The sequence below is a fragment of the Oncorhynchus gorbuscha genome, linkage group LG11, assembly GCF_021184085.1.
Source record: "Oncorhynchus gorbuscha isolate QuinsamMale2020 ecotype Even-year linkage group LG11, OgorEven_v1.0, whole genome shotgun sequence".
Lineage (NCBI taxonomy): Eukaryota > Metazoa > Chordata > Actinopteri > Salmoniformes > Salmonidae > Oncorhynchus > Oncorhynchus gorbuscha.
The window spans coordinates 81,729,942-81,802,030 of NC_060183.1; the positions used below are offsets into that span (position 1 = coordinate 81,729,942).

At 43.5% G+C, this 72,089-nt stretch overlaps 2 protein-coding genes across 2 annotated transcripts in view; one reads left to right on the top strand and one right to left on the bottom strand.

Annotated features, from left to right (window-relative positions):
* The first annotated feature begins 15,147 nt into the window (after window positions 1-15,147).
* Window positions 15,148-47,043, top strand: LOC124047736 (one cut domain family member 2-like). Its single transcript, XM_046368040.1, has 3 exons — window positions 15,148-16,449; window positions 20,541-20,627; window positions 46,757-47,043. The coding sequence occupies exons 1-3, from the start codon at window positions 15,333-15,335 to the stop codon at window positions 47,041-47,043; spliced, it is 1,491 nt and encodes a 496-aa protein (XP_046223996.1). The 5' UTR covers window positions 15,148-15,332.
* Window positions 47,044-70,815: 23,772 nt separating this feature from the next.
* Window positions 70,816-72,089, bottom strand: part of fech (ferrochelatase) — a 21,829-nt gene continuing 20,555 nt past the window's right edge. The window contains exon 11 of the mRNA XM_046290644.1: window positions 70,816-71,686. Within this exon, the coding sequence (XP_046146600.1) occupies window positions 71,555-71,686 (132 nt within the window). The 3' untranslated portion in view covers window positions 70,816-71,554. The remainder of the gene's footprint in view (window positions 71,687-72,089) is intronic.

Genomic DNA, 72,089 nt, shown 5'->3' on the forward strand with positions numbered 1-72,089 from the left:
GACGGCTCAGACAACCACATCACAGTCAGACAGCTCAGACAACCATCTCAAGACGGCTCAGACAACCATCTTAAGACTGCTCAGACAACCACATCACAGTCAGACGGCTCAGACAACCACATCACAGTCAGATGGCTCAGACAACCACATCACAGTCAGACGGCTCAGACAACCATCTTAAGACGGCTCAGACAACCACATCACAGTCAGACGGCTCAGACAACCACATCACAGTCAGACGGCTCAGACAACCACATCACAGTCAGACGGCTCAGACAACCACATCACAGTCAGACGGCTCAGACAACCACATTACAGTCAGACGGCTCAGACAACCACATTACAGTCAGACGGCTCAGACAACCACATTACAGTCAGACGGCTCAGACAACCATCTTAAGACGGCTCAGACAACCACATTACAGTCAGACGGCTCAGACAACCACATTACAGTCAGACGGCTCAGACAACCACCTTAAGACGGCTCAGACAACCACATCACAGTCAGTCGGCTCAGACAACCACATCACAGTCCAACGGCTCAGACAACCACATCACAGTCCAACGGCTCAGACAACCACATTACAGTCAGACGGCTCAGACAACCACATTACAGTCAGACGGCTCAGACAACCACCTTAAGACGGCTCAGACAACCACATCACAGTCAGTCGGCTCAGACAACCACATCACAGTCCAACGGCTCAGACAACCACATCACAGTCAGACGGCACAGACAACCACATCACAGTCAGATGGCTCAGACAACCACATCACAGTCAGATGGCTCAGACAACCACATCACAGTCAGACGGCTCAGACAACCACATTACAGTCAGACGGCTCAGACAACCACATTACAGTCAGACGGCTCAGACAACCATCTTAAGACGGCTCAGACAACCACATCACAGTCAGACGGCTCAGACAACCACATCACAGTCAGACGGCTCAGACAACCACATCACAGTCAGACGGCTCAGACAACCATCTCAAGACGGCTCAGACAACCATCTCAAGACGGCTCAGACAACCACATCACAGTCAGACGGCTCAGACAACCACATCACAGTCAGACGGCTCAGACAACCACATCACAGTCAGACGGCTCAGACAACCACATCACAGTCAGACGGCTCAGACAACCACATCACAGTCAGACGGCTCAGACAACCACATTACAGTCAGACGGCTCAGACAACCACATTACAGTCAGACGGCTCAGACAACCACATTACAGTCAGACGGCTCAGACAACCACATTACAGTCAGGCGGCTCAGACAACCACATCACAGTCAGACGGCTCAGACAACCACATTACAGTCAGACGGCTCAGACAACCACATCACAGTCAGATGGCTCAGACAACCACATTACAGTCAGACGGCTCAGACAACCACATCACAGTCAGACGGCTCAGACAACCACATTACAGTCAGACGGCTCAGACAACCACATCACAGTCAGACGGCTCAGACAACCACATTACAGTCAGATGGCTCAGACAACCACATTACAGTCAGACGGCTCAGACAACCACATCACAGTCAGACGGCTCAGACAACCACATTACAGTCCGACGGCTCAGACAACCACATCAGAGTCAGACGGCTCAGACAACCATCTCAAGACGGCTCAGACAACCATCTCAAGACGGCTCAGACAACCATCTTAAGACGGCTCAGACAACCATCTCAAGACGGCTCAGACAACCATCTTAAGACGGCTCAGACAACCACATTACAGTCAGACGGCTCAGACAACCACATCACAGTCAGACGGCTCAGACAACCATCTCAAGACGGCTCAGACAACCACATCACAGTCAGACGGCTCAGACAACCACATCACAGTCAGACGGCTCAGACAACCACATGACAGTCAGACGGCTCAGACAACCACATTACAGTCAGACGGCTCAGACAACCACATTACAGTCAGACGGCTCAGACAACCACATCACAGTCAGACGGCTCAGACAACCACATTACAGTCATAGTCAACACAATAGCAGCTGTCAGAACAGTCAGTCTTAGTAAGACAAGTACCAGAGTGCCTACAAGAACACTATGCAAATCAATCAATCAATCAATCAAATTTTATTTATATAGCCCTTCGTACATCAGCTGATATCTCAAAGTGCTGTACAGAAACCCAGCCTAAAACCCCAAACAGCAAGCAATGCAGGTGTAGAAGCACGGTGGCTAGGAAAAACTCCCTAGAAAGGCCAAAACCTAGGAAGAAACCTAGAGAGGAACAAGGCTATGTGGGGTGGCCAGTCCTCTTCTGGCTGTGCCGGGTGGAGATTATAACAGAACATGGCCAAGATGTTCAAATGTTCATAAACGACCAGCATGGTCGAATAATAACAAGGCAGAACAGTTGAAACTGGAGCAGTAGCACAGCCAGGTGGACTGGGGACAGCAAGGAGTCGTCAAGAACACTATGCAAATGATGTCAGGCTTATTTTAAAGGTTATTTCACATTTGTATAAGGGTTTGTCAGCACTCTGTTTATAATAAATTACATAAATTCACCCATCAGACATTCTGGAACAACAAAATATAAATCTTCATCTTCAAATAATATTTTTTGCAGGAATCTCTTTGCGAATGATTTTGCAAAATAACTGTGTGGGTCAATTGCACTTTAACAAGGCGACATAATGGTGAGAAATGGCCCGGTGGCTTTAGGGCAAGGCTAGTTCAGGTCACGTTAAAGCAAATTCTTGATTGTGTCCCAATTGGTATCCTTTAGTAGTTACAGTACATATGAGGAAATCAGTCAATTAAAATAAATTAATGAGGCCCTAATCTACAGATTTCACATGACTGGGAATACAGATATGCATCTGTTGGTCAAAGATAGCGTTTTTTTTTTTTTTAGTTTCACAATGGGCCTCGGGATGTCAACTTGGTATCTGTGCATTCAAAGCCCTGATGTGGAAGGTGTACGTGCCCAAAAAGCCATCTCCAGGCAGTCAGCTGATTCCCACAACACAGAACAACATACTGTTGTCAATATGAAAGAGAAAGCAGCAGGTCATTAAAATTGCTGTGTTGGTCAATTGCACCCAAGGTCCAACTGAAATGTGGCTTCCACTTTTAACCCAACCCCTTCGAAAGACACTCATACATACAGGTATTTTATTTGTGCTGGCTTGCCTCTAACCGCTAGGCTAACTGCGGCCAATGTTAGACCATGGAGGTGGTGAAATTGTTAGGTTATTTCCTTGGTCCAGCTACAGTGGGGCAAAAAAGTATTTAGTCAGCCACCAATTGTGCAAGTTCTCCCACTTAAAAAGATGAGAGAGGCCTGTAATTTTCATCATAGGTACAATTCATCTATGACAGACAAAATGAGAAAAAAAATCCAGAAAATCACATTGTAGGATTTTTAATGAATGAATTTGCAAATTATGGTGGAAAATAAGTATTTGGTCACCTACAAACAAGCAAGATTTCTGGCTCTCACAGACCTGTAACTTCTTCTTTAAGAGGCTCCTCTGTCCTCCACTTGTATTAATGGCACCTGTTTGAACTTGTTATCAGTATAAAAGACACCTGTCCACAACCTCAAACAGTCACACTCCAAACTCCACTATGGCCAAGACCAAAGAGCTGTCAAAGGACACCAGCTCCACGCAAGATCTCACCCCTTGGGGTCAAAATGATCACGAGAACGGTGAGCAAAAATCCCAGAACCACACGGGGGGACCAAGTGAATGACCTGCAGAGAGCTGGGACCAAAGTAACAAAGCCTACCATCAGTAACACACTACGCCACCAGGGACTCAAATCCTACAGTGCCAGACGTGTCCCCCTGCTTAAGCCAGTACATGTCCAGGCCCATCTGAAGTTTGCTAGAGAGCATTTGGATGATCCAGAAGAAGATTGGGAGAATGTCATATGGTCAGATGAAACCAAAATATAACTTTTTGGTAAAAACTCAACTTGTCGTGTTTGGAGGACAAAGAATGCTGAGTTGCATCCAAAGAACACCATATCTACTGTGAAGCATGGGGGTGGAAACATCATGCTTTGGGGCTGTTTTTCTGCAAAGGGACCAGGACGACTGATCCGTGTAAAGGAAAGAATGAATGGGGCCATGTATTGTGAGATTTTGAGTGAAAACCTCCTTCCATCAGAAAGGGCATTGAAGATGAAACGTGGCTGGGTCGTTCAGCATGACAATGATCCCAAACACACCGCCCAGGCAACGAAGGAGTGGCTTCGTAAGAAACATTTCAAGGTCCTGGAGTGGCCTAGCCAGTCTCCAGATCTCAACCCCGTTGAAAATCTTTGGAGGGAGTTGAAAGTCCGTGTTGCCCAGCAACAGCCCCAAAACATCACTGCTCTAGAGGAGATATGCATGGAGGAATGGGCCAAAATACCAGCAACAGTGTGTGAAAACCTTGTGAAGACTTACAGAAAATGTTTGACCTCTGTCATTGCCAACAAAGGGTATATAACAAAGTATTGAAATAAACTTTTGTTATTGACCAAATACTTATTTTCCACCATAATTTGCAAATAAATGCATTAAAAAATCATACAATGTGATTTTCTGAAGTGTACCTATGATGAAAATTACAGGCCTCTCTCATCTTTTTAAGTTGGAGAACTTGCACAATTGGTGGCTGACTAAATACTTTTTTGCCCCGCTGTATCCGCTGGGCTGGGCAACCTTTTGCTATCTCATCCGCCATGACGCTATCTCGATGATCATTTGAACTGTTTTTGTTTCCACAAGTCATCCATTTACTAAAATAGTCAATGTTGCTATTCTTTAGGTGTTAGTCTTCCTTACCTTTGTCCCTTACCTAATACATTCTGGAACTACACAATATAGAGGATCGACCGTATGATGACTAACTTCCATCACCAATCGGGGAGGAAGTACCCTCCCTCTGTGTTATAGAAGAAGGCACAGAGTGTGTGTGTGTGTGTGTGTGTGTGTGTGTGTGTGTGTGTGTGTGTGTGTGTGTGTGTGTGTGTGTGTGTGTGTGTGTGTGTGTGTGTGTGTGTGTGTGTGTGTGTGTGTGTGTGTGTGTGTGTGTGTGTGTGTGTGTGTGTGTGTGTGTGTGTGTGTGTGTGTGTGTGTGTGTGTGTGTGTGCCTCAGTCACTGTCTTTGGTTATCAATTGTTAACATCAAACTCACTGTTGTAAAATAGAAGATGACAACGAGGCTGGATGTGTTAGGACCACATTTAACTCACAGAATGGACACAGTTTGTTTCTATTAGAAAACAGTCACTGTTGGAGCAGGTCAGACCCTGCTGATCCAGTCACTGTTGGAGCAGGTCAGACCCTGCTGATCCAGTGACTGTTGGAGCAGGTCAGACCCTGATGATCCAGTCACTGTTGGAGCAGGTCAGACCCTGATGAAACAATCACTGTTGGAGCAGTTCAAACCCTGATGATCCAGTCACTGTTGGAGCAGGTCAGACCCTGATGATCCAGTCATTGTTGGAGCAGGTCAGACCCTGATGATCCAGTCACTGTTGGAGCAGGTCAGACCCTGATGAAACAGTCAAGGTTGGAGCAGGTCAGACCCTGATGAAACAGTCACTGTTGGAGCAGGTCAGACCCTGATGAAACAGTCACTGTTGGAGCAGGTCAGACCCTGATGATCCAGTCACTGTTGAAGCAGGTCAGACCCTGATGAAACAGTGACTGTTGGAGCAGGTCAGACCCTGATGAAACAGTCAAGGTTGGAGCAGGTCAGACCCTGATGATCCAGTCACTGCTGCAGCAGGTCAGACCCTGCTGATCCAGTCACTGTTGGAGCAGGGAGCAGGTCAGACCCTGAACCCATACTGAAGCGCATTGAACCCATACTGAAGCATATTAAACCCATACTGAAGTACATTGAACCCATACTGAATCACATTGAACCCATACTGAAGGTCATTGAACCCACACTGAAGGATATTAAACCCATACTGAAGTACAGTGAACCCATACTGAAGGACATTGAAGCCATACTGACTCACATTGAACCCATATTGAAGGACATTGAACCCATACTGAATGACATTGAACCCACACTGAAGGACATTGAACCCACACTGAAGGGCATTGAACCCATACTGAAGGGCATTGAACCCATACTGAAGGACATTGAACCCATACTGAAGGACATTGAACCCATACTGAAGGACATTGAAGCCATACTGAAGAACATTGAAGCCATACTGAAGGACATTGAACCCATACTGAAGGACATTGAACCCATACTGAAGGACATTGAACCCATACTGAAGGACATTGAACCCATACCGAAAGACATTGAACCCATACTGAAATTAGTACACCTACATATTTAATTTCAAGCCTGAAGATTTGCCATTATTTCTATTTATTTTTATTATGAGTTCATATACCAATTCTAATAGGATCTGGTTTCAAATTTAACTTGATATCTGTAGGCTATTTGTAGAACACATGATATTGTCTATAATTTATTCTGTAATTGTCATCAATGAGAAGCCCAATAAGAGTAAATGAGTACAATAATGATAATGATATCTTACTGAAAAATAATATGACTACAATAACAATCCCCATTTATATGGGTAGGTTTAATACATATAAATGGTATGTAGTTTAATAAACATAACTGTTGAGGTGGATGTGTTATGTCTTCTATGGTCTATGTGTTATGTCTTCTATGGTCTATGTGTTATGTATTCTATGGTCTATGTGTTATGTATTCTATGGTCTATGTGTTATGTCTTCTATGGTCTATGTTCTGTGTCTTCTATGGTCTATGTGTTATGTCTTCTATGTTCTATGTTTTGTATGTGTTATGTCTTCTATGGTCTATGTTCTGTGTCTTCTATGTTCTATGTTCTATGTATTCTGTGTGTTCTATGTTCTATGAATTCTATGTGTTCTATGTTCTATGTATTCTATGTTATATGTGTTCTATGTTCTATGTCTTCTATGTTATATGTATTGTGTATTCTATGTTCTATGTATTCTATGTTCTATGTATTCTATGTGTTCTATGTTCTATATATTCTATGTTCTATGTATTCTACGTCTTCTATGATCTGTCTTCTATGTTCTATGTATTCTATGTTCTATGTCTTCTATGTTCTATGTGTTAAATAAGAGGCCTGAGTGGTCGTCTTGTCCTGTCCTGTCTTGTCCTGTCCTGTCCTGTTGTGTGGCTGTGGCAGGTCAGGAGGCCGCTTGGTGGTCTGTGTGGTAGAGGGGGTTAAATATCAAAGGTCAGGAGTCACGAGGAGAGTGTTTATATTTGCCTGCCGAGACTAGGTACAACAACCCTGGGAGAAGTTAGGTACAACACTGTGAACCAACAGAGTGAGAGGCCCTTTGCACACAGTTAGTTTAAAACTTAAAAAGATAGAAAACATGAATGAATAGAGTAGTTGAATCGATAACAAAATTACAGATGTTTCTATACAAGGGAAGCTAAAACTATGTACAGCGTTGGAGAAGAAACAACACAGAATTAAACAGAACTTCGGTATTATACTTGTATCGCAATGAGAACACGTCGACTGGGTGTTGAAAAGGCTAGATAACACAATTATAAATATTTCTATGCAAGGCAACAACAACATAAATGGAGTGAGAGAAGATTGTCAGAATACACTATATTCAAAAGAGACATATACATACACAGCAGGTGATAACTAGCATTGGTAATAGTTTAGCCAAACGTCTGAACAAAGGCTTCTCCACTCAAAATTGTAGCTTTAAACTAATGTGGATAGATACACAGTTGTCTTTAAAGCTGTTGAATGGATAACATCTCTATCATATAATAATAATAATAATAATAATAAAGACAATATTTGTTTTACTTCTCAAAGTGTTTCTTGATTTCTGAAATAAATAATCATTCATACATTCATGTAAATCATTTTTTAATTCATTCTTTAATTTCTTTATAAAGTATTACAATAATTTGTTATTTGCTAGTTTCTTTATATATTAAATCCAATTATGTATTACTTTATTCTAGTAGAAATGTCCACTTGATCTAAATATTTACAATTAGAATAATAATTCACTTCGCATGTTTTGTTGCTAAATAAATAAATAAAAATTATTCCGTCGAAAAAGCGAGTCATCCCAACAGGATATAATATGCAAATGAGAGGGGTCAGATGGCTCGAGCTGAGGGCCTGACCTCTGATCTCTGATGACCGCTCATTCTTGTCTCCTAATGTCCCGTGCTTGTAAAGAGGCCCTAAGACAGAATGCCCTTCAAAAGCATCATGCTGAAAACAACCTGTCATTGAGGATGGAAATTCTAAATGTTGAGAAGAAGATTTTGTAAAGCCAGCATTCATATATATATATATAGGCTTTACTTTACTCGTGACCTGTTGGCGGTAAACTAGTATTACCAAGACGCATATATTTAGACGTTAACGTTATTAGTCAGACTTGTATGAAATAGAATAGTTGATCATTATTGAAGTTGACTACAAAGTATAACAAACAAGGTGCATTTTTAAAAACGTATACTTTTTTTCCTAACGTTATTCTACTCTCGCAACTACGTATAGGCTATAGTGTTCTATTCGTTTCATATTAGTTGTCATTATAACCTAATTGTATAGGCGTCATGCTGCACACGTTTAGGACAGTCACATACCTGAATGTGAAGGTTAAATGTATAATGTATAATATTAAATGCATAATAAGCTCCAAAGGGAAGAAGTGTACATATTTTGTTCTAATTGTTGCTGTCTTACTACACGTCAATCAATAATTCAATCAAATGTTGTGATTAAAAGACCGCGCGCGCCTGAGGACATTACATAATCATGGCGTTGAGATAGAAGACTCCTTCTTTCCTCTCCTATAAATGACGACTCCTGTGTGTATCTGTATGTATCTGTGTCTGTCTGTGTCTGTCTGTGTGTATCTGTGTGTGTCTGTGTCTATCGGTGTCTATCTGTGTATATCTGTTGCGTTTCAAGTGCCGGGCTTTCCTGTATTAAATTATTCACAATCACCATACCGGGATGTTAATTAAAATCATCGTTAATATTACACGAAAGGGTCAACAAGAAAATACCACAATTATGGACATTTCTGAATCGTTAATGTTTTCAATCTGACTGACTGTAAATGACCAATGAAAGTATTTATGCAACTAACAACTAATTACTCCGCATCCTATGTATATTACCTTCCCTGCCTTAGCAGTCACGTTCTACGTGGTTCTGTAGCTCAGTTGGTAGAGCATGCCTTTAGCCAGATTCACGGTCTACAATGTATGCACACATGACTTAAATATCTAAAGCATATTATTATTATTATTATTACTTTTAAATATCAGTACATTCATTTGTAATGTGTGTATTGTCAATAAATAAATATATGCAACATGTAAAAAAATAAATATTACAGAAACAAGAGTGATAAGCTATAATTCATTAACTATAACATGTTCGAAAATGAAAACGGTCAGAAAGATATCAGTGTAAAATAGTGTGAAACCCTGATAGTTAGTCTATAGTCCAAGCAACAATATATCTCCTCCTTGAGAACAGGGATGTGAATGGAGATGGCATGTGGCCACGCTCTGCGGTCAAAACATGAGTTGTGTTCATCTCTCCTTATTGACGAGTAAAACATCTTCTATTGTGCCCTTGTTAAAACAGCTTTCACGCATAACATAGCACGAACAATGAGGCCGCATGTCAAAGTTTGGACAGAGAGAAAGCGAAGAAGAAGAAGAAGAATGGGGCGGTATTTCCTTTCAGTACCGAGAAACTAGTGTCAGAAAGTTGTTGTTAATGTCGAACTATCTAAAGTGGTAGATCTATATGCCGAGGTGTAGGCTACAATATATATAAATATAAAAAGATGGGTGAAGGATGAGGCCCACGTGTATCCTGTTGAAAATAGAGGTTATTTGCGTTTTGTATTATTTTATTTTTTACATTTGCAGTAATAAAGACAATTGAATAATTTCACCAACCGGCTGTAGGCCTACCAGATGTTAGATATTATTAGTAGCCTATGCATACACTAACATGTCTGGTTGATTAACGCAATGTAAATCGTTTGGCCTAATAATAATAATACCAATAAATGCATAATATCAGGCACCGTAATGATAATATTATTATAACGAATTACAATTATATTGGTAATAATAACATTAAGACATAAATCAAATATTTATCATCTATTTTAGGACTTCAAGTTGCATAAATCATAAAGTAGCATTAATGCATATTATTTGAAGGTTCAAGCCAGGATTCGTTGGACACACACTTTAAGAGTAGCCTATTTGTGATTGAAATTAAAATAACTATGGACTACTACAGTTCAACCAAGCCATTCTAATGATTATCTCATTTTCTTTGGTATACAATTTTACCAACGACTTTAAATTGAAACAAATACATTTCGAGTATCAACTTGGTTTCTTCACACACATTAGGATACAGCACATGTTTGTGCATAGCCCACAGAGTGTGTGTCTCCCGGCCAGTCAGTCAGTCAGCACCGTCTGTAGAAAGATTCCCGGCCGACCTATCGCTCTCTCCCCTTCTCTCTCCCGTCACTAGTCTAGTGAAGCTTTCCCTTTTTCTGAACACTTTATTTAAGAGCTGCTCATTAAATGTTTAGTCCACGAATCCAATGACAGCAATAATCATAAGCAACAACCCAGGCTGGTAACAAAGGAATGTGGGCCACTTACCTAACGCCTTCTGAAACAGGGAACAAGGCATGTAGGACGCTGGGTAATGGACTCACATCGCGGCTTGCTATAGCAGCGTAGGGACAGATGAAAAGCACCAACTGATTGCCAGTAACCGTATAGATTAGCATGGGCTCTGCAGCACAATGATTCTAATCAATACTAGCCTACTGCACTTGCTGAGCAGATGGCAGGAGAGACCAGGACGAACACGAAAGAAGAAAATAAGAAAGAAAAAATGTCTCAATCTCAACCCGGAATTATATATACTTTATATTTGCGTTTTGGTTAAGAAAGTACCAGACTCAGAGAGACTTGCACATGATGTTTTATTAGCTATAGGCCACCGTGTCTTCTGATTTTAGATGTTAAGGTTAATTTGTGAGGGGGATTGGATTTTAATTTGTGGCCCGACGATATTTGCACCTATCTTGTTTTCAGACAGATTTTAGTGTGTCTCTGCATAGGCATCTAATATTAGACTACTTTATAGGCTAATCGTAGTTCATTTGATTCATGTGTTTGGAAACTTGTGGCTTTACAGATTGCTAAAAATGTAATCTTTCGCTTCTTTAAATTGATATAGACTCAGACTACAAATTAGAAGAAAAAGTCTAGTTTTCACAGACAATGTTTACAAGACATGTACAATTAGTTCAGTATTGTGATTTGTATATTAGCTATAAATTACTGTACAGAGTAGTCAGCACACAACCCATGTTTTTGTCTCTATACACTGGGGAGAAATGAAGGCTTCTCGGTCATATAAAATAGACTTAAGGTCCATATATAGAGTAGCTTAGAAACCATGTTGATTCGGACTCGTTTTAGAATAGCCTACATTGATTTGTCGACTACTGGTAAACAATTTCCAGCAGTACGTATTTTGACGCAAAGTCGAGGTTGGAGTCCCAACACGGAAATAATACAAAACCCCTCTCAAAAGATGTGAAAGCAAAAGGAGCCTAAACGTTTGTTGATCATTCAATCGTAATATCCGCGGAAGGTAATTGTGTCGGTGCAGTGCACCACGCGTTGTCCAAACGACCAACAAAGGGAGAAAGGCCCCACAGGTACAATACTGTTGTTCCCCCCCAATTTGCGGTCTCGTCTGCTGCTAGCTGGAAGTTTTAGAATAGGCTCGTGCTCGAAGGGACCCCCTGCTCCTCCTTTGACAGCTGATCAAAAGAAAAATAGGACACGCTTTTTCAGACTTCTGTCCTTCTTCCTTAATTACAGTGTCTTCAAACCAAAGCAACATCTGCGCGATTTCCAAACAAAATAGCCAGCTTCCCAAACCAAAGCAACCGGCGGCTTCCGATAAATCTGTTACTTTTAAAGCTGTTCTGTTCAAACCAAATGTGACCAATGCTGTGTCTTTGTGCCGTCTCTCAGTGCTCTCAAAATACGTTTTTGTGTCACCCAATTATAATGGTGAATTTCGACATCATACCGAGTGTACAACTTGCCTGCCTGCCTTGAAAGACCAAAGAGACAAAGATGTGGAGAATGTATAAGGGTAATCTTGAATAGGCCTGGGTAAAATGGAGAAAGAGAACGTTTAAAGGTGATATGGTAAACTATCTATCACATGATAGGGTGTATGTGTTTCAAGTTGTATTTGTGTGTGAGTGTTGATGTGTGAGAGTGGAGAAAAACAGAGAGCGAGAGACAGAGAGAGAGACAGAGAGAGAGAGAGAGAGAGAGAGAGAGAGAGAGAGAGAGAGAGAGAGAGAGAGAGAGAGAGAGAGAGAGAGAGAGAGAGAGAGAGAGAGAGAGAGAAATGTTTACTGTAAAAAAAGAAGAAGTTTTATTCACATAGGTTTATTATCTATTTCACCTGCTTTGGCGACGTTAACATGTTTCCTATGCCAATAAAGCCCTCGAAATTGACTTGAATTGAGAGAGTTTGTTCTAGTTTTCAGAAACGGACCTTGAAAATGTGATGAAAAGCGAACAGAATGTTATCTGCACTTTGTTTTATCCAGTAAAGTACTTCAAGTACAACTACTTTTAAGTACAACATAAGTCATTTTTGTGGGTATCTGTACTTTACTTTGGGTATCTGTACTTTATATTGATATTTTTGACAACTTTTACTTTTACTCTACTATGTTCCTAAATAAAATAATGTACTTTTTAACTACTTACATTTTCCCTGAGAACTAAAAGTACTCGTTACATTTAGAATGCTAAAGCAGGACAGTATTATGGCACCTGTCAATATAACACTTTGTCATCCCTACTGTCTCTGATCTGGCAGACTCACTAAACACAACTACTGTCTCTGATCTGGCAGACTCACTAAACACAACTACTGTCTCTGATCTGGCAGACTCACTAAACACAACTACTGTCTCTGATCTGGCAGACTCACTAAACACAACTACTGTCTCTGATCTGGCAGACTCACTAAACACAACTACTGTCTCTGATCTGGCAGACTCACTAAACACAACTACTGTCTCTGATCTGGCAGACTCACTAAACACAACTACTGTCTCTGATCTGGCAGACTCACTAAACACAAAAACTGTCTCTGATCTGGCAGACTCACTAAACACAAATACTGTGTCTGATCTGGCAGACAAATACTGTGTTTGTAAATGATGTCTGAGTGTTGGAGTGTGGCCCCTGTCTGTCTGACTCACTAAACACAAATACTGTGTCTGTAAATTATGTCTGAGTGTTGGAGCGTGTCTCTGATCTGGCAGACTCACTAAACACAAACACTGTGTCTGTAAATTATGTCTGAGTGTTGGAGCGTGTCTCTGATCTGGCAGACTCACTAAACACAAACACTGTGTCTGTAAATTATGTCTAAGTGTTGGAGTGTGGCCCCTGTCTGTCTGTAATTAAAATTAATATACGAAAATAGTGCCTTCTCGTTCGCTTAATATAAGGAATTTGATGTATGGCATTTACTTTTACTTTGTACTTTTACTTTGCATCAACTATTTAGTACTTCTTCTACCACTGTACTTAAGTACATCTAAAACCAGATACTTTTAGACTTTTACTCAAGTAGTATTTTTACTGGTTATCTTCCACTTTTACTCTAGTCATTTTCTGTGAATAAGGTATCTTTACTTTTACTCAAGTATGACAATTTAGTAGTAATTTAGTTTATTTTACCTTTATTTTACTAGGCAAGTCAGCTAAGAACAAATTCTTATTTTTCAGTGATGGCCTAGGAACAGTGGGTTAACTGCCTGTTCAGGGGCAGAAGGACAGATTTGTACCTTGTCAGCTCTGGGTTTCGATTTTGCAACCTTTCGGTTACTAGTCCAATGCTCTAACCAATAGGCTACCTGCCGCCCCAGTTACAGAGAGGAGATACAAAGAGGAGATACAGAGAGGAGATACAGAGAGGAGATACAGAGAGGAAGGGGTCACAGAGAGGAGATACAGAGAGGAGATACAGAGAGGAGATACAGAGAGGAGATACAGAGAGGAGATACAGAGAGGAGATACAGAGATGAGATAAAGAGGAGATACAGAGAGGAGATACAGAGAGGAGATACAGAGAGGAGTTAAAGAGAGGAGTTACAGAGAGGAGATAAGAGAGGAGATACAGAGAGGAGATAAAGAGAGGAGATACAGAGAGGAGATACAGAGAGGAGATACAGAGAGGAGATACAGAGAGGAGATACAGAGAGGAGTTACAGAGAGGAGATAAAGAGAGGAGATACAGAGAGGAGATACAGAGAGGAGGAGAGTTACAGAGAGGAGATACAGAGAGGAGATACAGAGAGGAGGAGATACAGAGAGGAGATACAGAGAGGAGATACAGAGAGGAGATACAGAGAGGAGATACAGAGAGGAGATACAGAGAGGAGATACAGAGAGGAGATACAGAGAGGAGATAAAGAGAGGAGATACAGAGAGGAGATACAGAGAGGAGATACAGAGAGGAGTTACAGAGAGGAGTTACAGAGAGGAGATAAAGAGAGGAGTTACAGAGAGGAGATAAAGAGAGGAGATACAGAGAGGAGATACAGAGAGGAGATACAGAGAGGAGATACAGAGAGGAGATAAAGAGAGGAGATACAGAGAGGAGATACAGAGAGGAGATAAAGAGAGGAGATAAAGATAGGAGATACAGAGAGGAGATACAGAGAGGAGATACAGAGAGGAGATACAGAGAGGAGATACAGAGAGGAGTTGAGAAGACATTTAGACATTCTGACATTACACTCCAAATGCAAGAGATGCGTCTAAATCTCTAGCAACCCTTATATCTGACTGGAACTCTACCCAGTAAACATGGACATGGGAGAGGCAGCCAATGAAATGCCTTTGTTTAAACCAAAGAGCGACTGTGGGTGGTCAGATCAGCCGTCCTTAACAAAGAGCCCTCCCCTGCCAGCGTGTTAGGCTGTCCGTTCAGCAAGCCCATCCTGGACAGCTCCAGTGTCCTAAACAGAATACGTAGGAGGAGGAGAGGGCTCGGACATGGATCTAGGAAGACTCAGCACTGGCCCGTCTGATAGAGATCGGTAAAAAAAAATATTTATATTTAAAATAAAATAAAAACCGAGAGGCCTTAGAGAAAAGAAACCGAAGGAATTAGCTAAACCCATCCCGGCACAAAATATTAAATAGATCAATGGACTGAATGAGGGCTGAATGAAGACTGCCTATAACGCCTATCGATGCCTGTCCAAGGATCTGGATGCCTACGCCATGAACCCAGAGATGACAATGGACAGCATTGGCAATCTGCATGGCGGACTGAGCCATGACCAGGACTTGATGAACAGCCACAGCCCCCATCACACCCGGAACGCGGGGGCTTCTTTACGGTTACATCAGGATCTGACTGCTGCATCGTCGCGGTCCGCCATGGTGTCCAGCATGGCAACGATTCTGGACGGAGCCGGAGAGTACCGACCAGAATTGTCTCTCCCGCTCCATCACGCTATGAGCATGCCGTGTGATACATCCCCACCGGGGATGGGTATGAACGGCACATACACCACGTTAACTCCACTTCAACCTTTACCACCAATTTCAACCGTTTCGGACAAATTCCATCATCCGCATCACCATCACCATCACCACCAGCGTCTCTCTGGGAACGTAAGCGGGAGTTTCACGCTGATGCGGGACGAGAGGTGTTTACCAGCAATGAACAACCTCTACAGTCCCTATCATAAGGACATGACCGGGATGGGTCAGAGTTTATCCCCCCTGGCCAGCAGCCCTCTTGGCAATGGTTTGGGTTCTCTTCATAATACACAGCAAAACCTCCATAACTATGGCACTCATGGGCACGACAAGATGCTAAGCTCCAACTTCGATGCCCACACTGCCATGCTGTCCAGGGGTGAACAACACCTCTCACGAGGCCTCGGTGGCCCCACGGCAGGTATGATGCCGCATTTAAACGGGATGCACCACACCGGGCACCCGGGCCACCCTCAATCCCACGGGCCTGTGTTGGCTTCCAACCGGGACAGACCGCCCTCCTCCTCGGGACAACAAGGTAACAACTCGGGGCAGCTTGAAGAGATCAACACCAAAGAAGTTGCACAAAGGATCACAGCTGAACTGAAGCGGTATAGCATCCCCCAGGCTATATTCGCTCAGAGGGTGCTGTGTCGCTCGCAAGGCACCCTTTCAGACCTCTTAAGGAACCCCAAACCATGGAGTAAACTTAAATCCGGAAGGGAGACCTTTCGAAGGATGTGGAAGTGGCTGCAGGAACCCGAGTTTCAGAGGATGTCAGCCCTACGGCTTGCAGGTAAGACAAGGTATCCTCAATAAAACATAACCTTCTCTGCTGCTGTCTGTATGTCTGCCTGCCTCTCTGCTAGTAGTCAGGCTATAGCCCTGCACTAAAATACAGTTCAGTATCTATCTATCTATCTATCTATCTATCTATCTATCTATCTATCTATCTATCTATCTATCTATCTATCTATCTATCTATCTATCTCACTGCTGACAAGCCTAGATTAATGAATTTCGTCCAAATTACAGTAGTAGTCTTGTTATCATTGATTCATAATAACAATCGTTGTCAATGACAAGGTAAATTTCTCTGTCTAAAATTATTTCTCTATTTAATAATGAGCTATATATGCTATTAATATTCTGTGTTTATTGTAGTCTAAACCTTTTGGGGGGAATTCTCTTTTAGTGACGAGCAAGTTCTTCTGATGAAATAGTACTTGTGGTAATATTTTCATTTTTATTTGATATTATTATAAGCATAGATAGATACCACCGCTTTTCAACATGTGCAACGCTGAAAACAGCACCAGTCCCTTCATTTGAAATACCCCTCAAAATGGTATTTTCATGTTTGATTTTATGGGGAGGCATATTAATTCATTTATTTTAAATGGTATTGTATTTGTTTATTTATTGAATAGATATAATTACACATGGAGTAAGCAGTTTAAGGAATATTGTGAAAATGTATTGCTTGGCCTTTTTCTGTGGGTGTTCGGTCAAGGAGAGGGAGAGAACGAGAGAGAGAAAAGAGACAAGGGATCGTTTCAGACAGAGAGAAGTGTGAGGAGCTTTTTTCCAATCAAAGCCAGAGAATGCGTTGAAAACAGGCTAAATATATCTAAGGCTGGTCTATAGTAAGGCTGGTCTATAGTAAGGCTGGTGCCCCCTCTAGCGAGAACGCGTAGAACGACTAGACCGGCTTTCTTTTGTTCGGGCAATGCGAAAAAATGAACCGTTGGTTTCCTTTCAGAAATGATTGTGGATTGTTGTTTAGTAAGGTTTCTCGTTTTATTTTAGTTCACGATCCTCAAAAAAATATTGTTTAAATATGTAGTAGACTATATTGACGCAAACAAACATTTGCTATTATATCAGTAAATGCTATTTATTTATTCTCCACTGATTAATAACTTGATATAGCTACGTAATCCTAAATGTAAATTATTACAGGCGTATAGGCTGTATATTGACGTTTACAAGTATAGTGTGGAAAGTTGACTGTTTTGACTAAAACCGAAGGGGATACTGCCTAATTGAGATGAGATTTAGAGAGGAAGGTAAGACCAGCGACGAATAGTGAATCAATATTTCAAAATTGTGCGCATTTTCTAACAAGGCATTATCAAAAAAAAAAATCCAGCCTGCTATACTGTAAGACCCAAACAACTACAACATTAGATTTCATTTATATATAAATTGTTAATGTATTGGCGATAATGACATTTGACGAGGGTATAATGCAGTAACTGAGCACATTTGAGTAATTTAACAGATGCTCTTATCCAGAGCGAATTACACTACTGAGTATATTTATTTTCATTCATGCTTGTCCCCGATGGGAATCGAACCCAAAAAGCCATGCTCTACCAACTGAGCCACACGGGAAAACATACTGTGTAAATGGAAAGATATTAGGTTGCTCCACATGCTCTCTGTCATATATATATATATGTGTGTCCCTTCTATGATCAGTAAATTGCCTGGACCGGAATCCGGTGAATATTGAATCAGGCCGTTTTAAAACAAATATATATATTCATATTAGTTATGGAACGATTGTAAAATAATTGGCACCATTAAATTATCACCAAATATAGCCTATCACTTGGTAGTCTATTTGACAGAGGAAATGCCTTCCCTTCTTCCCCGCAGCAGAATACTATAGTTTACAGATGGCCGTAACTCTGCGGCCATGCAGCTCGGGGCTTTGGGGGAAGGTATTATGTGATCGGCTCGCGAGGCAGCAGCCAGGGAATTGAATACAAGAACAGAAGCTGCAGCGCACGGGGCTCAATGAATTATTGATAGAAATCTCTGCGTGACCAACAGCTTGAGCACAAAAAAACGTCAGCTTGTCGCGGGGTTAACCAGCTAGGCAAAATGTGGAGACTGGGCGCCCAGGCTTTTGTTCAGTGTTCGTTGTGCTGCAGGTGTAATGACGTAAATAAATATCACTGATTTAAAATGCTGAAGCATAGAATTATGTTTAAGATGTGGATGTAATACAATTGGAAATGCGGCATGTTTTTACTGTCCATTGAATCACCTTATATAAAATAAATGTATATAGTATGCTTACAGGCGTATTAATAGGGATGTAACCATTAACAACCATTACAGTAGCTGTTGGTCGTATACTAATTATTTGATACAACAGTTTCTACTGGAGGAAATAGAACATCTCCAGGTGTCCTTTTCACTGCCGGGTCTCAGCACAGGGAAAATGGACCCTTCGCCAATTTATTAGTCTGGTCAAATCAAACGTGACACTTGACTCAAGCTTATTCCGCGCGCACTCACATTGCCGCATGCAATCAGGCTGTCCTGGTCCTGCCTGACACCTTGAGGTGCCTGCCACGGACCCGACAACATTCCCTGTTACAGTTAGCCTAGCCTACATCATTGACATGCAACTCACAAGTCCAGCTGAACTAACTTGACCAAATAAATAATCACACGGGATAGTCGTCACGATTGAATTATGGACGGTTGAGATCGACCATGTGGACCTTATAGCCTCCTTAAGAATGAAGGAACGAGTGGATATATATAGACACAATAAACAAATTAATAGGCCTATAGAGACATAAGAAAACTAACGTTTTATAATAATGCACCACTAGACTATCGAACATTTCCTTGTTTATATTTGTGTATACTCTCGGCTATAAGGCTTTTATTTGGGTGTTTAAATAACATTTCAGATTTATTGAGATTTAGTGAACATTAGCTATGTCATAACCCTAGAACAATTCTTACAATAGAAACATGATCAGTAGGTTAATATCTTACCAAATGTCGTGAAAACATCAAAAGCGCCAGTAGGCCACGTTTCATAATGTTTCCCAATATTCCTCTGGCATCATTGTGAAATTAGACACAAACTAAAAATAGTTATTCAAAATCACATGTAACATTAAATGACATAGTTACATATTTACTGAAGTAAAATTCTGTTAATGTTATATATATATGTATATATATATATATATATAATATATATATGGACACAGAAAACAAATGGAAACATGATTAACGAACAGAAACACAAGACCAAGCTCAGAATTAAGACAACACACATTCTTGTTTACTGTCACTCCTGTCTTTCAGTTAAGACATGCGGTTATGTCACTTTTTCAAAGAAATCTGTTAGGCAGTGGATCAATGGCGATAATCCCCACAAGATTAAAAGGGCATTAATGCTGACAACAATAACATAAACGTGTGGACCCAGATCGCATTGATCTACAGAACCTGATCCGAAGCCGTTCCAGTAATGCTGACGAATCAGGCGGGGTGATACCCTCTTCCCATCACTGGGGCTATCTCTGCAGCGTCTCCTCTCCTAAACACCCACATCAACCTATCCTCAGACCGAAGAATGTCCTGTTGGATTGACAGTGCACTTTGAGAAAGACTGAATTTAAACGTGTGTGTAAAGAGTATTATTGCAGCCTAAAATAACATGTTTCAAATGTGAATTGTGATGACAGTGTGTGTGTGTGTGTGTGGGGGGGGGTCCAACTCGGGCCTGTTAGTTAGGCTCGATGTTTGCATATATTCGTATAAGGTGCTCTCATCCAGAAATGGGGACATTATAAGTCAATTAATATTCAACATGTTCTCCTGTTTTAATGATTTTTGATATTTTAAAATCTACATTGAAGAGTGAAGTACACTATATATATATATATGTGTGTGTGTGTGTCGTTTCTATCTCATGTACACTGAAGCGGGAAATCCTTAATAATGACATTACAAATGCAGAGTAATAATAAATTAGTGTGTATTTATTCCTAATGTTGTAGTCGGCTAAACAAACAGCGGCCAGAGAACAGATCACCACACCAAGCCTTTTCCCTGTGTCCCTTACAGGTACCAGTAGAGAGCACGCCATGATTGGGTCAAATGGGATGCATTGTCAGACACTGACAACATTGTGCACAGGGACTCAAAACTATGGTATGTCAAAAAATCAATAAAGTAAATATGTAGTAATGCTCAACAGATACACATATACCTAGTATTATATACCTAGTATTATATACCTAGTATTATATACCTAGTATTATATACCTAGTATTATGTACCTAGTATTATATACCTAGTATTATATACCTAGTATTATATACCTAGTATTATATACCTATTATTATATACCTAGTATTATATACCTAGTATTATATACCTAGTATTATATACCTAGTATTATATACCTAGTATTATATACCTAGTATTATATACCTATTATTATATACCTAGTATTATATACATTTACATTTACATTTAAGTCATTTAGCAGACGCTCTTATCCAGAGCGACTTACCTATTATTATATACCTAGTATTATATACCTAGTATTATATACCTAGTATTATATACCGAGTATTATATACCTAGTATTATATACCTAGTATTATATACCTATTATTATATACCTAGTATTATATACCTATTATTATATACCTAGTATTATATACCGAGTATTATATACCTAGTATTATATACCTAGTATTATATACCTAGTATTATATACCTAGTATTATATACCTAGTATTATGTGTAGTTAGTAGATGTGTGTTTAGTATGAAATCCCACTTGAATTGATTGAATAGGATTATTGGATTCATTTTATAAAGAATATATCCAGTATTTAAATAAATGTTATGTTGTATTGGAAAGATCCAATTGTGGATAATAATCTTTAATCTGTGATTTAAGGCCATTTTAAGGTAAACTAGACCTACTTATGATGAAAACACAACCATTATTAACCCAGACATTTATCAGATAAACAAATGATGAGAGGGTTGTTTAGAAAAGTAAAGATGTTTTTTTTTTCAGTAGGTAACGTTTGCATGGGTTCTTTGACAAATTATATATGCTAAATCATTCAATTATATATATGCTAAATATGCTAAATTATCCAATGAGTTGATGAGTTCGCGTTGCTTTTGACATTAGCCAATTTGATAAACTACAATATAAAGATTAGTTTTTACTGAGCAACATGTGTTCTCTCTATCACAGTGTGTTTTCCAACCCGAGTCTAAGATAACAGAAGGCTGAGTAGCAGTATTTCTCCTCTCCAGTTAAAGCAGTACCTATTAGATAATCTGCTAGCCTGGTCTGACTGGCCACACAGTCCAACAGTGACCCTCTGTATCGCCTTGTCATCTTCCTGCTGTCAACACACAGCTTGTGTAAAAAGGGCAAAGTTGATCCTCCCCCCCACCCCACCCCTGCTCTCTTCTAAAACCAAAAAGTACACTGACTCACTCACTCTTGGTCACATGCAACCCCTGTCTGTCTATAGACAAAAGCACTGAACAAAAACCATGCTTGGATATGTGAATTATGTAGTCATCAACTAAATGATGCTTTTCAGAATCTTACTGGCTTTGTGATTTTTTTATATTAGGATATATTTGTCGGTCGTATTCGACTTTGAAGCAACCAAAATGCTGGACACTTATAGGTGGTCGATACAGGTTTTAAATGTGTCAGAAGTATCAGTTATTTCTGTATTATAAGGAGTATTGTAAGGAGTAATATACATAGTATTATAAGGAGTATTATAATTGGTATTACATGGAGTACTATAATTAGCATTATAAGTAATAATATAAGTAGTATTATACAGAGTATTATAAGGAGTAATATACATAGTATTATAAGGAGTATTAGGAGCATTATTTTAAGGATTATAATAAGTAATATTATAAGGAATGTTATAAGGAGTATTGTGGGAAGTGTTATAAGGGGTGTTATAAGGAGTATTAGGAGCATTATTTTAAGGATTATAATAAGTAATATTATAAGGGGTGTTATAAGGAGTATTGTGGGAAGTGTTATAAGGGGTGTTATAAGGAGTATTGTGGGAAGTGTTATAAGGGGTGTTATAAGGGGTGTTATAAGGAGTGTTATAATTAGTACTATGAGGAGTGTTATAAGGAGTGTTATAAGGGGTGTTATACGGAGTATTGTGGGAAGTGTTATAAGGAGTATTATAAGGAGTGTTATAAGGAGTATTATAAGGGGTGTTATAAGGGGTGTTATAAGGTGTGTTATAATTAGTATTATGAGGAGTATTATAAGGGGTGTTATAAGGGGTGTTATAAGGGGTGTTATAAGGAGTGTTATAAGGGGTGTTATAAGGAGTGTTATAAGGGGTGTTATAAGGGGTGTTATAAGGGGTGTTATAAGGAGTGTTATAAGGGGTGTTATAAGGAGTGTTATAAGGAGTGTTATAAGGGGTGTTATAAGGAGTGTTATAATTAGTATTATGAGGAGTGTTATAAGCAGTATTATAAGGGGTGTTATAAGGGGTGTTATAAGGAGTGTTATAATTAGTATTATGAGGAGTGTTATAAGCAGTATTATAAGGGGTGTTATAATTAGTATTATGAGGAGTGTTATAAGGAGTGTTATAATTAGTATTATGAGGAGTGTTATAAGGGGTGTTATAAGGGGTGTTATAAGGGGTGTTATAATTAGTATTATGAGGAGTGTTATAAGGGGTGTTATAAGGAGTGTTATAATTAGTATTATGAGGAGTGTTATAAGGGGTGTTATAAGGAGTGTTATAATTAGTATTATAATTAGTATTATGAGGAGTATTTGTCATAGAAAAGCACAAAACATCTTTTGGGTCTGAGTTCATCCTGATGTGTGTGCGTGTTTGGTGTGTGTGTGTGTATGTGATGTGTGTGCGTGCGTGTCTGCGTGTTTGGTGTGTGTGTGTATGTGATGTGTGTGCGTGCTTGCGTACCTGTCTGTGTGTGCGCGTGTGTGTGTGTGTATGTGATGTGTGTGCGTGTTTGGTGTGTGTATGTGATGTGTGTGTGTGCTTGCGTACGTGTGTGCGTGCGTGTGTGCGTGTTTGGTGTGTGTGTGTAGTGTATGTGATGTGTATGCGTGTTTGGTGTGTGTGTGTATGTGATGTGTGTGCGTGCGTGTCTGCGTGTTTGGTGTGTGTGTGTATGTGATGTGTGTGCGTGCTTGCGTACCTGTCTGTGTGTGCGCGTGTGTGTGTGTGTATGTGATGTGTGTGCGTGTTTGGTGTGTGTGTGTATGTGATGTGTGTGTGTGCTTGCGTACATGTGTGCGTGCGTGTGTGCGTGTTTGGTGTGTGTGTGTAGTGTATGTGATGTGTATGCGTGTTTGGTGTGTGTGTGTATGTGATGTGTGTGCGTGCGTGTGTGCGTGTTTGGTGTGTGTGTGTATGTGATGTGTGTGCGTGCGTGTGTGCGTGTTTGGTGTGTGTGTGTGTGTGATGTGTGTGCGTGCGTGCGTGTGTGCGTGTTTGGTGTGTGTGTGTGTATGTATGTGATGTGTATGCGTGTTTGGTGTGTGTGTGTGTGTGTGTGTGTGTGTGTGTGTGTGTGTGTGTGTGTGTGTGTGTGTGTGTGTGTGTGTGTGTGTGTGTGTGTGTGTGTGTGTGTGTGTGTGTGTGTGTGTGTGTGTGTGTGCAAAAACCCTGACGGTAGATACATGGAACAGGATTTTATTCCCCCAAATCCCTCTGAGACTATTTCCTTATCAGTACAGTGACATCACTAAAAGTCAATGAGAGGGAGCTGTGATTGGTTGTTTCACAGAGCTAATAAATAAGTCTGGTTACGAACCTTTGGACTGTTGGCTGTGTGGACACTGTGATTCCTTGATAGGCTGCCGGGCTCCAACCATCATCCTGTTGATTAGAGAAAGAGGGAGACACTGTGTGTGTGTGTGTGTGTGTGTGTGTGTGTGTGTGTGTGTGTGTGTGTGTGTGTGTGTGTGTGTGTGTGTGTGTGTGTGTGTGTGTGTGTGTGTGTGTGTGTGTGTGTGTGTGTGTGTGTGTGTGTGTGTGTGTGTGTGTGTGTGTGTGCCTGCGTGCTTGCGTGTGAGGTAAACAACCTCACTATCCATCCTCAGTCTTTGATATGGTTGAATGCAGTGAAATGATGTCAGTTAGACTCTCAATGCAAATGTAAAAACTGAGTAGGAACTGTCTGCCTGTCTGTTGTTAGCAGGAAGTGTCTGCCTGTCTGTTTAGCAGGAAGTGTCTGCCTGTCTGTTTTGCAGGAACTGTCTGCCTGTCTGTTGTTACCTGTCTGTTGTTAGCAGGAAGTGTCTGCTGTCTGTTTAGTGTCTCTTTTGTTAGCAGGAAGTGTCTGCCTGTCTGTCTGCCTGTCAGCAGGAAGTTGTCTGCCTGTCTGTTGTTAGCAGGAAGTGTCTGCCTGTCTGTTGTTAGCAGGAAGTGTCTGCCTGTCTGTTAGCAGGAAGTGTCTGCCTGTCTGTTGTTAGCAGGAAGTGTCTGCCTGTCTGTTAGCAGGAAGTGTCTGCCTGTCTGTTGGCAGGAACTGTCTGCCTGTCTGTTGTTGCAGGAAGTGTCTGTCTGTCTGTTGTTAGCAGGAAGTGTCTGCCTGTCTGTTTGCAGGAAAGGAACTGTCTGCCTGTCTGTTAACAGGAAGTGTCTGCCTATCTTTTGTTAGCAGGACTGTCTGCAGCAGGAAGTTTCTGCCTAACTAGCAGGAAGTGTCTGCCTTGTTAGCAGGAAGTGTCTGCCTGTCTGCCTGTCTGTTAGCAGGAAGTGTCTGCCTGTCTGTTGTTAGCAGGAAGTGTCTGCCTGTCTGTTGTTAGCAGGAAGTGTCTGCCTGTTGTTTGCAGGAAGTGTCTGCTTGTCTGTTGATAGCAGGAAGTGTCTGCCTGACTGTTAGCAGGAAGTGTCTGCCTGTCTGTTGTTAGCAGGAAGTGTCTGCCTGTCTGTTGTTAGCAGGAAGTGTCTGCCTGTCTGTTGTTAGCAGGAAGTGTCTGCCTGTCTGTTGTTAGCAGGAAGTGTCTGCCTGTCTGTTAGCAGGAAGTGTCTGCCTGTCTGTTGTTAGCAGGAAGTGTCTGCCTGTCTGTTAGCAGGAAGTGTCTGCCTGTCTGTTGTTAGCAGGAACTGTCTGCCTGTCTGTTGTTAGCAGGAAGTGTCTGTCTGTCTGTTGTTAGCAGGAAGTGTCTGCCTGTCTGTTTGCAGGAAGTGTCTGCCTGTCTTTTTGCAGGAACTGTCTGCCTGTCTGTTGTTAACAGGAAGTGTCTGCCTATCTTTTGTTAGCAGGAAGTGTCTGCCTGTCTGTTGTCAGCAGGAAGTTTCTGCCTAACTGTTGTTAGCAGGAAGTGTCTGCCTGACTGTTAGCAGGAAGTGTCTGCCTGTCTGTTGTTAACAGGCAGTGTCTGCCTGTCTGTTGTTAGCAGGAAGTGTCTGCCTGTCTGTTAGCAGGGACTGTCTGCCTGTCTATTGTTAGCAGGAAGTGTCTGCCTGTCTGTTGTTAGCAGGAAGTGTCTGCCTGTCTGTTGTTAGCAGGAAGTGTCTGCCTGTCTGTTAGCAGGAAGTGTCTGCCTGTCTGTTATTAGCAGGCAGTGTCTTCCTGTCTGTTGTTAGCAGGAAGTGTTGGTCAGTCAATCTCATCTAAGAGCTAAAAGCTACAGTACATTAAGGACATCTGCTAGCTAGCTAGCTAGGCTGGAGAGCTAAGAGCTACAGTACATTAAGGACATCTGGTAGCTAGCTAGGCTGGAGAGCTAAGAGCTACAGTACATTAAAGACATCTGCTAGCTACCTAGGCTGGAGAGCTAAGAGCAGCAACATTATGCACTGACTGTGTTATTGGCATTCAGTACAGAGTACAGCAATGTAGAACTATTTCTCTGAAGGAATGTGTAAAACTACATATATTTGTATTTATTATGGATCCCCATTAGCTGTTGCCAAAGCAGCAGCTACTCTTCATGAGGTCCAGCAAAATTAATGAATTTTATACAATTTTAAAACATTACAATACATTCACAGGTTCTACAACACACTGTGTGCCCTCGGGCACCTACTCCATCACTGCCACATATCTACAGTACTAAATCCATGTGTATGTATAGTGCGTATGCTATAGTATGTGTGTGTGTGTGTGTGTGTGTGTGTGTGTGTGTGTGTGTGTGTGTGTGTGTGTGTGTGTGTGTGTGTGTGTGTGTGTGTGTGTGTGTGTGTGTGTGTGTGTGTGTGTGTGTGTGTGTGTGTGTGTGTGTGTGTGTGTGTGTGTGTGTGTGTGTGTGTGTGTGTGTGTGTGTGTGTGCGTGTGTCTTTGCCAATGTTTGTGTTGCTTCACAGTCCCCGCTGTTCCATGAGGTGTTTTTTAATCTGCTTTTTCAAATCAAATTTTTACTGCTGCATCAGTTACTTGATGTGGAATAGAGTTCCATGTAGTCATGGCTCTATGTAGTACTGTGGAATAGAGTTCCATGTTGTCATGGCTCTATGTAGTACTGTGGAATAGAGTTCCATGTAGTCATGGCTCTATGTAGTACTGTGGAATAGAGTTCCATGTTGTCATGGCTCTATGTAGTACTGTGGAATAGAGTTCCATGTAGTCATGGCTCTATGTAGTACTGTGGAATAGAGTTCCATGTAGTCATGGCTCTATGTAGTACTGTGGAATAGAGTTCCATGTTGTCATGGCTCTATGTAGTACTGTGGAATAGAGTTCCATGTTGTCATGGCTCTATGTAGTACTGTGGAATAGAGTTCCATGTAGTCATGGCTCTATGTAGTACTGTGGAATAGAGTTCCATGTAGTCATGGCTCTATGTAGTACTGTGGAATAGAGTTCCATGTAGTCACGGCTCTATGTAGTACTGTGGAATAGAGTTCCATGTTGTCACGGCTCTATGTAGTACTGTGGAATAGAGTTCAATGTTGTCATGGCTCTATGTAGTACTGTGGAATAGAGTTCCATGTAGTCATGGCTCTATGTAGTACTGTGGAATAGAGTTCCATGTAGTCATGGCTCTATGTAGTACTGTGGAATAGAGTTCCATGTTGTCACGGCTCTATGTAGTACTGTGTGCCTCCTATAGTCTGTTCTGGACTTGGGGCCTGTGAAGAGACCTCTTGTGGCATGTCTTGTGGGGTATGCATGGGTGTCTGAGCTGTGTGCCAGTAGTTCAAACAGACAGCTCAGTGCATTCAACTTGTCAATACCTCTCATAAATAAAAGTAGTGATGAAGTGATGAAGTCAATCTCTCCTCCACTTTCAGCCAGGAGAGGTTGACATGAATATTATTAATTTTAGCTCTCTGTGTACATCCAAGGGCCAGCTGTGCTGCCCTGTTCTGAGCCAATTGCAATTCTTCAAAGTCCTTTTTTGTGGCACCTGACCACACGACTGGACAGTAGTCAAGGTGCGACAAAACTAGGGCCTGTAGGAGCTGCCTTGTTGATAGTGTTGTTAAGAAGGCAGAGCAGCGTTTATTAGGGACAGTCTTCTCCCCATCTTAGCTACTACTGCATCAATATGTTTTGACCATGACAGTTTACAATCTCGTGTTACTCCAAGCTGTTTAGTCATCTCAACTTGCTCAATTTCCACATAATTTAGTTGAGGTTTAGGGTTTAGTGAATGTTTTGTTCCATATACAATGCTTTTAGTTTTAGAAATATGTAGGGCTAACTTATTCCTTGCCACCAACTCTGAAACTAACCGCAGCTCTTTGTTAAGTGTAGCAGTCATTTCAGTCGCTGTAGTAGCTGACGTGTAATAGTGTTGAGTCATCCGCATACATAGACACTCTGACTTTACTCAAAATCAGTGGCATGTCGTTAGTAAAAATTGAAAAAGCCAGGGGCCTAAACAGCTGCCCTGGGGAATTCCTGATTCTAACTGGGTTATATTTGATAGGCTTCCATTAAAGAACACCCTCTGTGTTCTGTTAGACAAGTAACTCTTTATCCACATTATAGCAGGGGGATGTAAAGCCATAACACGTATGTTTTTCCAGAAACAGACTATGATCGATAATGTCAAAAGCTGCACTGAAGTCTAACAAGACAGCCCCCACAGTCATTTGATCATCGATTTCTCCTCAGCCAATCATCAGTCATTTTTATAAAGTGCTATGCTTGTTGACTATTCTTTCACTCAAATATATTTCTGGAATTTACAATACAGTAAACAGCCTTTAAGCGATATACAGTATACAGATGTTTTGAAGTCAGAGGCGTGGCAAGCCAGTGGCTTTTAGAGACATATTTTATTCCTCCTCTGGAATTTACAGAAACAGCCTTTTAAGGAATATAAAGTGATGCTTTGAAATCAGAGAGAAAAACAGTGAATGCTAGCCAGAAGTTTTTTTTTAGATAGGCTATGTATTGTCTTCTTAAAGCTTTCCTGATGCTTGTATAAAAGCTGATGACCCTGCTGTGTTGTGTAACTACGCCTGGTCGGTTTTGTGTCTCTCTGTGTGTCCGTGTGTCTGTGAACAAGAGCAGACATCATTACTGCTTATGTTTCGTGGTAGAATATTGATCTATCTCCAGGACACCCTCCATCCTCCATGTCACTACTCTAGCCATCCTCTCCTTTATGAACTTATTGATTGCGTCCTCTAATGGCACCCTATTCCCTATTTAGTACGCTTATTTTGACCATGGCCAATAGGGCTTAGGTCAAAATTAGTGCACCGTATAAGACCTAGGTAAAAGGGTGCCACTTGGGAAGAAACCATACAGCTGATCTCAGGCCTCTTTGCTGACTTTACATTGCTGAATCTTAACTGGAATGTAATGTGAAGTAACTCTGACTCGCTGTACCGATAACATGTTTTTATTGTTCTGTTCATCTTACTGTATATAGTTTTAATGGTCCATGTTGAATCTAAGCATTTTGTTAATTTGGGAGTAATTCTGAAAATACAGTGTCTTGTTGATGGTCTGAGAGCAATAGAGGGATTCTCTCTCTTGTAGCTTGGTAGTAAGATAGACCTTATGAAAGGATAGCATGTCAATTCAAATCAATTTATATAGCCCTTCGTACATCAGCTGATATCTCAAAGTGCTGTACAGAAACCCAGCCTAAAACCTCAAACAGCAAGCAATGCAGGTGTAGAAGCACGGTGGCTAGGAAAAACTCCCTAGAAAAGCCAAAACCTAGGAAGAAACCTAGAGAGGAACCAGGCTATGAGGGGTGGCCAGTCCTCTTCTGGCTGTGCCGGGTGGAGATTATAACAGAACATGGCCAAGATGTTCAAATGTTCATAAATGACCAGCATGGTCAAATAATAATAATCACAGTAGTTGTCGAGGGTGCAGCAAGTCAGCACCTCAGGAGTAAATGTCAGTTGGCTTTTCATAGCCAATCATTAAGAGTATCTCTACCACTCCTGCTGTCTCTAGAGAGTTGAAAACAACAGGCCTGGGACGGGTAGCACGTCCGGTGAACAGGTCAGGATTCCATAGCCGCAGGCAGAACAGTTGAAACTGGAGCAGCAGCACGGCCAGGTGGACTGGGGACAGCAAGGAGTCATCATGCCAGGTAGTCCTGAGGCATGGTCCTAGGGCTCAGGTCCTCCGAGAGAGAGAAATAAAGAAAGTGAGAATTAGAGAGAGCATACTTAAATTCACACAGGACACCGGATAAGACAGGAGAAGTACTCCAGATATAACAAACTGACCCTAGCCCCCTGACACAAACTACTGCAGCATAAAAACTGGAGGCTGAGACAGGAGGGGTCAGGAGACACTGTGGCCCCATCCGATGATACCCCTGGACAGGGCCAAACAGGAAGTATATAACCCCACCCACTTTGCCAAAGCACAGCCCCCACACCGCCTAGAGGGATATCTTCAACCACCAACTTACCATCCTGAGACAAGGCCGAGTATAGCCCACAAAGATCTCCGCCACGGCACAACCCAAGGGGGGGGGGGGCGCCAACCCAGACAGGAAGATCACGTCAGTGACTCAACCCACTCAAGTGACGCACCCCTCCTAGGGACGGCATAAAAGTGCACCAATAAGCCAGTGACTCAGCCCCTGTAATAGGGTTAGCGGCAGAGAATCCCAGTGGAGAGAGGGGAACCGGCCAGGCAGAGACAGCAAGGGTGGTTCGTTGCTTCAGAGCCTTTCCATTCACCTTCACACTCCTGGGCCAGACTACACTCAATCATATGACCCACTGAAGAGATGAGTCTTCAGTAAAGACTAAAAGGTTGAGACCAAGTCTGTGTCTCTCACATGGGTAGGCAGACCATTCCATAAAAATTTGAGGTTGTGGAGTTACATGTTTTCCTGAAAAACTTCACTTTTTACTTCATTAAATACACCGTCTCAAGTACTGCTGTGTCTGCCTCATCTTCTGGGTTCTGCTGACTATTCGTGGCTCAGTTGGTTTAGTGACTGTTTCTCACTCCAGAGACCTGGGTTCGTAACCGGGTCCTGACAGTCCCATTTCATATTAAAACCACTATTAGACTGATTGTCCCATTCCATATTAAAACCACTAGTAGACTGATTCCATATTAAAACCACTAGTAGACTGATTGTCCCATTCCATATTAAAACCACTAGTAGACTGATTGTCCCATTCCATATTAAACCACTAGTAGACTGATTATCCCATTCCATATTAAACCACTAGTAGACTGATTATCCCATTCCATATTAAACCACTAGTAGACTGATTGTCCCATTCCATATTAAACCACTAGTAGACTGATTGTCCCATTCCATATTAAACCACTAGTAGACTGATTCCATATTAAAACCACTAGTAGACTGATTCCATATTAAAACCACTAGTAGACTGATTGTCCCATTCCATATTAAAACCACTAGTAGACTGATTGTCCCATTCCATATTAGACTGATTCCATATTGTCCATTTTACTTTGAACTGTTGTTAGGATATGTTGTTTAGTTAGGCTATTTGATTGGCCACCATACAGGTTAGGCTATTTGATTGGCCACCATTCAGGTTAGGCTATTTGATTGGCCACCATCCAGGTTAGGCTATTTGATTGGCCACCATACAGGTTAGGCTATTTGATTGGCCACCATTCAGGTTAGGCTATTTGATTGGCCACCATCCAGGTTAGGCTATTTGATTGGCCACCATCCAGGTTAGGCTATTTGATTGGCCACCATTCAGGTTAGGCTATTTGATTGGCCACCGTTCAGGTTAGGCTATTTGATTGGCCACCATTCAGGTTAGGCTATTTGATTGGCCACCATTCAGGTTAGGCTATTTGATTGGCCACCATCCAGGTTAGGCTATTTGATTGGCCACCATTCAGGTTAGGCTATTTGATTGGCCACCATTCAGGTTAGGCTATTTGATTGGCCACCATTCAGGTTAGGCTATTTGATTGGCCACCATTCAGGTTAGGCTATTTGATTGGCCACCATCCAGGTTAGGCTATTTGATTGGAGAAACCTGCATTATGTAAAATGCACGATGTGTCCGTCTCATTCCATTGTCATCCATTTTATCTCCAGCCTGAAGGCTCCAGAAAAGGCCACAGTCTTTCTACCACATCCTGTATCTGCTACATGATTGATGTTAGATGATATTATTTTGACGGACTGTTAGTGGAGCGCAGCAGCGATGGATCCCTCCAACAGCACAGAGGCATGCTGGGAATGGACAAAGATACGTATTTTGGGTCCCTTTGCCAAAGTGGGCACTGCTTACCACAGGGTGGCATTAGTGCTCACCTAAAAAGCCCATATGGTTGAGATAAATTCTTATTTTGGGGCAGAATTATGTTTATAGTTAATAGGTTATATGTGTTTTTTGGAGGTGTGTCTTGGTTCAGTTTAGCTCAGAAAATGTCGCCCTGTCATTCTGCCACTGTCGGCAGCCGCCTAATCCTGACTGATAATGCCGTTCCAACTTCAACCGGTGGATCTCGCTATGCGCTTGGCAGTGTGCCAGTAGAAATGCATCACATCCTGATATACACTGGGTGTACGAAACCTTAGCAACACCTGCTCTGTCCATGTCATAGACAGACCAGGTGAATCCAGGTTAAAGCTATGATCCCTTAATTGATGTCACATGTTAAAACCACTTCAATCCATGTAGGTGAAAGAGAGGAGACTAAAAGGTTAAAGAAGGATTTTAAAACCTCAACAGTTTCCCGTGTGTATCAAGCAGGGGCCACCACCCAAAAGACATCCAGCCAACTTGACCACAACTGTGGGAAGAATTGGAGTCAACATGGGCCAGCATCCATGTGGAACGCTTTCAACACCTTGTCGAGGTCATTGTAAATATGAATTTGTTCTTAAAGGTTAAATAAAAATAAATTAAATAAATATAGAATCCCATGCCCTGACGAATTGAGGCTGTTCTGAGGGCAAAGGGAGGGGTGGGGGGGGTGCAACTCAGTATTAGGATGGTGTTTCTAACCATGAGTAAGAAGGGCCGTTATCCCTCCGATAAAAGAGAGGGGGAACACTACCTTATCGATCATAGGCTATTGATTGAACCTTATAAAGAAAACCCCTAAGTTAACGCCTAATTTTCCTCTCCTCTGGAAACGGTAAACCCTTCTCCCTGAATAATATAATGACGTTTTTGATCCTACTGTAACCTGTCCTCCGTGGAAAGAAACATTGATTGAATCACTGGAGTGTGGACTTTCATTGTCAGAGGTGATTTCTCCTCTTACACGTAGATGTGTAGGCAGCTTTGGTGCGTCCTGGGTTAGCAATTGCTCGGGGGGGGAAGGGGGAGATAAATTATGAGAGATAATTTCATCATCACACAAAGGTGTTGGCCTTGGTGTTGTGGTTATATCGGGAAGCCTTGTTGATGTTTTTTATTTTTTAAATCAGTAATCTGAATGAAACCTAGGCAACAGTAGCCTATTGTGACATCATTTACAGCCATGAAATGTAAATTGAGATTTGTTTGATGCGACAGTTAGAATAGCAGTAACAAATAGGCTACGCTCCCATTTCTAGTATTCAAGATGAATCACAAAGACGAAGGTTTGCATCCACAGTGTGAATAGCCTTAGTTTTATTTTAATTTTATTAGTAACAAGGAATTGAAAGCCTTGACACTCGTGAGGCAGTTGTGTTAAAAAGAATTGCCCAAGAACAAAATGTAAATACATAAAATTATTTATCTTTCTAACTGTCTGTGTTTGATCATTTTATTTCAATTCACAAGAGGCTGAATGTATCTCTACCGGAGAAAAGCATCTGAGGGAGCGAAACAGCGCCCCCCTCTGTCTCAATATGTGTAGGACATCTATCTGATGCTGTCTGGTCCTAAAGAGAATGACATTGTTGCCGCCCGTAGCATTGAAGGCAAGGAAAGCCAGCAAGCATCTGGCCTCCCTTGGTAAAAAAAAGTATAAAATATTTGCCAATCAGCATTGAGCTAGCTAAAACTGTCCCTTTCCTGAATTAGCCATGGTTGGAGATAGGGATTTGGACTTGGGTTTTACTTAATTCTCCACACTGGCCAATGATTATAACGGAGATTCTGATCCAACCATTAATTCATACATTGTTGTGATCCTGGCCTGAGAGGATGGAAGTTCAATATGTAACTAGATGTAAAAGGCTAATGTTAACTAGCTAACGTTGCCCATAAATGGAAGTTAGGCTAGCGATCAAGCATTTTAGCCAAGTAGCCTAGGACAACAACAAATACAAGCGTGTACTGTATGACAGAGGGATAGACTGTTTCCTCAACATGAAAGAGAGGAGGATGGAATTGGCATTTCTCTACATGTTTTTTACTTGCCCGAACAAGCATGCACGCACACACACACCGCTACTGTTGGCGTGTTATGTGCACAAATATTTACAAAAAGATGTAGCTTGAACACAACAATTAAAGACAACAATCACTGTAACAAGCTTAGCACTGTAACAAGCTTAACACTGCTACAAGCTTAGCACTGTAACAAGCTTAGCACTGTAACAAGCTTAGCACTGTAACAAGCTTCACACTGTAACAAGCTTAGCACTGTAACAAGCTTAGCACTGTAACAAGCTTAACACTGCTACAAGCTTAACACTGCTACAAGCTTAACACTGCTACAAGCTTAGCACTGTAACAAGCTTAGCACTGTAACAAGCTTAGCACTGTAACAAGCTTAACACTGTGACAAGCTTAACACTGCAACACGCTTAACACTGTGACAAGCTTAGCACTGCAACAAGCTTCACACTGTAACAAGCTTAGCACTGTAACAAGCTTCACACTGTAACAAGCTTAGCACTGTAACAAGTTTAGCACTGTAACAAGCTTAACACTGCTACAAGCTTAACACTGCTACAAGCTTAGCACTGTTACAAGCATAGCACTGTAACAAGCTTAGCACTGTAACAAGCTTAGCACTGTAACAAGCTTAGCACTGTAACAAGCTTCACACTGTAACAAGCTTAGCACTGTAACAAGTTTAGCACTGTAACAAGCTTAACACTGCTACAAGCTTAACACTGCTACAAGCTTAACACTGCTACAAGCTTAGCACTGTAACAAGCTTAGCACTGTAACAAGCTTAGCACTGTAACAAGCTTAACACTGTGACAAGCTTAACACTGCAACACGCTTAACACTGTGACAAGCTTAGCACTGCAACAAGCTTCACACTGTAACAAGCTTAGCACTGTAACAAGCTTCACACTGTAACAAGCTTAGCACTGTAACAAGTTTAGCACTGTAACAAGCTTAACACTGCTACAAGCTTAACACTGCTACAAGCTTAGCACTGTTACAAGCTTAGCACTGTAACAAGCTTAGCACTGTAACAAGCTTCACACTGCAACAAGCTTCACACTGCAACAAGCTTCACACTGTAACAAGCTTAATTTTTTATGCATTATTAAATATGTCCGTTTCTATATCCTGATAATATATATTGTCTGAACATGATCATTACTATTGCCTTTTTCCCCCTCTAATAACTGGCCTAGGAGACCTACCGTTGCGTTATTGTGAAACGTGAACGCTGTCTAATGACTGGCCTAGGCGACCTACCGTTGCGTTATTGTGAAACGTGAACGCTGTCTAATGACTGGCCTAGGAGACCTACCGTTGCGTTATTGTGAAACGTGAACGCTGTCTAATGACTGGCCTAGGTGACCTACCGTTGCGTTATTGTGAAACGTGAACGCTGTCTAATGACTGAGCGTTATTGTGAAACGTGACTGTCTAATGACTGGCCTAGGCGACCTACCGTTGCGTTATTGTGAAACGCTGTGAACGCTGTTGCGTTATTGTGAAACGTGAACGCTGTCTAATGGCCTAGGCGACCTACCGTTGCGTTATTGTGAAACGTGAACGCTGTCTAATGACTGGCCTAGGCGACCTACCGTTGCGTTATTGTGAAACGTGAAGGCTGTCTAATGACTGGCCTAGGCGACCTACCGTTGCGTTATTGTGAAACGTGAAGGCTGTCTAATGACTGGCCTAGGCGACCTACCGTTGCGTTATTGTGAAACGTGAACGCTGTCTAATGACTGGCCTAGGCGACCTACCGTTGCGTTATTGTGAAACGTGAACGCTGTCTAATGACTGGCCTAGGCGACCTACCGTTGCGTTATTGTGAAACGTGAACGCTGTCTAATGACTGGCCTAGGCGACCTACCGTTGAGTTATTGTGAAACGTGAACGCTGTCTAATGACTGGCCGTTGAGTTATTGTGAAACGTGACGCTGTCTAATGACTGGCCTAGGCGACCTACCGTTGCGTTATTGTGAAACGTGAACGCTGTCTAATAACTGGCCTAGGCGACCTACCGTTGCGTTATTGTGAAACGTGAACGCTGTCTAATGACTGGCCTAGGCGACCTACCGTTGCGTTATTGTGAAACGTGAACGCTGTCTAATGACTGGCCTAGGCGACCTACCGTTGCGTTATTGTGAAACGTGCTTTTACACCTGCATTGTTTGCTGTTTGGGGTTTTAGGCTGGGTTTCTGTACAGCACTTTGAGATATCAGCTGATGTACGAAGGGCTATATAAATAAATTTGATTTGATTTGATTTGAAACGTGAACGCTGTCTAATGACTGGCCTAGGCGACCTACCGTTGCGTTATTGTGAAACGTGAACGCTGTCTAATAACTGGCCTAGGCGACCTACCGTTGCGTTATTGTGAAACGTGAACGCTGTCTAATGACTGGCCTAGGCGACCTACCGTTGCGTTATTGTGAAACGTGAACACTGTCTAATGACTGGCCTAGGCGACCTACCGTTGCGTTATTGTGAAACGTGAACACTGTCTAATAACTGGCCTAGGCGACCTACCGTTGCGTTATTGTGAAACGTGAACGCTGTCTAATGACTGGCCTAGGAGACCTACCGTTGCGTTATTGTGAAACGTGAACGCTGTCTAATGACTGGCCTAGGCGACCTACCGTTGCGTTATTGTGAAACGTGAACGCTGTCTAATGACTGGCCTAGGCGACCTACCGTTGCGTTATTGTGAAACGTGAACGCTGTCTAATGACTGGCCTAGGCGACCTACCGTTGCATTATTGTGAAACGTGAACGCTGTCTAATGACTGGCCTAGGCGACCTACCGTTGAGTTATTGTGAAACGTGAACGCTGTCTAATGACTGGCCTAGGCGACCTACCGTTGCGTTATTGTGAAACGTGAACGCTGTCTAATGACTGGCCTAGGCGACCTACCGTTGCGTTATTGTGAAACGTGAACGCTGTCTAATAACTGGCCTAGGCGACCTACCGTTGCGTTATTGTGAAACGTGAACGCTGTCTAATGACTGGCCTAGGCGACCTACCGTTGCGTTATTGTGAAACGCGAACGCTGTCTAATGACTGGCCTAGGCGACCTACCGTTGCGTTATTGTGAAACGTGCTTTTACACCTGCATTGTTTGCTGTTTGGGGTTTTAGGCTGGGTTTCTGTACAGCACTTTGAGATATCAGCTGATGTACGAAGGGCTATATAAATAAATTTGATTTGATTTGATTTGAAACGTGAACGCTGTCTAATGACTGGCCTAGGCCACCTACCGTTGCGTTATTGTGAAACGTGAACGCTGTCTAATGACTGGCCTAGGCGACCTACCGTTGCGTTATTGTGAAACGTGAACGCTGTCTAATGACTGGCCTAGGCGACCTACCGTTGCGTTATTGTGAAACGTGAACGCTGTCTAATGACTGGCCTAGGCGACCTACCGTTGAACGCTGTTATTGTGAAACGTGAACGCTGTCTAATGACTGGCCTAGGCGACCTACCGTTGCGTTATTGTGAAACGTGAACACTGTCTAATAACTGGCCTAGGCGACCTACCGTTGCGTTATTGTGAAACGTGAACGCTGTCTAATGACTGGCCTAGGCGACCTACCGTTGCGTTATTGTGAAACGTGAACGCTGTCTAATGACTGGCCTAGGCGACCTACCGTTGCGTTATTGTGAAACGTGAACACTGTCTAATAACTGGCCTAGGCGACCTACCGTTGCATTATTGTGAAACGTGAAGGCTGTCTAATGACTGGCCTAGGCGACCTACCGTTGCGTTATTGTGAAACGTGAACGCTGTCTAATGACTGGCCTAGGCGACCTACCGTTGCGTTATTGTGAAACGTGAACGCTGTCTAATGACTCTGTGAAATAATCTATCATATCCAGATGGAAAGGGGGAGTTGTTTTTGAATCTGTTTTAATGAAGCCCTTTAGGTAAAAGACCCAGTTAGCAAGAAGACACTCACTATTGCCATTACAAGCATATCAGTGGTGTCACTCTGAGAGAATATTGTCAGTGAATACTGCCACCTTCTGGTAGAATCTTGTAAGTTCTGTTTTTTTGTTTGTTTCACATTTCACAGCAAGAGTGATGGGAGAGGTCGGTGGTGACAGAGAGAGAGAGTTCGGTGGTGACAGATAGAGAGAGAGAGCTCAGTGGTGACAGAGAGAGAGCTCGGTGGTGACAGAGAGAGAGCTCAGTGGTGACAGAGAGAGAGAGCTCAGTGGTAACAGAGAGAGAGAGCTCGGTGGTGACAGAGCTCGTTGGTGACAGAGAGAGAGAGCTCGGTGGTGACAGAGAGAGAGAGCTCAGTGATGACAGAGAGAGAGAGCTCAGTGATGACAGAGAGAGAGAGCTCAGTGATGACAGAGAGAGAGAGCTCGGTGGTGACAGAGAGAGAGAGCTCAGTGATGACAGAGAGAGAGAGCTCGGTGGACTAAGATGTGTTGCACATTAAGAACCTGCAGTACAGAAAGAAGTCTGAATCCAATGGGTGCTCAATGATAGCCTTTTTTTCTTCAGCACCATGGACAGAGCCCACAGCATTCTGAATGGCCCACAGCATTCTGAATGGCCCACAGCATTCTGAATGGCCCACAGCATTCTGAATGGCCCACAGCATTCTGAATGGCCCACAGCATTCTGAATGGCCCACAGCATTCTGAATGGCCTACAGCATTCTGAATGGCCTACAGCATTCTGAATGGCCTACAGCATTCTGAATGGCCTACAGCATTCTGAATGGCCCACAGCATTCTGAATGGCCCACAGCATTCTGAATGGCCCACAGCATTCTGAATGGCCTACAGCATTCTGAATGGCCTACAGCATTCTGAATGGCCTACAGCATTCTGAATGGCCTACAGCATTCTGAATGGCCTACAGCATTCTGAATGGCCTACAGCATTCTGAATGGCCCACAGCATTCTGAATGGCCCACAGCATTCTGAATGGCCCACAGCATTCTGAATGGGCCAATGTTACCTGACAAGTTTTCTATTAAAGAAAGACTCAGAAATATTAACATTCGCAGATGTGAATGTAGTCTACATGACCGTGTCACGGCAACGAAGAGGCTGGTGGATAGTATATTATAGCAATGCCATGTTGTCAATGTCTTGTTTTTTAGGCTGTTAATTAACTTGTGTTCATTCTTCAAAAAATGTGAGAATTTAACAAGAGAGAAAGAGGTAAAAAAAAATGATCCTGTAGGGTAGCCTAGTGGTTAGAGTGTTGGACTAGTAACTAGTAACTAGTAACAGAAAGGTTGCAAGTTCAAATCCACGAGCTGTCGTTCTGCCCCCTGAACAAGGCAGTTAACCCACTGTTCCTAGGCCGTTAATTGAAAATAAGAATTTGTTCTTAACTGACTTGCCTAGTTAAATAAAGGTAGAATATTCTATAAGGCTCTTGGGCAGTCCTTGTCTCCCTATGTGTTGGCGATAAGGATCAGAGGATAGGAGATGCCTGGATAGACCTTGTGTTTATTTATACAACCAACTCTCTTGGATAGTTTCCACCTTTGCAAAATAGTTTTGTACTCAATTGAGTTCTTCTACCTGATTCATATTGATCTCTCTCGGTCTCAATTGTGCATACTTAATTCAGGGAGGTAATCAAATCAACCCAGGCCGGCGGTGATTAGTGACAGGGATACAGTGACAGGGATACAGTGACAGGGATACAGTGACAGGGATACAGTGACAGAGATACAGTGACAGAGATACAGTGACAGAGATACAGTGACAGGGATACAGTGACAGAGATACAGTGACAGAGATACAGTGACAGGGATACAGTGACAGGGATACAGTGACAGAGATACAGTGACAGAGATACAGTGACAGAGATACAGTTACAGAGATACAGTGACAGGGATACAGTGACAGGGATACAGTGCCAGGGATACAGTTACAGAGATACAGTGACAGGGATACAGTTACAGAGATACAGTGACAGGGATACAGTGCCAGGGATACAGTGCCAGGGATAAAGTGCCATGGATACAGTTACAGAGATACAGTGACAGGGATACAGTGACAGGGATACAGTGACAGGGATACAGTGACAGGGATACAGTGGCAGGGATATAGTACCATGGATAAAGTGCCATGGATACAGTTACAGAGAGCTTGGCCCCAGTACAGTTACAGAGAGCTTGGCCCCAGTACAGTTACAGAGAGCTTGGCCCCAGTATATCACCGGGGCCAAGCTTCCTTCCATCCAGGACCTCAATACCAGGCGGTGTCAGAGGAAGGCCCTTAAAATGGTCAAAGACTCCAGTCACCCTGGTCATAGACTGTTCTGTCTGCCACCACACGGCAAGCGGTACCAGAGCGCCAAGTCTAGGTCCAAGAGGCTTCTAAACAGCTTCTACCCACAAGCCATAAGACTCCTGAACAGCTAATCAGATGGCTACACAGACTACTTACATCAACCCCCCACGCTGCTGCTACTGTCTGTTATTATCTATCCATAGTCACTGTAACAACTCTACCTACATGTACACTGACCTCAACACCGGTACCCCCTGTATGTAACCTCCACATTGACTCTGTACCGGTACCCCCTGTATGTAGCCTCCACATTGACTCTGTACCGGTACCCCCTGTATGTAGCCTCCACATTGACTCTGTACTGGTACCCCCTGTATATAGCCTCCACATTGACTCTGTACCGGTACCCCCTGTATGTAGCCTCCACATAGACTCTGTACCGGTACCCCCTGTATGTAGCCTCCACATTGACTGTGTACCGGTACCCCCTGTATGTAGCCTCCACATTGACTCTGTACTGGTACCCCCTGTATGTAGTCTCCACATTGACTCTGTACCGGTACCCCCTGTATATAGCCTCCACATTGACTCTGTACCGGTACCCCCTGTATGTAGCCTCCACATTGACTCTGTACCGGTACCCCCTGTATATAGCCTCCACATTGACTCTGTACCGGTACCCCCTGTATATAGCCTCCACATTGACTCTGTACTGGTTCCCCCTGTATATAGCCTCCACATTGACTCTGTACCGGTACCCCCTGTATTAGCCTCCACATTGACTCTGTTAACACCCTGTATATCTCCACATTGACTCTGTACTGGTACCCCTTGTATATAGCCTCCACATTGACTCTTACCGATACCCCCTGTATATAGCCTCCACATTGACTCTGTCACCCCCTGTATATAGCCTCCACATTGACTCTGTTGTACCCCCTGCATTTCCACATTGACTCTACCGATACCCCTGTTATAGCCTCCACATTGACTCTGTACTGGTACTACCCTGTATATAGCCTCCACATTGACTCTCACCCCCTGTATATAGCCTCCACATTGACTCTGTACTGGTACCCCCTGTATATAGCCTCCACATTGACTTACCGATACCCCCTGTATATAGCCTCCACATTGACCCTGTACTCACTGTGTTCCCCCTGTATATAGCCTCCACATTGACTCTGTAAGGTACCCCTGTATATAGCCTTCATTGACTCTGAACTGGTTCACTGTAGGTATAGCCTCCACATTGACTCTGTTGTACCCCCAGTATTTCCACATTGACTCTGTACCATAACACCCTGTATGTAGCCTCCACATTGACTCTGTACCGGTACCCCCTGTATGTAGCCTCCACATTGACTCTGTACCATAACACCCTGTATGTAGCCCTGTTACTGTTATTTACTGCTGCTATTTAATTATTTGTTATTCTTATCTTACTTTTTCTTAAAACTGCATTGTCAATTAAGGGCTTGTAAGTAAGCATTTCACTGTGAGGTCTACTACACCTGTTGTATTCAGCATTTCACTGTGAGGTCTACTACACCTGTTGTATTCAGCATTTCACTGTAAGGTCTACTACACCTGTTGTATTCAGCATTTCACTGTGAGGTCTACTACACCTGTTGTATTCAGCATTTCACTGTAAGGTCTACTACACCTGTTGTATTCAGCATTTCACTGTAAGGTCTACTACACCTGTTGTATTCAGCATTTCACTGTAAGGTCTACTACACCTGTTGTATTCAGCATTTCACTGTAAGGTCTACTACACCTGTTGTATTCAGCATTTCACTGTAAGGTCTACTACACCTGTTGTATTCAGCATTTCACTGAGAGGTCTACTACACCTGTTGCATTTGGGGCATGTGTAACGGCGTTCGTCAGTTGAAGGAGAATCGGACCAAAATGCAGCGTGGTGGTTACTCGTGTTCTTTAATGAAGAAAAGACGATACATGAAATAACTTAATAACAAAAACAACAAACGAAACGCGAAACCTAATACAGCCTGTCTGGTGAACACTAACACAGAGACAGGAACAATCACCCACGAAAACACTCACAGAATATGGCTGCCTAAATATGGCTCCCAATCAGAGACAACGAAAATCACCTGACTCTGATTGAGAACCGCCTCAGGCAGCCATAGACTAATTAGTCACCCCACAAAACCCCAAGACAAAAACACACCACAATAACCCATGTCACACCCTGGCCTGACCAAATAAATAAAGAAAACACAAAATACTAAGACCAAGGCGTGACAGCATGTGACAAATACAAGTTGATTTTGAACAATGGTTGTACACAGAATAATAATTTGGGAAAACCAAGGATTGATTGATTGAAGGGCTAAAAGGATATGATTCATTCATGTCAGCCGGTATATTAATCAAAAATGAGAAAATACTACATTTAAATGATTTATTCCATATGAAGGGTTGTGATTTCAGGCAGTATATTTCATTGTATTTTGTTAACGGCACACTATGAGTAATGCTACGTGTGTTTTGTCTTATGTCAGTCCGAAGGCTTGTTTGCTAGTCTGTGTGTGTACTTTTGTGTGGGAGTCATGGCAACCATCTTGCAACGGAATGTTGACATTTGATGACATACTTCCTCTGTCAACAAAGGCAAGCTATTTCTTTATCCTTTATCTTCAACCGCATTCCTAGCCCACAGACTGAAGACTACTGTATGGGTAGTATTGGGTTGTAGCCCACAGACTGAAGACTACTGTATGGGTAGTGTTGGGTTGTAGCCCACAGACTGAAGACTACTGTATGGGTAGTATTGTTAAACCCACAGACTGAAGACTACTGTATGGGTAGTGTTGGGTTTGTTAAACCCACAGACTGAAGACTACTGTATGGGTAGTGTTGGGTTGTAAACCCACAGACTGAAGACTACTGTATGGGTAGTGTTGGGTTGTAGCCCACAGACTGAAGACTACTGTATGGGTAGTGTTGGGTTGTAGCCCACAGACTGAAGACTACTGTATGGGTAGTGTTGGGTTGTAGCCCACAGACTGAAGACTACTGTATGGGTAGTGTTGGGTTTGTTAAACCCACAGACTGAAGACTACTGTATGGGTAGTGTTGGGTTGTAAACCCACAGACTGAAGACTACTGTATGGGTAGTGTTGGGTTGTAGCCCACAGACTGAAGACTACTGTATGGGTAGTGTTGGGTTGTAGCCCACAGACTGAAGACTACTGTATGGGTAGTGTTGGGTTGTAGCCCACAGACTGAAGACTACTGTATGGGTAGTGTTGGGTTGTAGCCCACAGACTGAAGACTACTGTATGGGTAGTGTTGGGTTGTAGCCCACAGACTGAAGACTACTGTATGGGTAGTGTTGGGTTGTAGCCCACAGACTGAAGACTACTGTATGGGTAGTGTTGGGTTGTAAACCCACAGACTGAAGACTACTGTATGGGTAGTGTTGGGTTGTAAACCCACAGACTGAAGACTACTGTATGGGTAGTGTTGGGTTGTAACCCACAGACTGAAGACTACTGTATGGGTAGTGTTGGGTTGTAAACCCACAGACTGAAGACTACTGTATGGGTAGTGTTGGGTTGTAGCCCACAGACTGAAGACTACAGTATGGGTAGTGTTGGGTTGTAGCCCACAGACTGAAGACTACTGTATGGGTAGTGTTGGGTTGTAGCCTGCTGACTGAAGACTACTGTATGGGTAGTGTTGGGTTGTAGCCTGCAGACTGAAGACTACTGTATGGGTAGTGTTGGGTTGTAGCCCAGAGACTGAAGACTACTGTATGGGTAGTGTTGGGTTGTAGCCCAGAGACTGAAGACTACTGTATGGGTAGTGTTGGGTTGTAGCCCAGAGACTGAAGACTACTGTATGGGTAGTGTGAGTTTAGAGTGGCTTTTCCACAATACATCTTGCAACCCAAACAAATGGTTGCTCTGAAAGTGTCTGGACACATGGTAGAATGAGGTCAAATATGTTGTTGTTGGTGTGTACTACATTTAAAGGGGATTTTGACTTCAGATTTAATAATGATAGAAATCTTCAATTTATTTTGACTTTGCAGGTTTTACGTCAATAATCATGTTGCTATTTATAGCACATACAGTTCATTCAGAATGTATTCAGACCCCTTGAATTTTCCCACATTTTATTACGTTACAACCTTATTCTAAAATGGATTAAATTGTTTTTTTTCCCCACAACACCCCATAATGACAAAGCAAATACATTTTTTTTTACATAAGTATTCAGACCCTTTACTCAGTACTTTGTTGAAGCACCTTTGGCAGTGATTACAGCCTCCAGTCTTATTGGGTATGAAGCTACAAGCTTGGCACATCTGTATTTGGGGAGTTTCTCCCATTCTTCTCTGCTGATTCTCTTACGCTCTGTCAGGTTGGATGGGGAGCGTCGCTGCACAGCTATTTACAGGTCTCTCCAGAGATGTTCGATCACCTTCAAGTCTGGGCTCTGGCTGGGCTACTCAAGGACATTCATAGACTTGTCCTGAAGCCACTTATGCGTTGTCTTGGCTGTGTGCTTAGGGTCGTTGTCCTGTTGGAAGGTGAACCTTCACCCCAGTCTGAGGTTCTGAGTGCACTGAAGCAGGTTTTAATCAAGTATCTCTCTGTACTTTGATCTTTCCCTCGATCCTGACTAGTCTCCCAGTTCCTGTCGCTGAAAAACTTCCCCACAGCATGACGCTGCAACCACCATGCTTCCCCGTAGGGATGGTGCCAGGTTTTCTCCAGACGTGACGCTTGGCATTCAGGACAAAGAGTTCTTGTTTCTCATGGTCTGAAAGTCCTTTAGGTGCCTTTTGGCTTCCATCTGGCCACTCTACCATAAAGGCCTGATTGGTGGAGTGCTGCAGAGATGGTTGTCCTTCTGGAAGGTTCTCCAGTCTCCACAGAGGAACTCTGGAGCTCTATCAGAGTGACCATCGGTTCTTGGTCACATCCCTGACCAAGGCCCTTCTTCCCCGATTGCTCAGTTTGGACCGGGCGGACAGCTCTAGGAAGACTCTTGGTGCTCCCAAACTTCTTCCATTTAAGAAAGATGGAGGCCACTGTGTTCTTGGAGACCTACAATGCTGCAGACATATTTTGGTACCCTTCCCCAGATCTGTGCCTCGGCACAATCCTGTCTCAGAGCTCTACGGACAATTCCTTCGACCTCATGGCTTGGTTTTTCCTCTGACATTCACTGTCAATTGTGGGATCTTATACAGACAGGTGTATGGCTTTCCAAATCATGTCCAATCAATTGAATTTAGCACAGGTGGACTCCAATCAAGTTGTAGAAACATCCCAAGGATGATCAATGGAAACAGGATGCACCTGTGCTCAATTTAGAGTCTCATAGCAAAGGGTCTGAATACTTATCTAAATAAGGTGTTTCTGTTTTTTAAATAAATTTGCAAAAATTCTAAAAAACAGTTTTCTCTCTGTCATTATGGGGTATTGAGATGTCATTATGGGGTATTGTGATGTCATCATGGGGTATTGTGATGTCATCATGGGGTATTGTGATGTCATCATGTGGTATTGTGTGTAGATTGATATGAACAAAAATGCATAAGCCTGTAATGTAACAAATTGTGGAAAAAGTCAAAGGGTCTGAATACTTTTCGAATGCTCTGTAGAAATGCTTGACTTGCATGAAGCAAATTATATAAACATGCAGAAAACGTTAACAAGACCCCACACACACACACACACACACACACACACACACACACACACACGCACACACGCACACGCGCACACGCGCACACGCGCACACACGCACACACGCACACACACACACACACACACACACGCATACACACGCACGCACACACGCACACACGCACACACGCACACACGCACACAGGCACACACACACACACACACACACACACACACACACACACACACACACACACACACACACACACACACACACACACACACACACACACACACACACACACACACACGCACGCACACAGGCACACACACACACACACGCGCACACACACACACACACGCACGCACGTACACGCACGCACGCAGGCACACACACACACTAGTCATATAGGGTCTGTTATAAGTTTATTGAGACTTACCTAAGACAGGTACACTTGTCTGTTCTACCTCACCCAAGATCACATCTTCATCTCTCTATCTCTGTAGGATCATTGCTACGTATGACTACTAACATATTCTCTCTTCTTCTTCTTCTCATCCTACCCTGTCTCTCTGTGTTTTGTCTTCCCTTCCCTCCCTTCCCTCCTAAAGCGTGCAAAAGAAAAGAACAAGACCCAAGCAAGGAAAGGAACAATACACCAAAGAAATCCCGGCTGGTTTTTACTGACCTGCAACGTCGCACCCTGCTGGCCATCTTCAAGGAGAACAAGCGTCCGTCCAAAGAGATGCAGATGACCATCTCTCAGCAGCTGGGACTGGAACTCACCACCGTCAGCAACTTCTTCATGAACGCCCGCAGGCGCAGCCTGGACAAATGGATGGACGAGGGGAGTCCGGGAGGAGCCTCCACAGCCTCCAGCTCTTGTACCAAAGTGTGATGGATAGGGGGGGTTGGGGGAGTTAGGGTTGGGGTTCGGGGACGGTTAGGTGAGGGTTGGGGTTGATGGGTGGGGTGAGTGGCTGAGGGGGGGAGGGGGCACTTCGCAGCACCGCTGGGAAAACCAAAACGTTTAACATTTTGATTTTTGAGGATGAGTTAAAAAAGGAAAGGGGTTGTTTACTGGCTGATTTAGCAAAAAATAAATCAGATCAATTTATAAAACATTGATGAAGCACTATAGAGTAATATAGAGTAATATAGAGTAATCCCCCCCCCCCCACCTGCACACTGCCTGAATGATACCACCAGTCCAAGGCTATTCATGACTAATGTCTATCTATAGCTTTATTATAATGAAACACAGTTAATCTGCCCTATTCTAGTTTTTTTTATGTCATTCAAAACATTAGCCCCATAAAAACCAAAGACCAAGTATAATATGCTATAACATATATATTATGTAAATGATCTATATGTAATATTGGATTGAAACCACAGGGTTAGCTAACCCACCAAAGACAGAATGTCCTAGCCATCTCCCGGTAAAAGACTTCTTTGAGATCGTCATATAGAATACTTATATTAAGAAATAAATCATAATAATCGCCTCCAAATACCTAGTATTATCTCCAATGATGGAGACCAGTTCTGATATGTTTTGGATGAATGTTGTTGACACAAGTCAAGGTAAACAAAATGACAAAAACAGAAAAGACTGACTATATACACGTATTGATCCTACCCATGTCAATGGAATAATATCCATGTTTAGCCAGCTTTACAATTTAGTTTGTGCAAACAGAGGGCAGAGAAATCCTGTATAGATGTGGTCTACCTCTAGTTAGCCTGCTATTTCCCTGGGGGTTTTTTTCCCAGAAAACCCGGTTGGAAGTTCCCGGAGTCAGGAGGGAATTAAGCAGGAAACCTGATCATTTTGAGAAAGTAACCCTATTGTGATTTCAGAACTTGAGAACAGACCCATAGACAGCAAGGAGAGAGAGGCATGATGTTAGAGTGGATGGCTGAGATGTCATCAACATCATCAGAGAATCTCCTGAGGGGAGAGGGAGGTTTAGGACTTAGAGACATTTCCACAGCCAGCTACTGGCAAGTATGCAAGCACAACACACGACCAACACACACACGACTGACACACACACACGACTGACACACACACACACACACACACACACACACACACACACACACACACACACACACACACACACACACACACACACACACACACACACACACACACACACACACACACACACACACACACACACACACACACACCCTCCCCCTCAACATATGTAGTGGTCTGTGACGTATGTGAGCACAATCTTGAAGCACATTTTATTTGCAATAGAACTGGAGCTGCAGCTCAATGTAGAATGTTCTTCACATATTAGAAAACTCAGGATGCCATTTCTAAACAGCGGCTGAAGAACACTGACTACTACTACTAATACTACTACTAATACTACTAATACTACAACGACTACAACTACTACTATACTACAATTACTACTAATACTACTAATACTACAACGACTACTAATACTACAACTACAACTACTACTACAACTACTACTAATACCACAACTACTACTAATACTACTACTATATTACAATTACTACAACGACTACTAATACTACAACTACTACTAATACTACAACGACTACTAATACTACAACTACTACTAATACTACAACAACTACTACTAATACTACTACTACTACTACACCTACTACTAATACTACAACAACTACTACTAATACTACAACTACTACTAATACTACTACTACACTTACTACTAATACTACAACAACTACTACAACTACTACACCTACTACTAATACTACAACAACTACTACTATACGACCCACTCTTGCACACACACAGTATAGTACTATACTCTCTATAGTATAATCACAACACACCACACATGTCCAAATAAACACTAAGTAGGACAGTAGGCCACAACCCTGAGGAGCCATTTCCCCTGTTTCCTAACTTTGTATTATAGAAGCTTTCTGGTAAGACTAAAATTATTATTCTACCCTGGCATAACATGGTTTATCTCAACATAGTAACCATAGTAACCATCAATTCTATTTTAATGACAATATCAATCAACTCCTCTAACCTCCACTAGTCTCCACTAACCTCCACTAGTCTCCACTAGTCTCCACTAGTCTCCACTAGTCTCCACTAGTCTCCACTAACCTCCACTAGTCTCCACTAACCTCTACTAGTCTCCACTAGTCTCCACTAACCTCTACTAGCCTCTACCAGACTGTACTAGTCTCCACTAACCTCCACTAGTCTCCACCAACCTCCACTAGTCTCCACTAGTCTCCACTAACCTCCACTAGTCTCCACTAGTCTCCACTAACCTCCACTAGTCTCCACTAACCTCCACTAGTCTCCACTAGTCTCCACTAGTCTCCACTAACCTCCACTAGTCTCCACTAATCTCCACTAGTCTCCTCTAACCTCCACTAGTCTCCACTCGTCTCCACTAACCTCCACTAGTCTCCACTAACCTCCACTAGTCTCCACTAGTCTCCACTAACCTCCACTAATCTCCACTAGTCTCCTCTAATCTCCACTAGTCTCCACTAGTCTCCACTCGTCTCCACTAACCTCCACTAGTCTCCACTAACCTCTACTAGTCTCCACTAGTCTCCACTGGATCTATACTAGTCTCCACTAACCTCTACTAGTCTCCACTAGTCTCCACTAACCTCCACTAGTCTCCACTAACATCCACTAGTCTCCACTAACATCCACTAGTCTCCACTAACCTCTACTAGTCTCCACTAGTCTCCACTGGACTATACTAGTCTCCACTAACCTCTACTAGTCTCCACTGGAGTCTACTAGTCTCCACTAACCTCTACTAGTCTCCACTGGACTCTACTAGTCTCCACTAACCTCTACTAGTCTCCACTAACCACTACTAGTCTCCACTAGTCTCCACTGGACTCTACTAGTCTCCACTAACCTCTACTAGTCTCCACTGGACTCTACTAGTCTCCACTAACCTCTACTAGTCTCCACTAAACTCTACTAGTCTCCACTGGAGTCTACTAGTCTCCACTGGACTCTACTAGTCTCCACTAGTCTCCACTAGTCTCCACTGGACTCTACTAGTCTCCACTAGTCTCCACTGGACTCTACTAGTCTCCACTAGTCTCCACTGGACTCTACTAGTCTCCACTAACCTCTACTAGTCTCCACTGGAGTCTACTAGTCTTGTAGAGGCAACACCCTGGGCGCCAGGCTAAGAAAGAAACAGACCAAGAAACAAATCGGGAAGAGTGTGTCTGTACCCCAAATGGCACCCTATTCCCTATATAGTGTATTACTTTTAGTGCACTATGTAGGGAATAGGGTGCCATTTGGGACGCAGGCCCAAGAGTCTGCTTCTTAACTGCTGTGCTGATACTCCACCTGTATGATACACCAATGATTATTGTCCACTTAACACAATAGCAATCATTCATTATATTACACATTCTGTAAATATATACAACCTCCTACTTTTCTAGTCAACCCCACACATAAGATCTTTAGAGTTCAATCATGTCAAACTCGTTCTATCCTTCTATCTTCTAACAACCAAAGCAAAAAGCCCGGTAAGCAGCCCCTTGTCCAGTAGAACACAGGTTTTTCGCGATTATATAAAGTGAGCCGAAGGCTTGACGGACCAGAAATGGACACTTGAGACTTTTTTCTATTTATTGACTAATCAAAACCAAAGAAACTTTTTCTGCACCAAACTGTTCTACAACAAAACTGTTCTAAAGAGGATGATAATTATAAATGTGAGCAGCGATGATGATGATGATGACGACGAATAAGAGGAATAGGAGGAGGACAGACATCAGGGGGAACGGAGAAGTAGCTTTGTTCTGTTCTGATTGGTCAGGACATTTTAAGGGGAAGCATGGATGAGACTGAAAGGGTTTAAAACACGCGGGGGGAAACCACGCCGCTGCGGCACCTGTTTCCTAAGGCAGAATGACGCGTCTCTGAAAGTTGGAAGGTTGTCTTTAACGTGTGCCTATGCAGTTTTTCAAGAAAAATGGAAAAGAACAACGGAAACCTCATCAGCTACAAAACCAAAGATTCATTATTATTCCTACAGAAGTTTTCCCCCAAAGTTTATTTTCCTGACAATGTCGACCACACATACAGCCACATACGTATACATGCATGCACACTGTATAGCTAGCGCTACCCAGTACATGCATGCATATTAGTACATGTATGTGTGATTTTAAGGGTACGCTCCTTCTTCAACATGACACTGTGTGATTCAGTAGGTATGATACATCCTCTCCATCACTCCCTTTCACTGGACACTGACTACCTCGGTTTCTCCGTCTGTCCAGTCCACTAGGGAACATCATGCCCGGAAGATTCAGGTGTTTCTGTCACTGCAGTCTGTAGAGAAACATGATTCTGTGAAACTATGTGAAACTACAGTACACACCAAAGATAACTGGTGTACAGCACACCACAATCCTTCCAGTTCCACTAACTACCGTGCTGTTGTACTCAGAGTCACATGTGGTAGACTACACACATCTCTCCCCCCCCCCCTCCCTCTCTCTCCCTCCCTCTCCCTCTCTCTCATCTATTCACCTCACTCTCCAGTCCACTGCTGAATCACAGCGTCCGTGTTAGTGAAGGAGGGTACAGTTGGGGACAGAAGGGTTGGGTGCTCATAGGCACATCCTGTATGACTTCAGTTCTTTTGGGGAAAACCAACTCTACTACTCCACACGTTCACAATAAGCAAAACCAAAAATACAAAACAGACTAGTAGTTCAACCTTTTGAGAGAAACTGCTCAAATATCGGTCAAATAGCTTTATCCTTTCCTAGTTGTCTCTCTGTGAGGCTTCTGGTACAAAGATGCTCCGCCACGGCCCTAGCTCTCCTGGTCCTGGTCCTGGCCATGAGGCTCGGAGCCTGGCGGAGTCCACTTTCATACTCAGTCTGGTCTTGAGGAACATGCACCAACCATGGGTATTAAAGCAAAATCCAAAGAGGTTTTCATTGCTTGTCTTTAGTGCTTACGTTCATTTTTTTTAACCAATGCCTAATGTACAATTATGTTGTCTTTCCAAGGTTTATGTAATATATGATTTTATTTATGTAATTTATATTTGTTTTTAATTCATTGAGAATTCATTTAAATTGCCAAATGTCACTTGGAACCTTTACCCTGATTAGCTTGCCAAAGTTGACATTGTTTGTTCTGTTTTCGTTTGATGACACTGTCAAACTATTTATGAGGTGTGTTAAGTACACATGATAATTTTTTACTTAATTATTTAATGTTATTTAATTAGATGTAATTTTTTTGTGGGGGGGGGGTGAATATTTATGGGTATTTAAGAGAGTTAGAGAATCAAAGATGCAGTGCTTATGTCCTTCCCACGTGAATTTATTATTAGTAAGTTTACTTTAAAAAGCAACAGAGGGTTTTCAATTGTTTAGTGAATAATGACAGAACAATGTTTTAAAAATGTAGTAATGTCGTCATTATATTATTATGAACACATTTAGTTAAATATTTTTTCTAATATAGATTTTTTTCCATTAAGTTTATTCTTCCTGATGAAAACAATCTGTTGATTTAAAAGATAATGAATGAGCACTGCTTTGTTTTGTTTAAAAAAAAAAAATCCTTCTGTGATTTATGATGAATTCATTTATTTGTTTTTCATTTGCGAGTCCTTTTGCATTAATTTTGTTTACCAGTGACGGACAAGCAATGAATTTCAGACTGATGTTTGTGCCACTGATAGAGGAGGGTCACACGTTGATTGAGACAAGTCAGACTCACCAAAGATAACTGGAACACTTGAGAGGTTGGTCGTTGTTTCACTTGATAGAGAAGGAAAACTAGCTGCTTCCATGACTGGCTTGTAAAAAAAAAATATAAAAAAGCAAACAAAAAAACTATTTCTAAAGTGAGAACCAGAATGACCTCACTGACTCATTTGTCATTTGAATTGTGTTGATGAAACCAAAGATACCAAAGATTTGTTTTCTCTAGTACGGTCTGCGCTTGGCCCATGCTTTCATTTTGATATTATCTCTCTTTCTCCTTTCTCCTTTCTCTCTCGAACACATGCCTTCTCCTCCCCTAAAATAATAGGGACGAAGGGGGAGGGGTTAGGGTTAGGGTAGGGGGAAGGGTTAGGGTTAGGGTTAGGTAAGGGGAGGGTGTGTGTTAGGGTTAGGGTTAGGGAAGATAAGGGTGTGTGTTAGGGTTAGGGTTACGGAAGGTGAGGGTGTGTGTTAGGGTTAGGGAAGGTGAGGGTGTGTGTGTGTTTTGGGGTTAGGGAAGGTGAGGGTGTGTGTTAGGGATATATGCTGGATTTCAGAAAGCCCTTCACCAGATCACAGTACACATTGTGTCCAAACCACACATTGAGTTGTTGTGACAAACCCCCAAGTCAACTCCGTTTTTGCACTGAAGCATTGAGACAACCTAGAGGCTGGATAAAATACATCCACATACTCTATATAAAGAACGTATATATATATATACTAATATAATTCCCAGACATCTAGCGATGAACTTTTCTCCTTGATTTTAATTTTGATTTTATTAATTTTTTTAAATGTAATGACCAAACAAAAAGTGGCAGGTTTTGGAAATCTACAAACACAGGAGAATGATGAGCCCCCCGAAAAAAACCAAGTGCCCATTTTAATCAAACTGCCATTATAGCAGCTGTCTTTTTACTCGTGCCTGTGCAAAGAAAGCCACAGTCAATACATTAGAAAATGCTTCCCTCAATCCCCCCCCCAGGTATCACTCCTAAAAACAATCAGACTTAATGGAAATAAAAACCACGGACAATATACTGTAAATGGACTTTAAACAGTCATCCTCCCTGCCTATTGTTCCAGTGCGACGTTGTGATTTAAACCAAACCAAACCAAAGAAAACCTCAACACAAAGAAACCAAAGGAACTGGGGGAAAAGGCCTCTCTGAAAGACACATATCAGAATGTAACCCTGATATATTCTGGTTCGGACCAAACAGAACAGCTGTAAACATTATAATAGCGGTCGTGTACTCCTTGGGACTAATTGCTGTGTTCGTAACCAAGTGGGAGGCGGGAATTTACCAGTTGTGAAGTCGTAAATACCAGTTGGATGCTTTCACGTGCTTTGAACTCGTTGAGAAACGCAGATTGGCTAAAAAGGTCAACAAGCTACTTAACCATGGACTAAAAGTACAACGAACGTGCTCGTTAACAAATTATAGTGTTCACAAAACCATATGAATAGATTGCTTTTTATGAGTAATGTTTTGTTGTTGTATTTAACTGCTGGAAAATGTTGTTAGAGGCCATTCTCTTAGTAGGGAGCCACTGGGGCTCGGTCTAAGGCACTGCATCTCAGTGCTAGAGGCATCACTACAGACACCCTGGTTCAAATCCAGGCTGTAACACAACCGGCTGTGATTGGGAGTCCCTTAAGGGCGGCGTACAATTGGCCCATCGTCGTCTGGGTTTGCCCGGTGTAGGGCCGTCATTGTAAATAAGAATTTGTTCTTAACTGACTTGCCTAGTTAAATAAAGGTTAAATACATTGACCATTCCACAGCAGAATGTTGCTTTTGGAACTCTGTCGTTCCGCTTCTAGAACTCATGAGTCAGCGCCTCTGACAGCTCCTCCCATCATGCATCACTCCAGTCCTTAAAGTCCCTTCATTATGAGGATGTGTGTGTTTTGTCTGTGTATATCATATAAACAGACAGATGTTACCTACGCCAGTGCATTCCTCATTATAAAATAGGCACCATGTTCCTCTCTGTCTGGGTCCTCTGTCCATCCAACGGTCCTCTGTCCTGCTAGTTCCTGTCTGTCTGGGTCCTCTGTCCTGCTAGTTCCTCTATTTACTTCTATATATTTTTAAATGTTTAAGTAGGTGATGTCAGAGGCCAGCATGTGGGAGAAGTGGGAGGGACGAGTTTCCCAGAAGTAATTACCAGTTGGAGGGGCCTTCAATGGGATTCCCCCCCCCCCCCCCCCAGTTACATGTGAGAAATTCCCACTTCCCACTTGGTTACGAACACGTCATTACACTAATCATTCTCTAGCTCCTGTTTGGAAAGGTAATATGGAGTTGAAATGAGAGAGAGAGAAATCATGTTGAATCTAGTGGGAACTTGGGTCCATTGTCATTTATGAATGTACGGGAGTTCATCACGTGTTGTCACCTTCATCTATGCCTATACAAATTAGCATATAATAAATTATGCAAATATACTTAAGATGTGGGAGTGGCAACAGTTGATGTGAGACTCCTGGAACCATATGACAATTCTGACTCCAATGGATTCTCTCTAGAGCTGATATGATAGGCTTTTACGCCTATATTACTAATAGGGTTAGAGGCCTATATCACTAATAGGGTTAGAGGCCTATATCACTAATAGGGTTAGAGGCCTATATCACTAATAGGGTTAGAGGCCTATATCACTAATAAGGCCTATATCACTAGGGTTAGAGGCCTATATCACTAATAGGGTTAGAGGCCTATATCACTAATAGGGTTAGAGGCCTATATTACTAATAGGGTTAGAGGCCTATATCACTAATAGGGTTAGAGGCCTATATCACTAATAGGGTTAGAGGCCTATATCACTAATAGGGTTAGAGGCCTATATCACTAATAGGGTTAGAGGCCTATATCACTAATAGGGTTAGAGGCCTATATCACTAATAGGGTTAGAGGCCTATATTCAGCCAGCTATATTACTTTTCCACTGGGGCAGCTTTAACAAAGACGTAAACAGCGCTTTTGTTGCAAAGTATGAGATAACCATGGGACGAGTGCCTTGCTTACACCAAAGTGGAGACCTCTGTGTACTTACCTCAGCTTCTAGCCCGCCATCACGTTGATGACAATGTATTAGTCTGGCTCTGTGGTGCTTTGCAATGCAATCACTAAGCAAACAACTAAGAGAAATGATTACCAAAGGCTTTCCAAATATATCTGTTTCCTCTCCTCTTCTTATTCTACCAAATGGTTGCAAAGCTTTACATTTAAAAAATGAAAAAGCTGTGGCATGTTAACAGCGCAGACCGTGCTCTCCTTAATGTTCTCAGATATACCTCAGAGATACTAGTGGTTAGGGTAATGTTATTCTAGCGTATGTAATACATTATTATTTTGGTAACTGTGACTTTACGAAACAAAAACAAACAACAAAAAAAATATTTTTTACATTTTAAGTTGTGATTTCTGTAATAGTTGAAGAGGTGCGCTTACCAAAAACAAATGCTTGTCTTTTTTGTGGTTTGGGTTTTTAATTGTTTCTGCTTTTAGTTTGTTGTTGTTGTTGGAGGGACTCTGGTTATTCACTCAGCTTTCTGGAATGAGGATAGTTGCAGATTCAGCCCACAGTTTACATGTTACAATGAACAAAAGAAAAAAATACAAAAAAAAAAAAAAAAAGGACAAAACACCCCCCTGTTCTTCTGTTCTAGTTTCTGACCACCATTTTGTAAATGTCTCCTTCTTTTGTCTTATGACCTAGTTTCTGACCACCATTTTGTAAATGTCTCCTTCTATTTGTCTTATGACCTAGTTTCTGACCACCATTTTGTAAATGTCTCCTTCTATTTGTCTTATGACCTAGTTTCTGACCACCATTTTGTAAATGTCTCCTTCTTTTGTCTTATGACCTAGTTCCTGACCACCATTTTGTAAATGTCTCCTTCTATTTGTCTTATGACCTAGTTTCTGACCACCATTTTGTAAATGTCTCCTTCTATTTGTCTTATGACCTAGTTTCTGACCACCATTTTGTAAATGTCTCCTTCTTTTGTCTTATGACCTAGTTCCTGACCACCATTTTGTAAATGTCTCCTTCTTTTGTCTTATGACCTAGTTTCTGACCACCATTTAGTAAATGTCTCCTTCTATTTGTCTTATGACCTAGTTTCTGACCACCATTTTGTAAATGTCTCCTTCTATTTGTCTTATGACCTAGTTTCTGACCACCATTTTGTAAATGTCTCCTTCTTTTGTCTTATGACCTAGTTTCTGACCACCATTTTGTAAATGTCTCCTTCTATTTGTCTTATGACCTAGTTTCTGACCACCATTTTGTAAATGTCTCCTTCTATTTGTCTTATGACCTAGTTTCTGACCACCATTTTGTAAATGTCTCCTTCTTTTGTCTTATGACCTAGTTCCTGACCACCATTTTGTAAATGTCTCCTTCTTTTGTCTTATGACCTAGTTTCTGACCACCATTTTGTATACGTAGAATGTATGCACACATGACTGTAAGTCGCTTTGGATAAAAGCGTCTGCTAAATGGCATATATTATTATTATTATTGTAAATGTCTCCTTCTATTTGTCTTATGACCTAGTTTCTGACCACCATTTTGTAAATGTCTCCTTCTTTTGTCTTATGACCTAGTTTCTGACCACCATTTTGTAAATGTTTACATTTACATTACATTTAAGTCATTTAGCAGACGCTCTTATCCAGAGCGACTTACAAATTGGTGCATTCACCTTATGACATCCAGTGGGACAGTCACTAAACAATAGTGCATCTAAAACTTAGGGGGGGTGGGGTGAGAGGGATTACTTAACCTATCCTAGGTATTCCTTAAAGAGGTGGGGTTTCAGGTGTCTCCGGAAGGTGGTGATTGACTCCGCTGTCCTGGCGTCGTGAGGGAGTTTGTTCCACCATTGGGGGGCCAGGGCAGCGAACAGTTTTGACTGGGCTGAGCGGGAGCTGTACTTCCTCAGTGGTAGGGAGGCGAGCAGGCCAGAGGTGGATGAACGCAGTGCCCTTGTTTGGGTGTAGGGCCTGATCAGAGCCTGGAGGTACTGAGGTGCCGTTCCCCTCACAGCTCCGTAGGCAAGCACCATGGTCTTGTAGCGGATGCGAGCTTCAACTGGAAGCCAGTGGAGAGAACGGAGGAGCGGGGTGACGTGAGAGAACTTGGGAAGGTTGAACACCAGACGGGCTGCGGCGTTCTGGATGAGTTGAAGGGGTTTAATGGCACAGGCAGGGAGCCCAGCCAACAGCGAGTTGCAGTAATCCAGACGGGAGATGACAAGTGCCTGGATTAGGACCTGCGCCGCTTCCTGTGTGAGGCAGGGTCGTACTCTGCGGATGTTGTAGAGCATGAACCTACAGGAACGGGCCACCGCCTTGATGTTAGTTGAGAAGGACAGGGTGTTGTCCAGGATCACACCAAGGTTCTTGGCGCTCTGGGAGGAGGACACAGTGGAGTTGTCAACCGTGATGGCGAGATCATGGAACGGGCAGTCCTTCCCCGGGAGGAAGAGCAGCTCCGTCTTGCCGAGGTTCAGCTTGAGGTGGTGATCCGTCATCCACACTGATATGTCTGCCAGACATGCAGAGATGCGATTCGCCACCTGGTCATCAGAAGGGGGAAAGGAGAAGATTAATTGTGTGTCGTCTGCATAGCAATGATAAGAGAGACCATGTGAGGTTATGACAGAGCCAAGTGACTTGGTGTATAGCGAGAATAGGAGAGGGCCAAGAACAGAGCCCTGGGGGACACCAGTGGTGAGAGCGCGTGGTGAGGAGACAGATTCTCGCCACGCCACCTGGTAGGAGCGACCTGTCAGGTAGGACGCAATCCAAGCGTGGGCCGCGCCGGAGATGCCCAACTCCTTCTTTTTGTCTTATGACCTAGTTTCTGACCACCATTTTGTAAATGTTTCCTTCTTTGTCTTATGACCTATTCTTCTGTGTTGAAGTGTAGCATTATGTTTAGCAACAGCCAAACAACAGTGCTATAGCCCAGACTTTATGCATGAGTATATTTACAATTAGCTAGCAGTGTAATGCATTGTGACTTCATTACTTTTTAAGTTCAGAATCCGTACCACTCTATGGACTGCATGTGGTTGCTGAGAGTGTGGCTCAGTTGTGTATATATTGGCCCTCCACTGTCATAGTGCACCCTCTGGGTAATAAGTGAATTAGCTGAAGGGTCCATATTCCGAGTAGAAAGTTATGAACACAAGGCTAACTGTTAACATACTGCACAAGGCTAGCACAAGGCTAACTGTTAACATACTGTAAAAGAGTGACAGATGAGATATTTATAGAATGAGTTAAAAAAAAAAAACTGTTCCCGAGGCCTATTTGAGACAGTAGTCCACAACTTATATCCTTCGTACAGTAACTTACACAGCGCCGAATTTGACATCGATGGACAAACCACGTAGTATTTTAATTAACCACAATAGACCTGAAAACACATAATCTTTCAAAGAATATTACTGAAAAAGCATCAACCTAACGACGTCACAGAAGGTACTGTGCCTGACAATCTATGCCTCTCTTTTACCTTCCACTTAGATAACCGACAAAATAAACCCCAAATTATTAGACAACAGCACCCAATCAGTGTCTGAGGAAAATACAACAAATGAGTTTAGGATGAAGTGAATGTACTGTACTCCTTACTGGGTTAATAATAATTAAAACATTTTAAAAAACAACACAAAGAGATCTACAGCCAGCGTACTAGCCTACCTCAGGGGGTCGGAGGTGAAGCGTCAGACAGTCTGACGACCACAGGGGGGTTTAGAGGTCAGAGGTCAGTGTGACGATAACCAAAAAATAAACTCGACGAATCAAGTCACATTTTTAACTTTTGCATCCAATTAATCTCACTCTCCACAGTTTTGGATTATCTTCATGTGTCTATGCTTGATGGAACGTAAACATACTGTACATCGGCTCAGTAAGGGTCTTATATAAGCCTTTTCACACAACTGAGCCGAACCGGACTGAGCCGAGCCGGACTGAGCCGAGCCGGACTGAGCCGAGCCGGACTGAGCCGAACCGGACTGAGCCGAGCCGGACTGAGCCGAGCCGGACTGAGCCGAGCCGGACTGAGCCGAGCCGGACTGAGCCGAACCGGACTGAGCCGAGCCGGACTGAGCCGAGCCGGACTGAGCCGAGCCGGACTGAGCCGAACCGGACTGAGCCGAACCGGACTGAGCCGAGCCGGACTGACCTGGTTTGTTCAGGTCAGCATGATTAGTGTGAAAAGGAGAGTCCCCCTCCTTCACACACTCAGAGAGGAGTGTGTTGAAACCAAAGACAAAGTGGTGTTACACCCGGAAAAGGATGTGGTTTAGAAACCTGGTCCCAGATCGGTTTGTGACGACCACCATAGGAGTTAGATACACGACACAAACAGATCTGAGATCAGGTTAGACTGTGTGATAGTGGTTGAATATTCTAAGCAAAAGCTTCATTCCAAAGACGAAAACAAAGCCAATATGCTGTCTATCCCAAAGTACAATTATACATTTACCATTTTCTGTAGATTTTGACTGATTTGTTTCTGTTGATGTTTCTGTTTTTGTAAAAGAAAAAAACATGATTTTTCTTCATTTTCGTTAGTTGGAACACAAATGGAAGCTGGTATTAAAGTGTGGTGTTGTATTGGAATCGTATGGATAAACCTATTGATAAGCAATTCAATTATGATCAAAAATGAAGGAAATATTCAGAGTTAATGTTGTTTCGCTTACCCTGTCTGTGTAAAGACAAAATAAACCCTGTCTGTGTAAAGACAAAATACATTTGTCCTCATGACTTGAAAAACCACCCAAAAATGCATGTTTTTTCCAGATGAAAATGATTGTTTACCTCTTTCTTTGTTCCATGTCTCAAATAGACTGAAATGTTGCACTTTTGCATTTTATTTCTTAAAACAAGGAGGGGGAAAATAACACCATTTAAAATTATACATTTAAAGTTTATTTCCTTTTAATTAGATTTAGAACATTTAGAACAAAGAGATAGTAACAATGTATCTATCGGGGGCCTGAATCACCTCGACTACCGCAGAACAAGTAAACTGCTTTAAAACACATCATCTCTCACGTCACCCGTGTCGATGAGACCACAGCATTTATAATGACCTGGTGTCGTGATACTGACAGATAGCTGGGTAAGGAGCGTCCCTACTGCCTAATATTGCTAGAGGTGTTTTTCTGTAGTGGGAAATAAAGACTGGAGTCTGTGATCTCAAATCTCAAAGCCCTTTGAAACAGTATGTCTGAAAGATTAGTGGAATCTGTGTGGGTTGCTGGACAGGTAGGATGACTGACAGTGAAGGTGAACAGGTGGTCACGTGTCAGGTGACAGAGGAATGTATGAGACTGAGGCAGGAATTCCTTTAACCATAAAGTGGTATATTTACTGAGTAGTCTGTGTTGGATTCATGGACGCACAGAACTTCTGGATCAGATGGATTTAGGGAAGAGAAAGCAGCGAGATCAGGCGATGGCAATTTCCTCCTTTTATGGAGTTGAGATCTGTAGGACATTTCCACCTGACCTAATTAAAGCGCCCCTGGCCCAGCTGAGTAAATGGCAATTAATTAAAGGAGTATTCCACCAACTCCATGGGCCTTTTCTACAGCCACCCCGGAAATTTGTTAATTTCCACATTCCTCAAAAAGGCTCATTGCTCCCCATCCTCTGTCATCTCAGGGAGAGGAATCAGTCGGGCAACTGGCCGGGTATATGTCCGGTTCTTCACCTGGATTTCCACTGATCTAACACGACCATCGGTCCCAGGCATGGTCTTAGTTATACGGCCCACCGGCCAGGAGGCTCGAGGCAGCTGAGGGTCCACCATCATTACTACTTGGCCAGTTTCCAGGCTGGCCATTTCTCTCCGCCATTTCCCTCTGTGCTGTAGACTTGGTAGGTAATCCCGAATGAATCGGGCCCAAAAATGGTCAGCTAAGATTTGGCTGTGTCGCCACCGGCGTCTGCCTACGAGGTTGGTATCAGCATACATGGCTTGAGGAAGTGACGCATCTCGGCGTCCCATCAAGAGCATATTCGGTGTAACCGGATCGGGGTCAGCGATGTCTGCAGAGAGATATCCCAAAGGTTTGGAGTTCAGAATCCCTTCCACCTCTATCAGGACAGTCCTCAAGACCGTTTCAGTGACAGTTTGGTCCCCTAGTACGACTCGTAAGGCCGTCCTTACAGATTTGATCTCTCGCTCCCATGTTCCTCCAAAATGAGGAGCGCCTGGAGGGTTAAATTTGAATGAGATTTGTTGGTCCATCAGCTGATCCTGGAGGCTGGGTTCCATGGCTTGGAAGACTTCCTCCAACCTGGCTTCTCCTGCCTTGAAATTCGTACCTCTGTCAGCCAGGATCTCGTAGGGTTTCCCCCGTCGGGAGATAAACCGCCCGTATGGCCATGAGGAAGGCTTCCGTATCCAAACTCTCCAGTAGGTCCAGGTGGACACATCTGGTTGTCATACACTTGAATAGAATGCCCCAGCGCTTTTCCACACGACGACCTAACTTGATCATCAAGGGGCCGAAGCAATCTACTCCTGTTGACCAGAAGGGTGGTTTAAGGAGGCGCAAGCGAGCAGGGGGTAAATCTGCCATTTTGGGCACCGTAGCTCCGGCCCGCCATCTCTGACATTCTACGCAGGCGTATTGGTGCTTACGAATGGCTCCTCGTCCTCCAATTATCCAGTACTTCCGCCTCATCTCCCCATAGACCCTCTCTGGACCTGGGTGGAGAAGCCGCTCATCATAACTCTTGATGAGGAGCCTGGTAAGAGGGTGTCTGGAGTCAAGGATAATTGGGTGGATAGCATGTAAAAGCAACAACTGCAGTGTAGCATAAATGTGGTAATATTTTTGTTAACCCACTGTTCCTAGACCAGTTAACCCACTGTTCCTAGACCAGTTAACCCACTGTTCCTAGACCAGTTAACCCACTGATCCTAGACCAGTTAACCCACTGTTCCTAGACCAGTTAACCCACTGTTCCTAGACCAGTTAACCCACTGTTCCTAGACCAGTTAACCCACTGTTCCTAGACCAGTTAACTCACTGTTCCTAGACCAGTTAACCCACTGTTCTGAGACCAGTTAACCCACTGTTCCTAGGCCAGTTAACCCACTGTTCCTAGACCAGTTAACCCACTGTTCCTAGACCAGTTAACCCACTGTTCCTAGACCAGTTAACCCACTGTTCCTAGACCAGTTAACCCACTGTTCCTAGACCAGTTAACCCACTGTTCCTAGATCAGTTAACCCACTGTTCCCCGGTAGGCCGTCACTACAGACACACATTAACCTACAGACACACATTAACCTACAGACACACATTAACCTACAGACACACATTAACCTACAGACACACATTAACCTACAGACACACATTAACCTACAGACAGACACACATTAACCTACAGACAGATACACATTAACCTACAGACACACATTAACCTACAGATACACATTAACCTACAGATACACATTAACCTACAGACAGATACACATTAACCTACAGACAGACACACATTGACCTACAGATACACATTAACCTACAGACATTAACCTACAGATACACATTAACCTACAGATACATTAACCTACAGATACACATTTACATTTTACATTACATTTAAGTCATTTAGCAGACGCTAACCTACAGACACACATTAACCTACAGACAGATACACATTAACCTACAGACAGACACACATTGACCTACAGATACACATTAACCTACAGACAGATACACATTAACCTACAGATACACATTAACCCACAAATACAGAGATAGCCACCCTCCTGTAGGTTTTACCTCCAACCCTAATCTAGAACACCTGATGCTAATAATTAGCTGGTTGATAAACTGATCCAGGTTAGTTAAAACTGGGGTTGGAGGAGGGTTTCTCTCCAGGAACAGGGTCGGAGTTAAAACCTACAGGAGGGTTTCTCTCCAGGAACAGGGTCGGAGTTAAAACCTACAGGAGGGTTTCTCTCCAGGAACAGGGTCGGAGATAAAACCTACAGGAGGGTTTCTCTCCAGGAACAGGGTCGGAGATTAAACCTACAGGAGGGTTTCTCTCCAGGAACAGGGTCGGAGTTAAAACCTACAGGAGGGTTTCTCTCCAGGAACAGGGTCGGAGTTAAAACCTACAGGAGGGTTTCTCTCCAGGAACAGGGTCGGAGTTAAAACCTACAGGAGGGTATCTCTCCAGGAACAGGGTCGGAGTTAAAACCTACAGGAGGGTTTCTCTCCAGGAACAGGGTTGGAGTTAAAACCTACAGGAGGGTTTCTCTCCAGGAACAGGGTCGGAGTTAAAACCTACAGGAGGGTATCTCTCCAGGAACGGGGTTGGAGTTAAAACCTACAGGAGGGTTTCTCTCCAGGAACAGGGTTGGCGTTAAAGGCAGTCGTGTGCATAGATTTTATGTATGGGTAGTCCTGCGAATCAAACATTCTCCCTATCACTCTCTCCCCCCTCTCTGTACCGCACCTGCTTTATAGACCTCTGAATGCTCGGCTATGAAAAGCCAACTGACCTGTTGCACCCTCTACAACCACTGATTATTATATGACCCTGTTGGTCATCTATGAACATTTTAACATCTTGAAGAACGATCTGGCCTTAAATGGCCATGTAATTCTTATAATCTCCACCCGGCACAGCCAGAAAAGGACTGGCCACCCCCCAGAGCCTGGTTCCTCTCTAGGTTTATAATCTCCACCCGGCCCAGCCAGAAAGGAACTGGCCACCCCCCAGAGCCTGGTTCCTCTCTAGGTTTCTTCCTAGGTTCTTGCCTTTCTAGGGAGTATTTTCCTAGCCACCGTGCTTCTACATCTGCATTGCTTGCTGTTTGGGGTTTTAGGCTGGGTTTCTGTATAAGCACTTGGTGTTGTCAGGATTTGGCCAGGGTTGTTCCGGTTTTGGCCACTAGATGCCCCCATTGTGCTTTTTGACCCTTTTTGTTTTCCCTTGTTCCCAGTTATTATTTGCACCTGTGCCTCGTTTCCCCTGATTGTATTTAAACCCTTCGTTTTCCTTAGTTCTTTGCTCTGTGTTTGTATGTTGGCACCCAGCCTCAGTACATCTGCATTGTTTGCTGTTTGGGGTTTTAGGCTGGGTTTCTGTATAAGCACTTGGTGTTGTCAGGATTTGGCCAGGGTTGTTCCGGTTTTGGCCACTAGATGCCCCCATTGTGCTTTTTGACCCTTTTTGTTTTCCCTTGTTCCCAGTTATTATTTTCACCTGTGCCTCGTTTCCCCTGATTGTATTTAAACCCTTAGTTTTCCTCAGTTCTTCGCTCTGTGTTTGTATGTTGGCACCCAGCCCCAGTGAACGCTTGTTGGTCCCGTTGGACTCTCTTGTGGTACTCTGTTTTTTTGTTCTTGTTTATTTATTTTTTGATTATCCTTTGAGGCTTTATCTGCTGTACCTACCACCTTTTTGACTTGGAGGATGACCTTTGTTCTCTTGGAATTACTTTTGACCGTTGTGGATTTATATTTTTGCCTGAAGAACTTTCCTTTTTACTTTGTCAAAACACCGTCTCAAGTACTGCCGTGTCTGCCTCATCTTCTGGGTTCTGCCCACCTATTGGTGGCTCAGTTTGCTAAGGGACTGTTTCTCACACCGGAGACCCTGGTTCGTAACCGGGTCCTGACAGGTGTCATCTGTTGTTAATATAATATATTCTATTTAGCAGACACTTCTGAGCATAGATTTTATGTAGGGGAATCAAACCCACTGTCATGGTGTTGCAAAACGATACCAACAGAAGACTATGTAAAAAATGGATTTATAAATACATTTGACTGATTGATCTGCATTGAACCGTGCTATTTTACTTGTCTCTAGGCACACTCACAACATGCAAACATCCACACAGTCATACTGACTCCACACCCACAGTCAGTACACAGTACTGACTCTACACCCACTTACATACAATCATCATACTGCTACTCTGTTTATCATATATCCTGATGTCTAGTCACCTTACCCCTATACAAACCGACTCAGAACTAGTTAAGACCAACTTGTTGCTGTCCTAGGTTATCTGTTATACCATCTGGTATTGCTAGAAGCTAACTAAAATAGCAAGATAATTGAGGCTATTTTTTTGTTTGTGGTTTCTGTACTTGTCCACAACAAGTCCGTTCATATGGAACAGCCAACCTGTTGGTCGATCACTGTGGTCTACTCTCTCTCATTTAAACAACTCCGTTCTTCCATCACTCCAGTATCCCTGCACATTGTTAATATGGTACTGGAACTGACCCCGTATATATGTAACGGATGTGAAACGGCTAGCTTAGTTAGCGGTGTGCGCTAAATAGCGTTTCAATTGGTTACGTCACTTGCTCTGAGACCTTGAAGTAGTAGTTCCTCTTGCTTTGCAAGGGCCGCAGCTTTTGTGGAGCGATGGGTAACGATGCTTCGAGGGTGACTGTTGTCGATGTGTGCAGAGGGTCCCTGGTTCGCGCCCGGGTATGGGCGAGGGGATGGACGTAAAGTTGCTGTTACATATAGCTTACCTACTTTCTCGTGTGCTTCTGAATTCAATTCATTGATGTTGTTCTACTTGACCTTGTTATTAAATACTGCATTGGAAAGAGCAATCAAGAAAGGCATTACACTATACTAACGCACGTGACAAAATCTAGAAACATTTGAGAAATGCATCCAACATTTATTTTTCAAATAACATATTCAATGAATGTCTACATACGGACCGATATATCATCACAGTAACTGAACAAAATGTTGGCGCAGTCTGTACACAGAGAAGGATCCAACATTCTCCGATCTGGCAACGTCCCTCCTCCCGCTATTTCACTGTCAAAAAAAAAAAAACTCCCAAGAGAGGGTTGGAACAATTAGAGAAGCAGTTCTCTGTTAACAATGGAACTACCTCCCAAAACGATGACGTCTTTATATGGAACAATCCCTTACACCAGCTCCTAAATCTGGACAGGTCAACAGCGATACTAGCATCTGTTGAAGACTATGGAAGTCCTACTGAATACTGGTACAATATACATACACCGCTTGGACGCTTGTGTCTCAGCGTCAAGAGTGATGGTGAGTTCAGTGGTGACGAACCACTTCATCTTTTAACTCTGGTCCAGGTGGTTGATGTGCAGCTCAGCATCAGAAAGACACAATTAACAAGGGGGGTTGAAATGTGCATCTCAGCATCAGGAAGCCCTGGACCAGAGCTAGACCCTTGTTGCATAAAGATCAGGAAGCCCTGGACCAGAGCTAGACCCTTGTTGCATAAAGATCAGGAAGCCCTGGACCAGAGCTAGACCCTTGTTGCATAAAAGATCAGGAAGCCCTGGACCAGAGCTAGACCCTTGTTGCATAAAAGATCAGGAAGCCCTGGACCAGAGCTAGACCCTTGTTGCATAAAAGATCAGGAAGCCCTGGACCAGAGCTAGACCCTTGTTGCATAAAGATCAGGAAGCCCTGGACCAGAGCTAGACCCTTGTTGCATAAAGATCAGGAAGCCCTGGACATACATTCAATCTGTCACGAAGAATCAAACATCACATATTAATGGGTGAAACGGAGAACCTTGAAATGCATGTCTGGCACATCTTCTCCCTGTTTTAACTCATTAAATCTCCCTCTCCTACTCGGCTGGGCCCACCAACCCATTTTCTACAATCTCACCTTCAGTCAATTCACTCTGGCCTGCACACACTCATTCTCTCATTTCATTCCTCCTCACCTCTCAGTACCCTGCTACTGAACACACTTCCTCCTCATCCACCTGTCCCCCCCCCCGCCAGCCAAACTGTACACCCTTCTCTCTTCATCCCCCTCCTTCAAGAAATCAATGGGGAAAAGCTCCAGCTTTTCAATTACAAGGAGGTTCCTGCTGCTGTGCCAACCCCCCCTCCCTCTCTCTCTGACAGCCCCTCCCTCTCCTCTAATAGCCCCTCCCTCTCCTCTAATAGCCCCTCCCTCTCCTCGGATAGCCCCTCCCTCTCCTCTGACAGCCCCTCCCTCTCCTCTAACAGCCCTCCCTCTCCTCTAATAGCCCCTCCCTCCCTCTCCCATGGCCCCTCCCTCTCCTCTAATAGCCCCTCCCTCTCCCATGGCCCCTCCCTCCCTCTCCCATGGCCCCTCCCTCCCTCTCCCATGGCCCCAGATATAGGACTGGGTTGTTGAAGATCTGATGAAATGATGCAAAATGTTTTTTAATGTTGTCCATTTTTATTAGATGCAGTGGAAGACTTGTTGTTAATGTTGTATTCCAGTAAACATTATATAACCCATGTTGAACAGCAGAGCAGGTGGTGTTTTATGACAGACAGAAATAAATATACCTATAAAAAAAAAAGACAACGATGTAACATGAAGCCACATCTCTTCACTACACACACACACACACCATATATGAGGGCTGTGTGTTCTATGGAAAATAATTAACGACGTGAAAAAAAGTGTGTTCCCACGACGTGCTTGCAGAGTGGACTTAATGCAACTCCGTGGGAGGTTATTTTCCCGAGAACGCATATAGCCCCCCTCCCCTTCGATACCATGGCTGTAATTGAACACATTTTGCCGGTAGAAATTGTGTTCAACGTCCACTGAAGAAGCTAGCAAGTTGACCGGATAGCTACAGTAGTTGCTGTCGTGACCAAAACAGACAGACTTGCTAGTTTAACGAACCAAACTATCAGTCCTAGTTTGCTATGATGAAAATTGAATTTAACACTGCCAATACTGTTCTCAATTTGATTTTCGATTTCAAAAGCATCTTAAACAAAAAACATGTAAGAGTGGACAAAAGTAATTGAATTCAACCGTGCTGATATATACCATCCGTTATAGGGAAGTAATGCACGCTCTAGAATTCTCTTCAAACCCAATCAGAAACGACTTTTCAACACAGAGATGGTATGTCCTATTAAAACTATAGTATCCACACATCCAAGATTCTTCAACATGATTTACAGACGACTTCTTAAATACATTAGAAAATGGGGATTGTGTTCAGCAGGCACGTAAACAGAAGAAAACGACTGAAAACAGAGTCTCCAACTTGTCCAATAAGAAACGCTCATTTACTTTTTTTGTTGGGGGGGGGGGTTGCGAAATGATTTAAAACGTTTAGTTACGGTGTGCCCTGATGAACACGACCCGGGTAAATTATCACATTTGAGTATATTATATATATATATATATATATATATATATTTTTTTTTTTAAAAAGCACAGAGTTGAATTAATGTTCAAAGAGCAAGTGTAAAAAGGCACGTTATGTCATGTTACTCCGACCGACCGAGGACAACGGGAGAAGCATGTCAACGCTGCTCGTCGCTAAGAATGTGTCTGTCTGTCTAAACAGCAGCAGCTACAACACAGCTCAGGTTAGATGGATGAGGCCATGGAGCCCATAGTTAGACCGGTAACAGGTTCAGAGCTGAGGGAGGTGAGAGGTCAGCCGGGGAGAGAGACGGGGATGGGGGAGGTGAGAGGCCAGCCGGGGAGAGACGGGGATGGGGGAGGTGAGAGGTCAGCCGGGGAGAGACGGGGATGGGGGAGGTGAGAGGCCAGCCGGGAGAGACGGGGATGGGGGAGGTGAGAGGCCAGCCGGGGAGAGAGACGGGGATGGGGGAGGTGAGAGGCCAGCCGGGGAGAGAGACGGGGATGGGGGAGGTGAGAGGCCAGCCGGGGAGAGAGACGGGGATGGGGGAGGTGAGAGGCCAGCCGGGGAGAGAGACGGGGATGGGGGAGGTGAGAGGCCAGCCGGGGAGAGAGACGGGGATGGGGGAGGTGAGAGGCCAGCCGGGGAGAGAGACGGGGATGGGGGAGGTGAGAGGCCAGCCGGGGGAGAGAGACGGGGATGGGGGAGGTGAGAGGCCAGCCGGGGAGAGAGACGGGGATGGGGAGGTGAGAGGCCAGCCGGGAGAGAGACGGGGATGGGGGAGGTGAGAGGCCAGCCGGGGAGAGAGACGGGGATGGGGGAGGTGAGAGGCCAGCCGGAGAGAGACGGGGATGGGGGAGGTGAGAGGTCAGCCGGGGAGAGAGACGGGGATGGGGGAGGTGAGAGGCCAGCCGGGGGAGAGAGACGGGGATGGGGGAGGTGAGAGGCCAGCCGGGGGGAGAGAGACGGGGATGGGGGAGGTGAGAGGCCAGCCGGGGAGAGAGACGGGGATGGGGGAGGTGAGAGGCCAGCCGGGGAGAGAGACGGGGATGGGGGAGGTGAGAGGCCAGCCGGGGAGAGAGACGGGGATGGGGGAGGTGAGAGGCCAGCCGGGGAGAGAGACGGGGATGGGGGAGGTGAGAGGCCAGCCGGGGAGAGAGACGGGGATGGGGGAGGTGAGAGGCCAGCCGGGGAGAGAGACGGGGATGGGGGAGGTGAGAGGCCAGCCGGGGAGAGAGACGGGGACTCATGCAGGGGCAAGATGTGCATCATCACTTTGTGGAAGTTTAACCAGGGATTATGGTTCCCTATAAGAGATTAGAGGTCAGCGGAGAGGTGAGAGGTCAGACGAGGCTGCTGGGTGGGAAAGGTTAGAGCATCGACTCTGGATGAGCAGTGCCTCTACAAAGATGGAAGCAGGGATTCTCTAGAGGCCGAGAGGAGATCGAGGGTCTCAAAGCAGGGGACAGTCCTCCAGACTGCAGAGAGGGTCTCAAAGCAGGGGACAGTTCACCAGGCTTCAGAGAGGGTCTCAAAGCAGGGGACAGTCCACCATGCTACAGAGAGGGTCTCAAAGCAGGGGACAGTCCACCATGCTACAGAGGGTCTCAAAGCAGGGGACAGTCCACCAGAGAGGCTAGCAGAGAGGGAGGGTCTCAAAGCAGGGGACAGTCCACCAGGTCTCAAAGCAGGGGACAGAGGGTCTCAAAGGGCAGGGGACAGTCCACCAGGCTACAGAGAGGGTCTCAAAGCAGGGGACAGTCCACCAGGCTACAGAGAGGGTCTCAAAGCAGGGGACAGTCCACCAGGCTACAGAGAGGGTCTCAAAGCAGGGGACAGTCCACCAGGCTACAGAGAGGGTCTCAAAGCAGGGGACAGTCCACCAGGCTACAGAGAGGGTCTCAAAGCAGGGGACAGTCCACCAGGCTTCAGAGAGGGTCTCAAAGAGACACTGTGGATGACATACCAGAATGGGGTGGGGGGGGACACACACACACACGGTTCGCCACTGTCCCTGAGCATGACGTACAAACCAACTGGACAAGCACCAGGTGAGAAAGGATACAGTCCAGTTTATAAATGTAATATTCCTGGAAAGAGGATGGAGGGATGAACGGACATAGTTTTCCAGGAATTCAACGGATGGAATGTGAGTGACGGGGGGAGGGGGCGGGACAAAATAAGTGCAACTCTACTCGTCTTATAGCTTTAATGCGATGCGTACTGATAGCTTCTTCCCTAGTTTGTCTTCTTCTTCTTCTTCTTCTTCTTCTGGTAGTTACTTAGAAACGTGTGCTCTGTCCCGTAGTAACAGATGGGTGACTCAGAATTCCCAGCTGTTCTAGAAATCCCGATTGGAAGTATCCAGGAATCAGGAAGAAATAGGTAGGAAGTCCGGAGAGGAGGGGGGGGGGTAGTTATCTGCAGTTTGCAACACTAGAAAACGGTTGAGGAGGAAGAGGAGGGTCATTTCTGATTAGCGAAGAAGGCCTTGGTTTCTCCGCAGGTGGGGTTGGTACACAGTGGGCAGCGCAGGGTGAGCTGACGGGAGCAGGACTCGTCTGACCTCAGGTGGGTTTGGACCAGGTCTGCCAGAGCCTGAGAGAGGAGGGTCAAGGGTCAAAGTTCAGTTCATTTGTCATATATATACACACACACACATATATAAAAATAAATGCTTACCCATAAGCGACCTCGCCATAAACAAAATTAACACCTCCAAAAATAAATACATAGTACGCAGAGTTACGAGTGAGGGGGCCGAGTGAAGGGGCCGAGTGAGGGGGCCGAGTGTAGGGGCCGAGTGACGGGGCCGAGTGAAGGGGCCGAGTGAAGGTGAGAGGGTCGAGTGAGGGGGCCGAGTGAGGGGGCCGAGTGAGGGGGCCGAGTGAGGGGGCCGAGTGAAGGGGCCGAGTGAAGGGGCCGAGTGAGGGGGCCGAGTGAGGGGGCCGAGTGAAGGGGCCGAGTGAAGGTGAGAGGGTCGAGTGAGGGGACCTAGTGA

What these genes read in the sequence shown, in the direction of transcription:
- LOC124047736 (XM_046368040.1), top strand. Translation starts at nt 15,333, where the DNA reads ATGAAGACTGCCTATAACGCCTATCGATGCCTGTCCAAGGATCTGGAT. An exon ending in GTCAGCCCTACGGCTTGCAG is followed by an intron (nt 16,450 to 20,540) that starts GTAAGACAAGGT and finishes TGTCCCTTACAG; the next exon opens with GTACCAGTAGAGAGCACGCC. An exon ending in CACAGGGACTCAAAACTATG is followed by an intron (nt 20,628 to 46,756) that starts GTATGTCAAAAA and finishes TCCCTCCTAAAG; the next exon opens with CGTGCAAAAGAAAAGAACAA.